The sequence below is a fragment of the Ostrinia furnacalis genome, unplaced genomic scaffold, assembly GCF_004193835.3.
Source record: "Ostrinia furnacalis isolate ACB-3 unplaced genomic scaffold, ASM419383v2 OfSCF6616, whole genome shotgun sequence".
NCBI lineage: Eukaryota > Metazoa > Arthropoda > Insecta > Lepidoptera > Crambidae > Ostrinia > Ostrinia furnacalis.
In genome coordinates this window covers 28,561-98,708 of record NW_021136855.1, presented here as the reverse complement: position 1 = coordinate 98,708, position 70,148 = coordinate 28,561, and the positions used below count along the sequence as shown (strand labels likewise).

Here is a 70,148-nt window from a genome sequence, read left to right as displayed (position 1 = left end):
ACTCCAACTACCAGAAATCTTTATAAACAAAACTCATCACCTTTGACAACAAATTGAACTGGGCGAGTCATGTCGAGAACAAAATAAAAATGACCTGTATAGCATTCCATCAGTGCAAGAGATTGTATGGCCCTCTTACACATATTATTATGGATCACTTGTGTGGTGGCACAGAACACAACTATCCACAGCAAGATCAAAACTCCAAAGCCTGCAACGCCTAGTAAGCATAGTGGGCACTAGTTGTATGAGAACCACTCCATCGACATCACTTGAGTACCTTCTGAATCTTAGATCTTTAGACCTCTTTATTCAGGAGGAAGCGCAAACAGCCGCCCTAAGACTTAAAGGTAAGAACGGCATATAAAAGCAAAAGAAGGAGACAGGACATTCCACGGTCCTGCACAAAACCCTAATAAAAGAAATACCTCTCACCGAAGCACCCATCGACAGAATTCCCTGTGTTCACATCTTCGACTGGAGATATATAATATCCAGCTTACAACGGAAATGCAAGATTGCTCTGGAATCAATGAAGTTAGGATATACACTGACGGATCCAAAACCCAAAAAGGTACAGGAGCTGGTGTCTTCTCGAATTACCTAAATATACTAAGAATATCTACAACACTAGATACATACAATACAATTTTCCAAGCAGAATGCAATCAGAGCAGCACAGGCGATTGCAACCATAGACATCCGAGGTCTGAATATAAAAATAATCTCAGATAGTGCAAGCAATACAAAGCAACTTAATATACTACATTATAATACTTATATTGGAATGCCATGACGCGCTCCTAAGTCATTGCAGACGCAAATGGCGTTACCCTGCACTCCTGAAGTGGATCAAATGGCACAGTAACTCCTTGAGCAACGACGCAGCAGATGAACTGGCCAGAAGGGGATCGTATACGACGGTATTTGGTCCGGAACAATTATAATGCCGATACCATAAGCACAGATCAAGACCTGGCTGCGCTCCAAAATAGAAAAATAACACCACACAGAATGGAAAGATTGTGAAAGATGCAGGTAAACAAAAGATGCAGTTGTGGATATATCGAAAAAGTTTTCCCGCAGCCTCATAAGACTAAACATGGACAACATCCGCAAGGTCCTAAGTGTAATAACAGGTATGTTAAACAAACACCTACGCAATATAGCTGTAACAGACAGCCTACTGTGCAGAAGATGCATGGAGGCAGAAGAAAAACCGCAGCACGTGCACAAGGAGTGCACAAGCGTAGCAATCAACAGGCTCAAATTCTCCAATCACCAGGGTCGCTTCAGAAGGCCTGTAGTGACCTAGATAGGCTGCTGCTACCTGGGGGGATCTGGAGCGGTTGAAATAGGAAGATAAACTACAAATAGCGCACAATGGTACGGCGCACAATTTGATTTTTTGATTTTTGAATGGTCTAATCAAGAGGCTAAGTGCAATATTCGATTGCCCTGAAAAACTAACTACGAAAGTCCTTATGAATGGATACTATGTATAAAGTAAATAATTATGTAAATGGCATGTGTTGCTGGACTTTATCTGCTTAACTCGCAAGTATAACATGTCTTGTTAATTCATGTTTCTATTGATTTAAGAAGATCCCCGCCGTAGGCAGTTCGATATTTTCAAGTTATTTATGATTTAAGAATAGGCTGACAAGGGTGGCTAAATTTCTTGCGCTGCTTCTTCTCAGCACTGGCCATTTATGCCCCAAAATAATTGTAGGGTTCAAGTAATACTAGGACGTGTTAAAGGGCTTTTTAAAAGCCTCTTTGTTGAAAACAAATGCATTTTATGACTTTACATTATATTATCCTTCTGTAGCCAAAAGGCAATCAATATAGCTTGACATCACCATCTCTGGTCCAGGGTTTGATTCTTATTAGGGTAATTGTAGAAAACCAACTTTTCTCTGTCTCCTGTCTAATTAGTTGATGTGAAACCATTGTTGTTTCTGGTCTTTACTACACAATTGCTTCAGCTATACTTACTTCAAAATAGGAGATAATGTATGTGATTTAGGCCGATATCATTCATGGTATATGGTGTAATAATTAATAAAATAGTAGTTTCAGATCAGAATAAACATTTAAGGAGTAAATAATTAGAATTCAGTCTCAAATTCTAGCCTTATTCCTTTACAGTCGCCACTTATATCACTTTACACAAAATTATTAGGATACTTAGATCGCTATTATGTAAGTTAGATCAGTTTACACATTTTAAGAGTGTTAAAGCTATCAGAATCCCACGTACCTCGTTTCATCCGTTTTGAATCTCGCCGGGGTCCGAGTTTCTCCGGTATCCGACGCTCTGGGTCCACCTGCTCGTCGTCCTGAAGACACTCGTCCCCTTTTGCGCCAACCACCATCACGTTCATGTCGTTCGTGGTCACACACGCGCGGGCAATTGCACTTTTTAATTTTAAACTTAGTATAAGAACCTTGAGAAATAAATTATTTCAGTAAAAAACTGGGCAGAGTTTCTGCTTACGATGTTGCTAGTTTGGAAGTTAAAGACGCTATGAAGAACTCCGAGCAAGCTCGCCCCCAGGTGACTAAAATGGCGGCAAACGGAAGTAAGTCAAATCAATTCCTATTAAATAATTGCGGAAATGACGTCATTTAAGGTATAAAAAGGTAAAAAACTACACCGGAAGTAGACGCATCTCTCTCACCAGATGCTGTGCATCGTCACATGCCGAATAATAATAAGATATGCCTAGAAAAGTATGATAACTAAGCTATTTTTAATATTTAAATAATTACTAACCTCAACTAAAAAGAAAATATGTCAAACTTTGATTTGTGTAGGTAACCCGTTTACTTTAACGTTACTATTGAGTCTATAGCTGTAGATATTGATTACCTACATTAATTCAATTCACATGGAAAATTAATTATGATGTTGCTGATATAATTAAATTTTGGTGTAACGTTGTTGTCAGGAATAACGCTCATATTGAATAAGGTAGGTATTCAATTGTGATCAAAGGTAAATGTTTATTTAACAGTGTGTCAGCGGTCTTAAATTGACACATCCATTGCTCATGGCGTGTTTTTTTGTGATGGAAGTGTATGGAAATTTGATAGATTGTGACAGAATATTCATTTGGTAAGAGCCTCATACATTCATGGTTCTTTTTTTTTAAATTGAGTCACAGATGGATAAAATATTTGCATTTACACTGCATGCGATGTTTTTGATGCATTTTATTTTTGATGCCAGAAATAAATATTATTAAAAGTTGATTACTGATACTAGATGCCTTTGGTATTGGGTTATTTTTAAAACATTTCTGGGAAATTATTTGTCAAAGCTCTGAAATTTTTAGCGCGTTTTGCAATCAGAACATTTTTCTCAGTAAAACCTTTGAATTTTCATTCAATTTTGAAGTAAAATGAGCTAGGGTTAGTTTTAAAAAATCAGTTGTCATCCCATGTTCTTATTTACGTTGCGTTGGTATTTGCATTTTAGGACGGCGTAACAATAGCACGAGGTTCAATTTGCATACATACTTCATGCTGGAATTTAGCAGAACTAGGATTTCACTGTAAGATAAGTAATGTTATTATATCAAACGCTGTGATTGTTCCTTGGTAAGGCCTTCTCTTGAAACAATATTCGTTTGAATCAAAGAAGATGGGCTCTTTAATGAGTTTTCTATGAAAAAAGTGAACTCATGGGAATTAAACTTCACTATTTTTACTACTAAAATAGCTTGCAGATTAACTGAAATAAGAATTTACAATTCAATTTTTAATAAATAATCTAATTATGTTAAATAAATCACTTTTATTACTTTTTAAACCAATTCAAACTATATGTCTGAAAATTGGACCAAAATTATTCAACACTAACAAAAGAGGCGTTATGAAATATCTCACAGGCATAAGTGTATGCGAAGTGCGGGTAGTATGGACAAAGTACTTGAACTACCGCCAAGTTGAGATACAACGTGCGCGTCCATTTGTTGCATGGATGGCGGAAGTGATCGACCTAGATCCAGACTATGTCTAGGCTGAGTCAGTGCCTGCATATTTAGGGTCGCCATCTGTGAAATAGCCTGACAGGTCTTTGGGATAATCGAGATGAGATTTGTGACACTTTCGATGTGGAGCTTCGGCCAGGTTAATTTTGTCAATCATTTATCCAATAGGTTTCAGCTCGTCTTCTATGACAGTTGATACAGGTAGATAGGTCTAAGACGCATCGATTCGTAGAAAAATTTCATTAATCTCGAGACCAACTAGTTATTTTTTTTAAATTGACATCCGGTGTTAAAATTCGACCAAACCTTACGAGGAATGGTGATAAAGATCAAAACATTTTCATTTTAATTATAATTCATCTGATTTATTGCCTACAAGCGTCTCCATCCGCCATTATTATATAGTACTGTAACAAATGCATACAAAGCCTATTACACACAGTGCAAGCTGTGGGCCTACATGTACGTTCGTTCATGTACCGCCAGTCCGAGACATTACGGCGGCTATTTTGGCTCCATTCCATTTATAAGGCTTGTAATTTGAAAGAACATGGTGCGATAGTTGTATTATTAATATTGTATTGTTCTAATCAAACCAATTATCTTGACCCAAAATTTATGTTGAGCTTGTCAACTGAGATATTCACAAAACATACTTCGTTAAATAGTAGAACTACATAGACATATTTTAGGGTACCTATTTATATTGTTTGATCATTAGGGACCTGGAGGTATTATAACACTAACATATTCCCTCTCTTCTAAAACAAATGGAAGTAAAACAAATATTAGATGTGAGACCAATAAAAGTCTAACAGAATCCTAAGTGTAATGATCTTTACTAGTCTAGATTGAAGTTCTAAGTACAAAAACTTTCGTCTAATAGCAGTTAATTGCGAAGTTCTAAACTAATGAGCAGAGCTTAGCACAATTTCATTTTGCGGGTTTATACGAAGTCTGCCAAAAAAGCGAGATAATAGGCCAGCAGTGTAATAGGACAAGCAATGCCAAGAATTTTCCGAAACGAGAAAATATAAGATTGGTATTTAATCGCGAAATGTCGCTCTCTGTTCTAATTTCGAAGTAATGAACATTGTTAGCAAACTTCAATTTTAAGTTAGTACCTTTTGTCGTGTTTCTAAATGGAAAAACGAATCCTTTTGGATTAGCGTTAAATGGCTTGCCTAAAATCTTAGGCACTGCGTAGAAAATGGATTGTTCTAAGCTTCAATCAGCCCTGGCTAATGGAATGCTAAAGAAGGAATATTAAATTACAATAGACAGTACAAAAAGCTCTGTTGAACCACGAGGGCGTATACACAAGATGCGGGGTCCTAGAACACTCTTGTGCTTTTGATCACAAATGCAAGATGTATAACACCCACATGCTGGTATTGTAAGGTTGAATACACTACACGTGTCTTTTACAAAAGATATTGTATTATGGATGCATCAAAGTAATAATGAGACAAAGAACGAAGGACAAGATGCGTCTTATAGGTCGTGGCTTTTAAAAATGCTGCAGTGTGATTCTGTAATATCTTGTTAATTCTAAAAACTGGATTGTCAGTTGTTATTTTCAAAGATTGTCTTAACAGTAACAGTTTTCCTTTTATGGTGGCTTTTGTTAAAAATACATAAAATTCTAGTGTGACGCTCGGTATGCCTTAGTCCCTTCATTTTACGACAACCTATTTTAATACATACTTTGTAGTCAGAATCGAGCGCGGTAGTTACAAAGTTTTAAATTTAAGACTAAAACTTCCTAAATAGTCATGTAGATCGTATGGGATTGTTTCAGTTCTCATAGTACCTACCATATGCATTAAAATAGACTGGGACTTTCGTAAGAGTTTATAAATATAATTTTAATGAAACTAATGTAGGTACGCGAAAATACTCTAAATGACGTATTTTCATAAATTATTCATCAAGTTATGCTGCCATCAACGAAGAATACCTACACGTCATTATTAAGCTATCATTTTGTACTGGCACTCATTTCGTGAGCAGTCATTTAGGCACGTTATTGCATGATGTCTGTCTGTCTCACATGTCTTGCAAAGGTGCGTACACATTTAGCTGTAATGTTCTCTGGAATATTGCAAACGAGAATAAGCTTGGCGATGAATGCATGTGAGCATTTTGCTTTCTGTCCGGTGGTTTAATAAATCAATTGAATGTCTAATTAATTAATTATTTGATTTGATTTGATTATTTGATTTGATTATAATTAATTAACAAACTTTTTAAATATTTTTTGCCTTGTAAAGTAAAACAACATTACAGTCAATATTAGTCAACCTAAAAAATTTATTGTAACCTAAACTGTTATTGTGCTATGTAGGTGTACCCCTAATAAATAAACCACACTTACCGTTCGTTGAAACTAATTTTCGTAATTTATGTCGCCACCATTCTGTCGGTCCAATAGATGTGCACTCAACTTGCCCTCCCATTACCTTTTAGTGCAGCATGAACTGCCCACAGCCTGCATTCAATAGCTAACCGCAACCTTAATTACACTGCCTATGACTGCACCCTGCGCTTTACTGTGCACGATTCTCATTTGAAACTTTCTTCATTAGCCATCGGTTCGTTGCGCCTATAATATTTGAATAAAATAAATGTAATACAGCCTCATGTCCTGTTCCATGCTAATCTGCTAGCACCTTAATGTTTCAGAAATGCCACTTTTCGTCAAGTTAATGTAACATTTAAGATAATATCCGCATGGAATGGCTTGTACTGAAAGGGCAATGTGTATGATAGGTACCGCAGGCATGTTTCGCAAAATATACTAGTACCTAGTGTAGGTATTTCTTTTATAAATATTTGATGATATAGATAACTTTATTACACTAGTTACATAGTAAAATATTATAAGCAAAGTGTTTTCGATGAGTAAGTAATAATTTTTGTTAGTTAATTCTGCGATTTTCTGACTGAAAATTCTGGTTTGAAAGGCAGCGCCCCATGCCTTTTTCAGTGATGCTTTTATCTTCCAGTGTTACAAATTTTACTGATTTTAATTGTCGGTGTTGCTAACAGTTACCGGAAAATAACTGAATGAAAGGGCGCGTTATTCCACTTTCTTCCTATAATTTGCTCTAAGAAAGTCTATGTAATCTTTATGGGCCATAAGCCATAAAATCAAAATGCCAACAATACCCACGTGGCTTAATATCAGTATTACAGTAGGTAGAGGATTGTGACAGTTTTCCCGACACATTATTGTGATATCGTAAAATGTTAATGCTCCTTTCTCGATATTCAAGTTATTGCCCGAGCCTTTATGGTCTGTTTACATAATGTACGTATGGAAACTGCAGCTTGGTTTTATTTCATAAGGCTTTTTCTTTTTATTCCTGTTGGAGTTGCATTGCGACTATAATATTTAAATTATTTCACGCAAAACTTAAAAGCTTAGTACAAGGTTGCTTTAGATATACAAAAATAATTTCAGATTGCTTCAGACCTATGTTATTATTTGAACCTTTTTATTACAAAATATTAAAATTAATGTAAATTTTGGGCTTTGAACAGTGGTTATTGGCGTATTATGCGGTTTGGTCCCTTTATAAAGGTATTTTGCTTAAAATCCTGTAAAATAATTTGATCTTTTACTTTGAGTAAAAGCCTAAACGTTACTTAGTTGTAACTTTAATATTTCCTGCGAATTTTCCTTAATAAAATATGAAAACATTTCAGTAAGTTGCTGTCGTTTTTACATGCTTAGACGCTTTTATGATAACAATTTGCCTACATCTTGTAATCACAAAGAACAGAGCAGCGTACAAATTTTCACATTACTAAAGGCAAAGTTCTAGAATAAATTCCTACTGATGATATTACGTCCAAAATATTTCCATTTGCCATTATAGTTCGGTTGTCACCAGATTGCTTCTATGTGAAGAATTCAATATTTTATTATAATTCCAACATGTCTTGACACATCGTTGGTGACTTGTTTCATATACCTTCATTTTCTATTTTCTTGAATAATTCAACAGTGGGGTTTTTCGATTTTATTGTGAAAATGAGTTGTCTCGTTAGGGCATGATGTTCGACAGTGACAACTAGACAGTGTGAATGCACTTTAATTTGTAACATTAGAAGTTCTATTTATAAATAAATGAATGCACATTTTTCATTTGTTCTAAAAATGGGTAAATGAAAATAGGCAAGAAGGTGACAGTTGTAATATACTGGGAAGAGTCATCATTTTATGAATAGAATGTAGCTGTCTACCTATATCCAGTATCCCAGGACATCCATTTATAGCGTTCTCATTCAATTCTGGATAATGAATTTGAAATTTGTGGCAGTTACCGTAGCCGATAGCGGCTTGGGAGAGTAGTATTGAGTAGTAGCAATTCTAGGAAAATATGTATGGCCTGATTTACAGTTGTCTCAACCAACTTTAATGATTCTGAAACGAATATTAATTAAGATATTATTTACAGTATCTATCAGTTTTACACTTGTTTATAATCACTAAAGTAACGCACTTACTTCGTCTACATAAACAAGCAGTAACAGCCATAATTTCTCAGCTATTTTTATTAAATATGGCTGAGACAAATGATCTTTGATAATGAAAGTATTTAGCAAAATATTCTAATAAAAGCTGGACGCGCATTTCTAATAGTCACAAAGCGGTGCAAGTTATTAATATTTGCCCCAGGATTTTAGGTCATGCATGGCATGGTATTTGTTCTAAATACGCTGCATGACGCCCGCAGAATCTAGAGTGAGACTTTAAAACCATAGGAAACATATTTCTGAATATTATTTCCATAATAATGATCCACGAATTTATACAGACCTAAAAATATGTAAAATCCAGACTGTCAGTACGTTTTTTAAAGTTTTCGCGCCTGGACAGCTGAACCAATTTTGATTAATTGTAGATACTTAAAGGAGGGGACCACATTAGATTTAGAATTAGGGGCTACATTTTCTTGGTTGGTACTTAAAAGTTTTGCATAGGTAATTAGAATCCATTATCCCTGAAAAGAGATAGTAATATGAACGGATATTTATGCTTTCAGCAATATTGAATTGAATCTGAAAAAAGAACGTTTGTAATTTGTCCTATGAAAGATTTGTGGGGGTTGTAAAGTGTAAAGAGACGATAATAGTATATTTCCATCGAAAGAAACCATTTAAAGTATACAAAGATCCGTTAGGAAGAGATTGAGGTACCCACACAATGTCTATTTTTAGAAAATTACTGTTAACTGAAAGTTGTGCGTCTACTGGTAGCTAGAATTCAAAGTATTTTTTCTCATTCTTAAGTATTTAAACTAGAGTTAAATAAATCTTTGTACACCTAATTTATTTTAAAATTCTCGTGATCTATCCTATCTCTGATGTAGCGTTTTAACAAAACCTATACTCGAATGTCCATATCTACCGATTTTTTAAGAGAAACCTAAAACAGACAACTGATACGTTTGTACAAATCCCTGGTAATTGATCTGTCAATAACAAGAGCTTTGGTAAAAATTGGGTAGGTATCGTCTGACCTTTTCAGGTTTTCAGCAAACTCTTTGATAGCATAAAATCAAATACGTTATAGATATCTATAGATATATTTCGGCATTGACGGTGGAGGTCATGTCATGTGAATCAATAAAATAGTATATTCAAAAACGTATTTAGAGCTAGGACCATAAAAACTGATATAACGAAATCCGCAATCGATAACCACTTTTTGGAAAACATAAATTTTAATCGTTTGAACATTTTTTATGCAGTTCTAAATTTCCTGTATTTTGAATCAGGAGGTACATGCATGCTTGTAAAAGGTGTTGTATAAATAAAATTTATTGTTTTTTCTGTAACTTAGATCATTGCATTCGGTATAAACTATAAATTGAAAACGTACGTGGTTTAGAATTTGACAAAGTTAGTACCACCGCCAGGCTTGCCACTCAAACGTCAGTTAAGACTAATCGATAGCCGACTGCTGTCCACTTTTTTCCATGATTGAAATGTTCGTGGCTCACTAGATAATAGGATATCTGTTATCAATTGCCCGAAGCTTTACGTGGATTTTAATCTGTCACTAAAAATAGTCGTAGCACGTCCTTCTTTATAAATACTACTAAATAAGGAGTTACCTATTTTTCACCAATTTTCATGTGTCTATGTGTTTTTACACGAAAGAGAAATTAAAGAAAATAAATTATTATACTTGTTTTTGGTGATGGTAAGAAGAAAAGAATAAGAACAATTTGATACCAAAATTAATCTTATCGCTATAGATTTCGCGGGGGATTCTAATTAGATTCGATATTTTAATCCTAGAAGTTTTAATTGGACTCGAGTCTATAAACTTACTTGACTTGAGTCCAAATAAACTAGAAGTTTTAATTGGACTCAAGTCTATAAAGTTAAATATCGGGGACAGATGGTCTGGCGTGGGTATTTTCTAAAAATAATCGTTGAAATCAATCGGTTACTTTATGCTTTCAGCGAGAATCCTGCCAAGGCACTTAATCGCTTTTAGATTTACGATCGTCTTGGAAATACAATTTTAAGTGTATTTTCCACTATAGTAGTGCCTTAGCCCGTGACTTGACACGTGCAGTTTTTGCTTTGTCACAAAAAGGTGATATAGAGCATCTCTGGAACTTTACGTACCTATGTACATACACAACATACATAGGTAAATAAAATACAGTACACTGAAATATTTTTTATTAAATACCAACAGGATCTTTTAGGATCTATGTTTATGGCGTTAAGTATATTGAATTGTAGAAAATGTTAACATATGAGTCTGTAATTATGTTACAATAAAAATTAACCCTATAATCTATATAACCTAATAAGTACTGTGTAAGTACTTAAAGCCATAACTGCCAAAATACTAGTTTATAAAAATAAAATATTTTCGATTTCGATTTTTGACTAATATTTCTCTCTGCAATTTAAACAATTAGGAACCGAATTAAAGTAGATCTATTCAAATAAACGTCGATCTGGAGATGCAACTTGAAACTGTATGTCGTAGCGAACTCTTGTGTTTGTCTCCCGCTGGCATTCTATCAATTTAACGTGTTTACCGAGAAAAAGCCAAATCAAACAAACTACAGTTTTAGTCCTCGGCTAACATTTGTTCTTTATTGACGACACTGCTCCTTAAGGCACCAACACACATGTTAAACTAGCACGAATGAAAAGCATGCTTAGCAAAATATCTCATGTGATGAATTAGGCTTTTGTCTTCATTACCCTATCTAATTCATCAGAGGCAAATCGACGATTCTTTTCTAGTACTTTTAAACATTTTATTTCCTGTAAGTGCACACTGATGCAAGGTATTTTAGTGATGAGCAATCTCTCAGGACTACGTCTCTTTGATACTCATATAAGTAGCATGCTAGTACGACGTATGCATGCTTAGAACTCGTGTGTGGGTGTCTTTACTCTGCTGTCTGTGAGGAGGATCAAAATGTAGTACTTATTCGCAAAACGGATTAGGTTTGGCAATGGCATTGCTTTAAACTTATTTCTGTAGCGACAAATAGTAAACCGTAACGTCTAGACGCGAGTATTTGGCACCTCTATGACACCTACGCGCTACTTTCAAATGGTATTACGCTATTCAAGGGAGCTTTATTTTTTATTATTGCGGTTAAACCTTATTACGTAAATGTATCTTTGTGGCAATAGTCATTTACAATCATTTAGGTAAGGCTTTCTTTTCAGAAAATAGTAAGTCAATTTTTCTCATCGATAAGATATTGTGTGAACCTAAAAGTACTTATTATAAGAGTCACTTTACGAGCAAGTTTGTGAATAATAATCCACGTTGGTTCAAACGCTGCCTATAAATACCTCCTCAACGTATTTTTATGGTACCATATTTTTACTATATGTATAGGTAAGTGCATGATTTTATTTTGCTTTACCTCGTTTTCCCTGCTGCACTTTATTCCATTAATATGCTTATGGCTCTCAGTTGCATCGCTGCGCAGCAATTAATTGATTAATCGATGACCTCGAATGGATACGAAAGTCACTTTAACTAAAGCAAGGTTATTCGAGTTACATCTTCCAAGCTTCCACGCCATTTTGTGTTTGTAAAGTCTGATAAATTACACTTTATTAGAATGAAATGACGCTTTATTAGAATTATCACAAACATTTTGTGTTACAAAATGAAAGGTCCTCGTTTGCAGCCTACAGTGTTAGTCGAGAAATTTATTGTAGACCAGCACAGATTGTCAGCTACTGTTTAGCATTACATACTCTTATTTTCAGAGATTGTATCTATCTGTGCGAGGTACTAGGAACAGCTCATCGGACCAAACGTTTTTGTTGCACAATCGTACCTACTTACTACAAATACGCAAGAACAGTATTAGTAGTAAGTAAAACGTATACTGTAGACTGGCCCAAAGCGGGCACCTTAAGGTAAAGTAGGAAAAAAACACACAGAATAAGCAAAACGGAATAAGTTTTTATCGTGATCAGTTACTACATTTATTGTAGTTTGACATGGCGTTTTCAAATCATTCATTTGTCTAATATATAAAAAGTAGGCACTCAAATACGAAACACTATCACTTGCTCACTTTGCCCGAGGGGGTGGCCTAAAGCGAGCACCGGCACACGGGCAAAACGGGCATGCAGAGGGCAATAGTTGTTTTATTATTTTTACTATATAATTTTGACCTTTGAATAATAAGGAATGTCTCTATTCAAACACAGAATGAGAATCATACTTTCTTTATTGCGAAAAAATAGATTCTAGACATAAAAATTAAAACATAAAACTAATCAGAAGGAACTCTCTTTGAATAATGCAGTCTTGAATCATTATCTTATAGTATTTTGAAGCTTTTGAGCTGAAGTATTACAGCTTCACTCCAAGAACCTTGTTGTGATTTTCTTTTATATTTATTTACCATCTAAAAAGTCAAATAATAAGAGATTAATGTCTACACTAAAGTCTGTTTTTCTTTGCTTGTCCAATATTGTAAACAATCTTAATATTTCTTTTTAACGAAATAATTCGTTTTAAAATAAGATAAACACAAAGCTCACAACCTAAATAGGTAAGTCATCGTTGAACGCCGATATCTTTTCAAATCATATAATTAATTATATTTTTTTTCACTGATATTACTTTAAAAGAAGAACGGTCACACCCCATACAAAAAAAACCCAGACCCGACAGAAACGAGACATACCTCAGTTTTTTTGTCATGTCTTAATTAGTTAAATTATATATATTTTATATTCGAAATCTATGTATAACACCAAAATATTACCCTTTGTTTTTGTTCAGGCGTCATACAAAAACTAATACAAAATGCCTATTTATCACCAAAATTGGTAAATGTATGTACCTAAATGTCTATTACAGCTGCTATGGAATGTATCTAGGTGATCTGGAAATACAGCCGGATTATACAGGGTGGTTATACATATGGAACAATAAGTGGATGCTCCAATTCTATAAATCACTAAGTCCATTTTTCCACTTTTGAGAAATGGCGTATTGAATTATTAATTTTAATACTGAAACTAAACTAATGGAAATTAAAATGAAATAAAAATGTATGTTTTACTTTTATAAAAGTTCTTTAATTTCTAGGAACAAAATCAACAATATCTTAAATAGTTCCGATAAACCTTAAACTTTAAATCGTTGGACTTATTTTAAATGAACGGACTAAGGGATATTTAATCAATAGTTTATGGACTTAGTTATTTTAATTTTGTACTCTTATATATCACATAATATGTATTCATAAAATTTTCATAACTTAGGTTCACATTTTTACTTACTTATCAATATTATTTACTTACATATACAGGGTGACTGGAACTGAACCCGCCATAGCTAATAGGCGTATAGAGGAGGTCATTAATTTGCAAATTATTGAACCTTACTTTCTATGGCTAAAGTTTTATAGTTTAGGAGATATTATGTCAATTTTTATACTTTTTTCAGATTTTTCCGAAATTTGACCTAAAAACTGCTTCAATTTTTTTTCTCGCGTGATTTCAACAGATTTTTTTATTTGATATTAATATCGAATATGTCTTTATTCAAATAAAATAAATTTCTGATCCAGATAATGATTGAATAGCTAGTTACGAGCTGCCAAAGTTCAACAAAAGTACAAACCACGATAAAAAAATCTACTTCAAATTCAATTGAAACAAAAATTAATGGTGATAATGGATTGCCAATAATCTTAAAAATATCTCCAGCTTCTCTTCTTTCCAATGATATATCAAACGTTGTAATTGGATATTGAAATTTATCAAAAATTCAAAGTTTATGGAAGAAAATGGAGTAATAATACAAAAATTATCCATACAAAGTTGATTTTGAATTTTTTTAATTTTTTTTTCTTTATAATGTGTACTTTTAATTTACATTTTTTTCTAAACCGAATAGTTTGCGTGACAGACGCTTCCAAAGTGGAAAAAAGTCGCCCACTAACTTCTAAAATAAGAAAATGAAAAATCTAAAAAAAGCATATTTTATGATGTACATTACTATAAAAACTACCAACGAAAATTGTTTTGAACGAGATCTAGTAAGTAGTTTTTTTTAATACCTCGTAAATCGTAAACCGCTTATTACCGCGTAATCTTTCATACAAATAACTTAAATTAAAAAAATGTATATTTCATAAATCAATGGTACGGAACCCTTATTTCTAAACTATACAACATATCGAAAAACTAGTTACTGATTCTGAAAGTGCTTCATGAGCTCTTTCAAACGGCATCAATAATGAGTTACAGATTATGGAAGCTGGTAACATTGAATTTTTGGATTTTGTAACTTCTCGTTTCCACCCTGTATAATCCAGCTGTATCTCCAAGTCACCTAGATACATTCCATAGCAGCTATTCAGGTACATACATTTACCAATTTTGGTGATAAATAGGCATTTTGTATTAGTTTTTGTATGACGCCTGAACAAAAACAAAGGGCAATAATTTGGTGTTATACATAGATTTCGAATATAAAAAATATATAATTTAACTAATTAGGACATGACAAAAAAACTGAGGTATGTCTCGTTTCTGTCGGGTCTGGGTCACAGATGACCGTTCTTCTTTATAAAAAGATTGTTTACATTGTTCAACTAGCAAAGAAAAACGGACTATACCTACACGATAAATATAGAGGACTAACAATAAAAGCAAGTTAGTTTATATGGCTATGAAGAGGGTAAAATGGGCATGCTCATTTTGCCCTGCTCACTTTGCCTTTTGCGCCACACCACGTTTCATAAAACATAAACTGTAATTCTTTTTAAATAATTTTCAAGGAAATATCCTTAAAACACGGTAAAGTAGGTGCAACACATTACGCATACATTGATAATAACGTACGTCACTCAGATTAATCCAAAACACAACGAACATACCTTTGTTTTTTCAAATAAAATTGACGAATTTCGTTTATCGCTGTCCACGCGTGGTGTTGTCACTCGGAGGTGGCGCATACGACTTCCGCGGGAGCGGCGGGGCGGGGGGATAACATTAACAAGACAAGACAACAAGTCGAGCAAATGAGTGTAAGTTTAGAGGGGGGTGCCTGCTTTAGGCGGAGTGCCCGCTTTGGGCCAGTCTCCCCTAGTCTGATGTATGTCTACTAACATTATTTTGTAAAGTAAGATTGATGACTTGAATGCAGCATCGTGAAAAAGACAAAATGGTATAGATATTGATGCCTACTTATCGGAAAACGGATTCAATCTGGCGCCTACTTTGTATTGCGCTTTTAAACTAGATACAGTAGTATCAATTGGTTCGTGACATCCAAAGTACTATTTGACGCTGACTGTACACATGATACTCCATTTACTTTGCAGGAACCAACTGCGTTTAAAGAAATTTAAGAGCTTATTATTTACGTGGTTTACATCACTAATTAACTAATTAAGATTTTGAGTAAGACCTATTAATATTCAAATTAACCTCAGATCCTGGTTTTGCCAACTCAATTTTATGATATCCCTGAATAGGAAAATTATTGGTACAGATAATTGAACTAATTGGGTTTTCAGGGATAAATTGAAGTGTTTTGGGGAAAGTTACTCTTGGAATAATTTTTTAGGGTGTCAAATACCTAAATAATTGCTATCGTGGCCACTTTATAACAATTTGATTTAAAATTGTCAGGTCACTGACTTTATTTGTAGCAATTTATTTTTATCAGTCGTTTATTCGATTTTGGACGATCCCGTTTAAAGTGGATAATCCTACATGATGCACTATTGATATTTGTGAGCTCCTCGTAAATTTTATGCCTTCATTGAAAATCACAGTAGCTCAATGCTCTGATATATGAAACAACATAATACGGATTTCATTTACTTTTGCTATCGTAAAATTTATTGATCTGTAATATTCTGGTTGTAGTCTGCTGATGTAGATAGACTTCATCAGCAAAATACCGAATTTATTCGTCAAAGTTAGTAGTTTTGTGACAAAGTAAACCTTTATGAATATTCTTAGTTAAAATAACGAAGCCCCGACAATCTCTCGCATTTCAGGCTGAAGCCTGATAATATTATTGAAAATTGCCAATAAAATTGATTGAAATCAATTTTATTGTTTCACAGGGTGGGTTAAGTCATCGGTCTGATTGACTCATGTCATGTGCTTTATGAACTTTTAAAAGTGTTACACCTATGTATGAGTACTCGTATTGTGATTTCAGTCGTTTAATTATGTTGCAAAAATATATCGGTTTTGATTTTAAAGATTCTTGATCTCATGTACCACTAACTAGCAAGTATTAAACAAAGGTAGTTATTGCATAATGTAGCAAGCGCTAATAAGGCGGTTGAAGCAAAATGAGAGCATCGTAGCAGAAACACCATTCCCGTGCTAAGCAGTCATTAGGGCTAACAATGCCGGAGAAAAATCTAATAGCGAAGCGCTTTTGTTTGTAATGTCTTTCCACACAACCGTTGTATTGGGTATTATGTGTAGTCTCATACTTGAAATCGATGGCTCCTACGTATAAAGGCGAAACTGCCGCTTACGCCTTTTCCCAATTATTTAAGCAATGATTTCATTTTGCTCTAATCTATAACGTCAGTAAGAAAAAAAATTGTTTTCCTTTAGATACAAAATAAATTTCAGGCAAATAGGCGTATGTGCAAAACTACGCCACGTATAAAGCCCAATCATACGATTCGTCAATCTATACGAGTAGTTGCTTACATAAATATATAATTTTTATAATCCAAATCTTAAGTAAAGCCATGAAAATATTTAGCAAATTATTTTATTTATAAATTATGACACATTATATAATTACTTAATTTTTTGCGTTAAGAGTCGCATCTCAAACTAATTTGAAAATTATAAATAACTTGAAAAAATCGAATCGTGGGTTCAATTCCCGCCATAGGCAGTTCGATTTTTTCAAGTTACTTATTTATAATTTTTAAAAATATGACACATTATGTTAAAAGACCTAACCAAATCACGAGCACAGTATAAGGGCGTATTTGCGTTAAAACGTAATAACGATACATTACACAACTTTTTCTAACTGATTTATTATTGACTAGCTTTCCGCCCGCGGCTTCGCCCGCGTGGATTTTTGTCTATCACAGAAAAACTTTATCGCGCGCGTCCCTGTTTCAAAAACCGGGATAAAAACTATCCTATGTTCTTTCCCGGGACTCAAACTATCTCTATGCCAAATTTCATCAAAATCGGTTGCGAGGTTTAAGCGGGAAGGCGTAACAGACAGACAGACAGACAGACAGACAGAGTTACTTTCGCATTTATAATATTATAATTGGGATATAGCACATGATAATAAATAAAATAATTACATGCATAAATAAAGAGAGTAATCGCTTAAAATATTATATTTACGTTGTCATTTAAGTCTTTTTACGTTGAACAATATACATGAAATTATAGAAATGTGACTACGTAAAACGGCAATGCGTAAAATCTCAAAATATATAAGAAAAATATAAAAATTGAAAACAGCAGTAGCAAAAGCCATTATGTGTTAAGCATAGCTGGGCACCGTTAATCAAATAGTTAACTTCGTTAATCGTTAAACCGTTAATAAAAAAATTAACTTCGTTAAACGTTAAAACGTTACATTTCGCAAGATTTAACGCAAGTTAACGTTAATCGTTAATCCGTTAACACATGATAATAAAACGAAAAAAATAATTGTATGCAAGGTTCAAATAATTTCGAAAGCTTGTATCGCGCATAGAATTTATTCCTCTTTTATGTTTGCGCTACAAGCTTTCGAAATTATTTGAACCTTGCATAAGTACAATTATTTTTTTCGTTTTAGTACAACTGCATTTCAGAAAAAAGCTTTTTTTTTAAAGTTTTTTAATTAGGTATTATAATTTTATTGAACACTTTTTAGTTGTATCTCAATCTCAGAGCCTTGGTTCAATTACAATACAATTTAGCACCAAAATGCTCGAAAAGACAAATCCAGCAAACCCAAACTCGACTTTTGTCGATAAGTTTCCACCGTTTCGTTTAGGAATTCCTATGGCCACCTCCTTACTCCATCATCAGGACCCTGGACATCATCTATTACTAAAGTGCTCGAAAAGACAAATCCAACGAACCCAAATTCGATGCGATGCCGCCGTTTCATTTAGGAGTTCTTATGGCCACCTCATGACTCCATCATCAAACCAGCTCAATGGTACCATAACATTGCATTGTCATCGTACCTACATAAGTATACCAAATTTCAGCTCAATCGGTTGAGGAAAACTGGTCTTAAATTCAGTTGCAAGTGTTATCCCACACATACTAACAAGTGTCGTTAGTGACCTGGTTACAAAAACTGTTGTTTTGGGTTTTGGAAGTTCTGGAAGCCCGAACGTACTTGTCAGAACGCGTTTTTCTAGCGTTTTTCAACGTGCCTGCTGTATCTTTTTTGTAAATAGTAGGTACTGGATTAACGATTAACGGACTTAGGATAATTTAACGGAAGTTAACGAGTCCGTTAACATTTTTTAAAGTTAACTTAAAAGTTAATCCGTTAATAGAAATGTTAACTTCGTTAATTAACGATTAACGGATTAACGAGTTAATGCCCAGCTATGGTGTTAAGGCTAAATGTGAAATTTCATTAAATTCGTTTTAGTAGGTCAGAAGATATGACCCAAAAATATGGTCCTGTGAAATCTATTTTTTTTTACTTACGCCAGTTGGTATACGTAGGAGCCATCGAAATGAAACGAATGAAGATTGATTGTTTGAAACATAAACTTCTTCAAACTTGAGTTTACTTTAGATCTGGAAGCACGAAATTATTTCGTGTTTTACCAAGTTTGGTTGAATGAAAATAATGACACACAAAGAAAGGAACAATTATTGATACAATTACAATGGCGGTTCACAAAGATTTCAAACAGATCGTCACTTAAATTATCACAAATCCACACGAATTCATACGATAGAAGAATACGCTTAAACTCTTTAATTTTCTTATATGTAGATCCGACCCAACCTATTCCATTTTCTTTGTCTTGTACCGATACGCTTATAGAAAGCGCTACAACTCATCTCGTAGATATACCAGTATATTAATAATTACCTGAATTAATTACAATGTCTGTGTGTGACATGCAACCTGGCGGGCATATTAAAAGCACTTGCCGACAGCGTTGCAGATTGCGACGTCGCACACACCGCTGCCGCGAGTGGCATACTAAATTCTTGGTGAATCAGTGAAGTGAATTTTTAGTATGTATTACATACCTATGTATAGGCTGGTATTTGGACGTTAACTCACCCGATGTTACAAGAATGTAAAAAATAGCATTCATAAAAAACTACTTACCTATGTTTAATAGATATTTAATGTGTGGCTCTATGTGCTGTAGATTGGGATGTGTACTTCTGCTCAATAACAACCTTATTATTAATCTCGTGAAACAATTAATAAATATTTGCCAAAAAGCTCTTAGAACTTAATTTACCCATTAGGTATTTGTGTATAGGATAAATAGACTACCTACTGAAAGTCGTCTGGATTTTCCTTATAAGTATTTTCAAAAACTAAGAGGTATCTACTTTATAAAATAATATGAAAAACGAAAATGTTTCGTTATTTAGGAAAAATAACAAGTTGGATGTTTGGAATGTGTCCGTGTGACACAAACACAATTGTCTTCAGCAGAAACGGTTTAATTGCGTATGTAGTGATAGCCGATAACTGACCTATAGGTTACTCAAGTTATCTTGACCACTCTGCGCTCAGGCATTCGTTTATGAAATCTAGATAGGTTTTCCAGAGCTTGAAATGAGAGCTCACACGTTGTTTACCATTAGAACTGAAATTTATGCGATCCTTCTGTTTGCTTCGCCATACGAGTAAGTACCATGGTAACTAATATTAAAACTGTCTACTACACTTGTTGGTTTGTTCAGTGGATTTCATTTTACAATTTGGCGGCAACCTGTATTGCGGAGTTTGTACAACTTTACTCTAGAGCACAGAGATGTCTAAAAGTACAATAATTTTAGGAAAAGTACCTATATTTATATTTCTTATTTTTATCTGTGATTTAACCTGGTATAAAATAAATAACCGCTCAATAAGGATAAATACAGGAAAAGAGAGTTTCTGAAACTGTTTACTCAACTACTAAAGGTAACGATAATATTTCCGTGTCTGTATTATTGTATAAATATGAGTTATTGAGTTAGTTCTCCACAATGTTTATTTCCATTTTCTGCCTTTTTATTGAAAAAACAAAGTGAGCCTGCCATTTTGTATTAAAAAGTAATAAATCTAATGGACTACACAGGAAATTTTTAGTGTTCCGTAGCCAAGCACAAAACAGAACCCTTATGTTTTTCATTTTTATTTGCGACTTTGATTCAGTCCGTGTGCTAATGTTAATAATTCTAAGCATTGAATCTTATTTTATCCACTGGTTTCAATAGGAATGTAAAATTAAATATAGAAATAATTTATAGTGATGCAGTAGTTACTTAAAATAATACTTACGCCTCGTTCCCGAAATTTGAATAACGAGATTTCTCAACAAAGGCCGTAAAATTTTTATTATACTTCAGCGCTTGAACTATTTTCATTTTGCATTTGACGACTGCTCAATGGATATAAATGTTGCTAAACTTTCGAACTGCGTGCGTTTGCTTCTACCAAAGCGTTTTTTAAATGAAATTATGTTTTAAATAAAAAATACGAGTAAATTAGAATTGATTAGTTAACGCCATTCCAAATAAGGACATTTTGCGTCGTCTTATCTATGTTTGCGAATGGCTCAGTTGCTGTCAAAATTATTTTCTTTCCTATGCTATGGCGACTATCGGACAAATAGGCAGCATTTACTCAGCATTGTTACTTAGTGTCAACAATAAAAATTCTCTATTTTCCTCCGGCAAATTGTAGAGGGTTATGTTTTTGTAATGATAATGAAAAATGCTAGACTTTTAAAACAAAATCGGGGCTACCTCCGATGTTGCAACTTTTGAGTAGCGATTACTTGCATACTAATAAAATTGCGCGAAAAGTGGGACGCGGCTGATTCTCTATTCCACTACACTTCACTCGATAAAAATAGAAGTAATTGTTAGACACTTCGATTTGAAACGATTCGTTTGGTTCAGTGAGATCAAAAGGAACAACGAATTCCAATTATTTATAACTAGCGGCCGCCCGCGACTTCGTACGCGTGGATCCCATTTTACCCCCTTCATCTATCTTACGCGGTTTAGATTTTTTCATACAAATGTTTTTACCCGCTAACTCCCGTTCCCGTTGGAATTTCGCAATATCCTGTTGTAACTAAGCTTTAAGTTTACTAAGAGACCTTCATGCCAAATTTCAAGCGTCTAACTTAAGCGGTTTAGATTTTTCATACAAAAGGATTTTCCCGGTAATTCCTGTTCCTGTGGGAATTTCGGGAATTCTTTACTTAGTGCACCTCTACGGTACCTAAGCTACGTCCCTTATAAATTTCAAGTGCCTACGTTTAGCCGTTTAGGCTGTGCGTGGGTATGTCAGTGAGTCAGTCATACAAAAGGAATTTCCCGCTAATTCCAGTTCCCGTGGGAATTTTGCAATATCCTGTTGTAACTAAGCTTTAAGTTTACTAAGGCACCTGCATGCCAAATTTTAAGCGTCTAACTTACGCGGTTTAGATATTTTTATACAAATGTTTTTTCCCGCTAACTCCCGTTCCCGTGAGAATTTTGCAATATCCTGTTGTAACTAAGCTTTAAATTTACTAAGGTACCTGCATGCCAAATTTCAAGCGTCTATGTTACGTGGCTTAGATTTTTTCATACAAATGTTTTTTCTCGCTAATTCCCGTTCCCGTAGGAATTTTGCAATATCCTGTTATAACTAAGCTTTAAGTTTACTAAGGTACCTGCTTGCCAAATTTCAAGCGTCTAACTTAAGCGGTTTAGATTTTTCATACAAAAGGATTTTCCCGCTAATGCCCGTTCCCGTGGGAATTCCTAAGTATCCTATAACCTGCCCAGGAGTATGAAGAATAATTGTACCAAGTTTCGTTAAAATCCGTCAAGTAGTTTTTGTTTCTATAAGGAACATACAGACAGACAGACAGACAGACAGACAAAAATTTTACTGATTGCATTTTTGGCATCAGTATCGATCACTAATCACCCCCTGATAGTTATTTTGAAAATATATTTCATGTACAGAATTGACCTCTCTACAGATTTATTATAAGTATAGAAGATGGTGACGGTACCTACCTATCTAATTTTGATTTACAAGGTAAGTAGGTCCTTACATTATTTTTTTCGTGTCTAATGTCTAATGGATAATAATAATCTTAGATTGTAATTAAAGTAAGTACCTACTTACCTATCTGGAGATAGGCACGTTTTAAATTAGTAAAATCCATTTAGTATCGCTGTCTACGAGATCAAATTTCCCAAATACTTGAAGAGTCATCGCAACATTATTTACCAAATGAAAGTAATCCATTTAAACGTTCATTTCAATCTAAGTACCTCTTTGTTTAGTCGACCCTTCATTTCGGTATTGACTTGAAATTGTGAAAATCGTTTAATTTACGTTTACACGAAATTGACGCTTAAAAATATTATGAGTGAAAAATATGTAGAGTTTTTATAATATCTAGTAGAGTGCCATGACTTATTAAGGTTGTACGTTTATTGAAGATCGTGAGAACTACGAAGATCGTGATGGAGACTTCAAATTTGGATCTGATAACGGCTGAAGTAATCCATTGATTATTGAATTTCAAATGGCCTGAGTAGATTGAAACCTCTACTATAGCTATAAAGTAGAACTGGAAATGTGTAAGCTATGATAAAAAAAATACGTTAATATTATAAACCAATGCTACTATTGACAGAAAAAAAACATCACAAAGCTTACAAGGAAATTGCAATCGAGTTGTTCCATTTAAACTCGATTGCAATAATAAATAAAGCTTTTTGCTATCGCGCCACTGTCACCGCGACACAGATAGACGACGCTCGGGCGAAACTATGTCGTTTTGTGGAAAACTCGTCCTAAATATAGGCGGATTATTTCTGACGCGTCGTGTCGCGTGCGCCGTCGTCCAAACACATTACTGACGGTCGCGCGGTCGGTCACTCACAACATTACGCCGGTTTTATACATCACTAACTCTAAACTGAACTTCGGATAATTACAATGACGCCGCCGAAACATAAACTAATTAAGGTTTATTGGCACTAACCGAACGCGAATTTGACGGTGATTAACTGTGGTTAAAAGTTGATCGGTTATGGATATGAAATGATCGGATACGATGGGTGCGAAGATTTTGTGTTTTGTAGTAGTGGCAGCAGCTTATGTTTTTGCAGAGGATTTACGGATTGGTTTGTATTATCTCTATCTTTTCAATTAATAAAGCAAAAGGCTTTGATGCTTAATAAATTAATAACAGTTATTAAATAAATTAATAACTAATTCTAAATGTGGAGTTAATGCTTTCCAGTTATAATTTAAAAATATCTCCTTGGCATGATTCAGCCACAGTATTTTTTAACTATGACCATGCATTCCAGTCGACGTATTGTGTAGTCTACAATATGTACATCGATTAGTAAACAAAACGTCAAAACCCATTGCTTACTGTAAAGCGAACGTGAATAAACCTCTGATGTACAAGTAAATTAAATAATAACCGTAGCAATGTAATATGAAGAAAATGTACTTACTGTAGCGCACAAATGTACAATTTCAAAGCCAAAGAAATTACTTTTTATTCGAAGCATGAAAAAAAATATTTTCGGATTTTAAATCAAGATAATTTTTTCATGTTGCTTTCCCATGATTTCTATATTATGGATTTGTAGGAAAGGGCAGGAAACGTGAACATTAACAACAAATAATTTTAAAGTCGTACACAAATTCATACAACCCTAGACAAATAGAGCTAATATATACATATTTTTAACAACACAAGTATTAGTCAATGCTATAAGTACGTGTTTTAGTCTTCCAAAATTGTTTAAAAATCTATCCATCCCTGATTCCAGGGGGTATCTTCTACGAAGATGCAGAGGACCTGAAAGAGGCGTTCACTCTCAGCGCTAAGCTAGCCAACTTCACGCCTACAATCAAGGAGGTCTCCAAGAGAGGGGAGATCCTCGAAGTGAGGACGCACGTCTGCGAGCTTGCTGACGTGAGTATCGTTTGTTCGATTCAGCCAAATGACGTCCACCGCTGGACAAAGGCCTCCCCCAATGATTTCCATAACGACCGGTCCTACGCTTGCCGCATCCAGGCTCTTGCAGTGACCTTCGCCAGATTGTCAATCCACCTAGTGGGGGGGCTTCACTAAGTCGGGCCGGAACCGTGGTCGTCACTCCAGAAGTTTTCTGCCACAAAGGCCACTATGCCACACACTTTTTGGTAGCATTGTCTCATCATACCTGAATTTAATCGCTAGTATGTCATGTCATGTTTAAAATAGTGGCCTTATTTCATTACTGATGTTCAAGCTGTAGCTACACAGAACTTGCAGTAGTAGAAACGAGAGCTGGAAATAGTCCCGTTGTCATACCTGGAGGACTAATGTAATTTGATTTATCACCAAACTTTTTAATAATGTTGATAAATTGTATTTACTTACTTTGCATAGTTTTTTTTTTTTTTTTTAGTTTGTGGCAACCAAACCTCTCTGGGAGGTTTATTTCTGCCAATGTCGAGTGAAAAATATTGACATAGTTATCAATAGAACGTGGGTGTTTCAGTTCTATTGATTTTTCATGGATTCGGTGGAGTTAAGTATGCCCGTAAGCAGGTTTCGAGACGCCACCGGGTCCAAAGCGGGTTGTTCATACGACAACCCACTCGACACTCGATGCGCGCTCAAATTCGAAGTATTTCAATGTTTTTTATAATTTATCACTTCACTGCACTTTAGAACACAAAATAACACCAAATTTGTACACTAAAGTCCATTAAATAATAAATTGAAACCATTAAAACAGATCGACCATGCTTCCCGTTCAACTACCCTCCACGGAATCCCTTTGCATAGTTTGCCTCAACCACAAATATGGATAGATGAAGCATGTGTCAAAAATTGTATGAAGCCGAGCGTGTCACTTTTTAAACGTCATTAGTGTCATTTTAGCGAATTTTAGTGATTGCCGCAACGTAAAAGTAATCGTATCATCGTACTGCATTCACAAAGTCATCGAATGGTATAGTATGACTCGATTCGAAAATTAATTAATTCCGATAAAACTGATATTTTATTAAATTTATAGCTAGTCTGACTGTGGATTAAAATAATTTTGTAGCGGTAGACGTTATTCTACATTATTTATTTTTGTTGTGCCTAATGTTTATGAAAGTAATGATCGTTATTCCATTATGTTAAATAGTACTACTAGTAATTCATTCATAAAATAAAGACTATTCACTCAAACTTTTTATTTTTAATAAATGTAAAAATGCGTAGTTTTGCCAATACGTTTTGTTTCATAAAGCTAAGTCAGGTACCTAGTTTTGAAGATTTTTCTAAATGACAAAATTCAATGTGGTAAAAAACGTTGGAAGTAAAATGAAACACAAAAGATTTTTCTTCATAATTATATTATAAGTGCAATGAATAGTATTGTGCTTTAAGACAAGCCCTATAAAATAATCAAAACAAATCAAAAGGTTTGAATAAAATTGTTCTTCCGCCGTCATTTATAAAAAAGGTAATGGCAAAATTATAGAACTTCCTTAGGCAGATGCCTCTACTCTGTCTATTTCAAAAAGTCTGGCACTAGGGGTTTCCCGGGGGCCCGATACAAAACCAAAAACATCTTTATTTTTCTTTTTAAATANTTTTTTTTTAGTTTGTGGCAACCAAACCTCTCTGGGAGGTTTATTTCTGCCAATGTCGAGTGAAAAATATTGACATAGTTATCAATAGAACGTGGGTGTTTCAGTTCTATTGATTTTTCATGGATTCGGTGGAGTTAAGTATGCCCGTAAGCAGGTTTCGAGACGCCACCGGGTCCAAAGCGGGTTGTTCATACGACAACCCACTCGACACTCGATGCGCGCTCAAATTCGAAGTATTTCAATGTTTTTTATAATTTATCACTTCACTGCACTTTAGAACACAAAATAACACCAAATTTGTACACTAAAGTCCATTAAATAATAAATTGAAACCATTAAAACAGATCGACCATGCTTCCCGTTCAACTACCCTCCACGGAATCCCTTTGCATAGTTTGCCTCAACCACAAATATGGATAGATGAAGCATGTGTCAAAAATTGTATGAAGCCGAGCGTGTCACTTTTTAAACGTCATTAGTGTCATTTTAGCGAATTTTAGTGATTGCCGCAACGTAAAAGTAATCGTATCATCGTACTGCATTCACAAAGTCATCGAATGGTATAGTATGACTCGATTCGAAAATTAATTAATTCCGATAAAACTGATATTTTATTAAATTTATAGCTAGTCTGACTGTGGATTAAAATAATTTTGTAGCGGTAGACGTTATTCTACATTATTTATTTTTGTTGTGCCTAATGTTTATGAAAGTAATGATCGTTATTCCATTATGTTAAATAGTACTACTAGTAATTCATTCATAAAATAAAGACTATTCACTCAAACTTTTTATTTTTAATAAATGTAAAAATGCGTAGTTTTGCCAATACGTTTTGTTTCATAAAGCTAAGTCAGGTACCTAGTTTTGAAGATTTTTCTAAATGACAAAATTCAATGTGGTAAAAAACGTTGGAAGTAAAATGAAACACAAAAGATTTTTCTTCATAATTATATTATAAGTGCAATGAATAGTATTGTGCTTTAAGACAAGCCCTATAAAATAATCAAAACAAATCAAAAGGTTTGAATAAAATTGTTCTTCCGCCGTCATTTATAAAAAAAGTAATGGCAAAATTATAGAACTTCCTTAGGCAGATGCCTCTACTCTGTCTATTTGAAAAAGTCTGGCACTAGGGGTTTCCCGGGGGCCCGATACAAAACCAAAAACATCTTTATTTTTCTTTTTAAATAAATTAATTCTTACAAATCGTCAAATCTCATTATTTTTTTCACCCTACCAGCGATTCAATACAAAAACTTGTCTGGTGTATGAATACACGAATCTGTGTGTGTCATAATGTTATGAGTAAGTACGGTTCCTTGGGATCAGTATGAGTGCACCACATACATTACTCTTAATAGTACATCGCAGGATATGTATTAAAAACAATCCTACTTTATACTTCTTCTACTGCTACTTTATTCTAATTAATTATTTGTTACTTGTGCTGTTAATTACAATTCTCAATCCGTAAATAATTTCTTCCTTCTACCGTGTTCCTACTACTGTCCTCGTAAAATCATCGTAACCGATTGTTGTAATCGGATCACATGAACATCACTCGACCATGTATGTCCATTTGGACATATCGGAATGGCACGCTTTGACGAGCAACTTGCTGCATCTACTCTAATCCATATCTGTGGCCTCAACTGTTATCGTTGGCTCCGTTTACCGCTGTCACGGGAGAAAATTCCGTACGGTATGCACACTAAGCTACTTGAGCCACACACATGTAATATTAATTTGCTTCTTTCGTTTGTTACTACACCAAGTAATCCTTAGATTAAGGTGAAATTAAACTTTTGGCTTCGAAATTTTATGGTACACTTCATGAGTCTGTTATACTGTTTTGTGCTCTACAGAGGCGCCAACTGATGAGCGTGTAAAATATGGGTTATACAGCTTGAGAATAATTGAAAAATTGTTACAGGAATTTTCACGTGTTCTTAACCAAGTTGCAAATTATATGTAGATAGATTTAAATCTCAAGAAAAAACTTTTTCAGGAAGGCGTGATAGGAATAATAGATGGCGTTGGAGGCCGAGGGAGCGAGATCATCCAGTCTCTCTGCGATATCATGGAGCTGCCGCACGTGTTGCTTCGGTACGACTTCACGTATCCCAACGACTGGTCGCTTTTGAACTTGTACCCCAGCCCAGAAGTTTATAATAACGTAAGTGACAATGTAAAAGTTATTTATTGCAATTAGGCCTTATGTCCTAGGTACCACTGCCTTGGGTCAACAGGTAAAGGTAGTGGGAAATGGCTGAAAGCACTTCAGAGATCTCACTATTTTCAATCAAATTATTATTGGGTAGGCCTATGTTCAGCAGTGGACGTCCTATGGCTGAAATGGTGATGATGATGATGAACTCAAATCATAAGTAATTTTTTCAATAGTTTTATAAATAGACTTTTTGAATAGACAGGTAGAGTCTCCAATAGTTCGTGTCAATTTATGGAACATGCATTTTTCCAAATACGAATTAATTACCAACATTGAAAAGGCACAAAATGTACATTTTATACGAGATCAATCTGTAAATGGAAAACCATAGCAAACGAGTTATCAGCCTTCAGAAATAGTCAAACACAATAAATAGTCATAAACAAATAGGTACACAGAGTTCTTGGGCTCATTCAGCCTTACTAAAACAACTTTAGAAAAAGTACATCATTACGCTTGAATTCGCGAAGAAATACATACGTATAATGTGTGGGTAATTTATGTGAGGTGGATGATTGATGCGAGTTTCAACAAAGTATCTAAGACACCTCAACACAAAAACATCCAACAATGGAAAGTTTACAAAGGCAAGAGATATTCATTGAGCTTTCTGGGCTTTCTGTTAACGACTTAAAAATGAACTTGAATCAAGCCCGACAGAATATAATTTACTTTGTTAAGAACTTTTTATTTAGAGTCAAGTCCTTTTGATAATAGGCTCAAATACCTGCTTTTAAATACAGTTCTCATGTGAACGGTTCCGTACCCAAAGACTAAAAGCGAGACCGCAATACTGAGACTCCACTGTCCGACTATCTGTCACCAGGCATGACTATCTGCCACCATGAACGTGATAGCTAGACAGTTATAATCACATAAATGATGTATTTCTGTTGCTGCTTTAACAGTCATCATCATTTCAGTCAATAGGATGTCCCATAATGAACATAGGCCTCCCTCCAATGATTGCCATGTTGATCGGTTGGTAGCGGCCTGCGTCCAGCGCCTTCCTGCTACCTTTATGATGTTGTCGGTCGTATAACAATACTAAAAACAAAATAAAATAAATATTTAGGTGGAGCTCATACCTTAATTTCAAGAACAAACTATTTACATACTCAAGTTTGTATGAAACACCTCGGTGCGCGAGTTATTTAAAATAACTTTGACTGTATGTACGCAGGTGGTAGAACAGTTAGTACTGCAGAAGCAGTGGAAAAACTTCACGCTGCTGTACATACGAGGACGCAGTTTGTTCCGACTGCACAGCTTGCTGCAAATGGGCAACGACACAGACAGGTTGACCATTGGGGTGAGGGAGCTCAGCGGGAGCGATTATAGGTAAGCAAATATAGGCCACTAGCTTTCCGCCCGCGGCTTCGCCCGCGTGGAATTTTGTCTGTCACAGAAAAACTTTATCGCGCGCGTCCCTGTTTCAAAAACCGGGATAAAAACTATCCTATGTTCTTTCCCGGGACTCAAACTATCTCTATGCCAAATTTTATCAAAATCGGTTGCGAGGTTTAAGCGGGAAAGCGTAACAGACAGACAGACAGACAGACAGACAGACAGACAGACAGACAGACAGACAGACAGACAGAGTTACTTTCGCATTTATAATATTAGTTGGGATGGGATAAAGATAGTAAAAATACAACCTGATTCTGCCTAAAATCATATCAACATTATTCCACATACTCGTACCTACATTGTAAGTCCGCGATCAACTCTGAATCTCTAACCAAAACCATAAATAAAGCATGCTATTCCTAAACAAATGATAACCGTTTATCTGCGCCTTCAGTTATTTTGTGATAAGTCCTTTTCCCAGGTTCAATCTATGTGTAAAGTAAATTGGATCAGCGGCTTAAATAACCAAACCGTAAATTAGTTTTCCACGTAGGTAAAGAAAGCAAGTACCTAAAGAAAATGTTGGTTCAAAAAATATTAAAAGAAAAAAGAAGGAAAATCGTTTCCAATATCTATAAGCTATATCTAGGTTTTCATTCCAATCAAAATATATCTTCATAGACTGAAAATGATGATGATAAAATTACTGAAACTTCTTGTTTTCTGAAAACTTACACGCGAAAGCTATCGAAACTAATAACTCGATAACCTCGAGTTTAGTAACCCTAAAAACAAACACTCTTTAGAAACAGTGACATGCAAGTTCACGAGGTTGATCTATTTATATTTTCATTGATAAAAGAAGCTCGTCACTGGCTGGTTTAACTGTGTTAGGAATTGACACAAATATTGACACAAAGCAAAATTATCGATTAAAAAGTACCGGTGAGCACCGGTGAGTACCGGTGAGTACCGGTGAATACCAGTGAGTACCTTTAAGTACCAGAGAGTACCTGAGAGTACCTTTAAGTACCAGAGAGTACCTGAGAGTACCAGAGAGTACCAGTGAGTACCAGTGAGTACCAGTGAGTACTAGTGAGTACTAGTGAGTACTAGTGAGTACTAGTGAGTACTAGTGAGTACTAGTGAGTACTAGTGAGTACTAGTGAGTACTAGTGAGTACCAGTGAGTACCAAAGAGTACCAGTGAGTACCAGCAGTCTGCTTGTGACCACGCCCCGGCTGTGTGGGACATAGCCGTGGCCACAAGCAGACTGCTGGTGACTCGGCCCGGTTCCTCTATTTTAATAATATAACGAGTTTTGAACGCTCGATAAGTCGATATGTTAGATAGTTATAGATAAGCAAGCACAAAACATTACCTAACAATCAATGAGGGCTATCGTTTTTATACTTAACTGTTGGCACCCCTGGCGATTGACAGGACCTTACTCTACAGTGGCGCCATCTTGTTGAGTGCAAATGCGATAGTCCTCCTACCACTTTAGCGTTCACAAGTTGGCGCCACTGTCTTCGCTACTAGCAAGTGACAGGACCTTACTCTACAGTGGCGCTAACTGGTGAGCGCTAAAACGATAGCCCTCATTACCTTCTAGGGACGTCCTAATAAACGCTAAAGACAATGGCTACGTGAACTTCATAGTAGACTGCCCTTCGAGACACCTGGAGCAGTTACTCCGGCAAGCTCAGCAAGTCGGGCTTATGGCTGATGAGCACTCCTACATCATATTATCACCGGATTTGTTCACCTTGGACATGGAACGGTATAGGTACGGTGGAGTTAACATGACTGGTAAGTCTGATCTTCAATAATAATGATCTAGATAGGACCTTCATTAAAATATTATTGTTGAATAATTTCAGTAATTCTACCTACATCTTGTATGTTTTGACGAAATATGTATTAAACGAAAATTACTGTTATCAAAAGTTTATAGTATCTTTAATTCATAAGTAATTTAAAAATATATCTGCAAAAATTAAATTATTATTCGGCAATCGTACATATTAAATTAAATCGTAAATTTTATGCATAATTTATATTTCCGTCAATGACGCGGTTATTTCCTGAAACATTTATAAACTGTAGCTACTTCGACATCAAAATTGAATTACAGCTTCATACTCTAGTCGTGGTGTAATAAGATTACTTACTACATTGCGCATTGATTAAAGCAATTTGTAGACATAGAAACAACTGAACGTAACATTCTCGGGCGTATGCGAATCTACTAATGAATTCCATTGAAATTCAATTAAACTGTGATAGGTTTTAGGCTAATGGATTTGAAGACAAGCGAGAACCTTTGGGAATTCACCAATCATTATAACGCTGAGACTGGGAAAACGCTCCAACCTGAACAGTTGAAAACAGAACTGCTGTTAGTGTATGACGCTATGAAGGTAAAAAAGACTTTTATGATACCTACTCATACTCGTATTATGATTTCAAATTTACTTCAATTTATACAGGGTGGAAACGATAAACTATATGAAACAACTGTTTACTGATCCTGAAAGTCCAAAACTTCAATTCATTCCATACATTTATTTATTCCACTTATCTTTTCCACCCTGTATTTTTAAAACAAGCTGTTCAGAATTACGTTAAAAAGTTGCACGTATAAATGGCATCGTTTCTTTGCGTTGAAAACATAGAAAATGACGACGTTGTATGTTATTCGCTGGTTCAGAATAATATCCGAATGAACACATTTTGAACCAGATATGAACATATTATAACGTTGCCATTTTAGTCCTGCTGGTCACATTACATTATGAGAGTTATGCCCGTTTTCACCATCAATCCCTAATTTTTAAGTGAACCCTATGAAAACTTTCATATTATTTGTTACCATAGGGGTCACTTTAAAATTAGGGATTGATGGTGAAAACCCAAGGTGAAAACGGGCATTAGTTTATCAACATTGTACGTACGGGCCTCGGGCATTGCTGTTCATCGCTCGCTTTTAATTGACTAAAATGTATTGTGGAGTATCGAATGTAACTTTATTAAAGGCAAACTTTAAAGTGGCACTACCATAAATACAAAAATTAAATTAATTTAATTTACCGCCCTGTTTATGGAAGTTTTTGGCTTTGCAGGTATTCGAGGCTGCATTGAAAAAGCTTCAAACTCTCACAGTGCAGTCGTTGAAATGTGAAGACTTCGAAGCCTGGACATACGGGTCATCTTTACAGAATTTTATGAAGACGGTAAGAAACTACTAATTAGATAGCACGGCACAACTAGTTGATCAGATAAAATTATAATGCAGTGTTTATTCCTGGTTGCAGAATAAGGTGGAAGGTTTAACAAGAACTTTATTATTTAACGGACTGGGAGATCGAACTGACGTTACCTTTGATGTGCTGGAGTTGACGTCATCGGGTAACCAAACGGTACTAATGAACGCATAAACTTTTTTGAAATACCTCAATTACTTACCTAATTATATTTTTGACATGTGTGCAGATTGGAACATGGAAAGCGAATATTCTAGAAATTACACGTCCTAAAATACCTGATGGTGAGCTGACAGAGAACACTGCCCTTACAAACAAGACGCTGAAAGTATTAATTACGACGGTAAGTAAGTAATAAAATATATAACGTATTATATGAACAATTTACAAGGTGTGGCCGTCACTCCGCATGCTAACCAGACGGGTTTGAGGAAGCATATTATACTCTACAAACTACTTAATACGTATTATGCTAATTATTTTTAATTAACCCTTTCCAGACAGGTCCATACGGCTATTTAAAAGACTCTGAACACAATTTGGTCGGGAACGACAGGTACGAAGGGTTCTCAATTGATCTAATTGCGAAGATCGCCGAAATCTTGGGATTCAGTTATGAATTCGAAGTCGAAGAGGACAATGGAAAGATTGTCAATGGGAAATGGACCGGCATGCCTCGGAAACTAATGAACGACGTAAATATTCAACTGATATTTTTAACGCGATTTTAAAATGATCTCTTACATATTTTTACAATAAGTATCTGATTTGATTTCGTTCGTTACGTTTGTTTAACGTATTAGAAATATCAACCAATTCTTCAGATCGCAGGTAGTTGTGGATTGGGTTTTTTATGCATGCTATTACTAAGCGTTACAAAACAGTAGATTTTTGTCTTGGAATGATGGTAATTTTTATACTAAGATAATGAAGATAAACGTACATACATACCTACTGGATTTCTATAAGATGGCCAGTTAGTCGTAAATATCTACAATTACTCCTTTTTCTAAGCTCCTTTAGCTGGCAATATCAGGCTGCAAAAATTTTTCATTACAGCAACTTATATTTAATTTGCATGTTGCAGGATGCCGACCTAGCTATTTGCGACTTCACGATCACCGCTCTGCGTCAAAGTGTGATAGACTTTTCTACTCCGTTTATGAGTTTAGGTATTGGAATATTGTATAAACAGCCCAGCAAGCAACCGCCCGAGATGTTTTCCTTCATGGCAGTCTTCTCTAAAGAGGTTTGTTGAAATAGTTTACGTTGGTAATGTAAGCATGCTCTTATAATACTCGTATTTACCACGTTAGATACCTATGTTTTTTCAAAAACTTAGCTTTCTTTTAAAAAAATACTGAGGAATAAAAAGTATCTAGTGGTAAGGTTATAAGAGTATCTATTTCAGTTTTTGGAAATAGTTTCGTTAATAATTTTTACACAAATTGAAGAAACACATAATTTAATTTAGATTTTCCTGAATTTGATTTAGGGTATGGCGCACAAGTCAGCCAACACTTTATATTATTATTTTGTTCTCTCATTTTTTTCACTTTAAGTCACTATTTCATATTCGTCTTTAACCCTATTGACTCTACTTTAAGGTATGGTATTACATGGTCCTAATCCAACTCCTACTGGGCTGTGTAATGATATTCGTGGGTAGGATATCCCACAAGGAGTGGCAGAACCTCGTCCCCTGCATTGAATCGCCTGAGGAGTTGAGCAACCAATTCAGCTTCGCCAACTCCGTGTGGCTTATTATTGGATCCGTCATGCAGCAAGGTTCCGAGATCGCGCCCATGTAAGTTGTTTACTTCTCTATTTGTTCCACAATATGGCCAAAGTGCAGCTCTGGATAGTTCATCTTTTTGAGAATTGAGAATTTTAATAAAACTACAAATATTTTGTTCCGGACACCTGGGATCGATGTTTCACAATCACAACCACTATGTCAGTAGGCATTGAACTAAACTTTACCTGAGCCGTACAAATAAAAGTAAACAATACTTTATTTCATCATCATCGTCATTTCAGCCACAGGACGTCCACTGCTGAACATAGGCCTCCCCCAATGATTTCCATATTGATCGATTGGCCTGCGTCCAGCGCCTTCCCGCCACCCTTATGATGTCGTCGGTCTACATTGTGGGTGGACGTCCCACGCTGCGTTTTCCGGTGCTTTCTTTACAAATAAATAATATAGTTTCACGGAAAAACTTTGAAATAAACGAGTCTTCAGTCATATCAAATCCGGGACATGTTGGCAAATAGGTAAAATAAATTTACCTTTTGTAGATTGATGGATTCAATTAGTAGAATGTCAGAGTTCTGCACCGGGTGATTCGGCTTAACCCCGATAGAGCTCCAAGCTCGGATTCCGAAAATCTGTTTGATTGAATCAATGTGGAATTCACGTACATATTGTTCAATTCATATACGAGGCGAATTTTCGAGAATGCGTGTCTGGCCTTTAAAATTATACAAAATTTAAAAATACCCTGAAGCTTTTTGTAACAATCCTATAGGTAGTTAGTGGAAAAGCTAATAAAAACATGAATTGACGGGTAGTAACAAAATGTTGTTTGCTTATGTCTAGCTATCTAGTCCTGCAAGTTTGCTGATGTTTTACAAATACCCTGTATGTCATGGGAACGAGCTAATCTCTCGAACCATAACTTGCTACTATTATGTATTCTGTGCCATAACTTAGTGACGTAATAATTTTAGATATCAACTGTTTTTTTCAGTGCTGTAGCTCCTCGAATGATCACTAGTATCTGGTGGTTTTTCACCATGGTCATGGTGGCTTCGTACGTTGGTACTTTGGTCGCTTTCCTCACGGTAGAGAAGAATGTCCTACCCTTCCAGAATGTGGAAGAACTTTTTAAACACAAGTCTATATCATATGGCGCGAAAGAAGGGGGTTCTACTCACGAATTTTTTGTGGTAAATACTGTTTCTTAATTATTTAAATCACTTTTCAATCTATTTTAATACGATACAAGTATTTTTCTGTTTGGCAGCAATCGAAACATGAAATATACAAGAAAATGAATCAGAAAATGACTGCTAAGGGTTGGCTTGTTCAAAGCAATCAAGACGGTGTGAACTTGTGAGTAGAATTTACAAAAAAAATATGACCTCTAATTTTATACATGACTAGCGGCCTCCCGCGACTTCGTACGCGAGTTGAATTTTGCAAAATCCCGTCTTAGTGAGCACCTACGTCCTAAAAGGAACCCCCATGCAAACTTTGAGACTCCTAGCGCTTGTAATTTCTGAAATTTCGTGATGAGTGAGTCAGTCAGTAACCTTTCGCTTTTACATTAGTAGATAAACACATTTTTTTATTTCAGAGTAGAAAACAGTACTTATGCATTTTTCATGGAATCGACTTCCATAGAATACACCAAACAAAGACACTGTGATTTGCTTCAAATCGGCGGATTACTCGACTCCAAAAGTTATGGGATTGGCATGAAGAAAAGTATGAATAGAAATATTTTATTTGCTTGAATTATGCGTTTCTTACTGGCAATTTATGTTAAATTTGTGTTTTAGATTCAACGCTTAAAGTTCATATTGACCGCGCGCTGTTGATGTTGAAGGAGAGGGGGGAGATAAAAAAGTTGAAGGATCTTTGGTGGAATGACAGGAGAGGGGGAGGAAATTGTGACGTAAGTAGAGTACTGACGACTATTATAAGTTGTTGCAATTCACGAAGGCGAGAGAGCTTTACATGTGTAATGAATGGCTCACTACTCGCTACTACGTCATGTACACGTACACACACAAGTAAATACTATGTAAAGTAAATGCTGTACGTCGTGGACGTAACTCATGTATGAAATACTCCTCTTAGATACTGATAACTTCGATCTCTTGTTAATTTGTTTAAAAATAGACTATTTTAGCATATTAAAAATTATATGACAAACTAAATAAATAAGTAGCTTTTGAGCTGCAGTAACTACCTATGTACTAATTATGTAAAAGTTAATTTACGAGCGAGAAACTCCGTAGAAAATTTACATGATTGAAAATGCCTGCCTTTCTGATCTTTAAAAAGTTCCAAGGTTTTAATATAATTATGTATTGTTGCAATACACGAAGGCGAGTGAACTTTACATGTGGTTAATCACATATTATTATGTGTGCGAACATTTAGTAATAAGTTGAAAGAACATTTTTGCCTCCTAGAATGAAGTCGCTGCAGAAGAAAAGCAGTTGGGCATGAAGAATATGCTGGGAGCATTCGTGGTGCTGGGTGTGGGCTGCTTGATTGGGCTCTTCATATCCACCTTGGACATGCTTTGGGGTGTCTTCAAACGCTCCGTCAAATATGGCGTAAGTATTACACTCCAAATACTACCTAAATCCGTATATTTTGGGCCAATGGCTTAAGTTACCCAGATTGACATAACAAATGATTTTTGAGTTGTCATCTTGTTTTCTTTCCTCATACCTACTTAGTAGCTCAAAAGCTCAAATTCCTCTAATTGAAAAAAAAAATAGGGCAAATAAGAAACATTAACGAATTTACAGAACTCTTGATTACTTACTTATAGTAAGGACCATTCGGAACTTTGAAACAGATAATGACTCCAAGCAAGTAGGTATATTATTGCTAAAGGATAATAATAAAAGAACTCTTGCTTACAGACAACCTTCAAATACGAGTTGGTAGAAGAACTCAAGTTCGCACTCAAGTTTAGTGGAGACGTGAAACCAGTTAAGCGGCCTGAGAAGACGGACGGTAGTCAAGAAGCTTTAGCCGAAGCTGAAAAGAAGGATGAAATCAAGTCTTTGAAATCCCTTTCACGAAGGTCCACTTCGACGCACAAGTCCCATCACTCCCACAGTTCTAGGCATTCGCCAAGAGATCTGAGTGTCGCTTTTGCTAAAAGAAGAGAATATTAGTAAGTTTAATTATGTTGATGTTTATTTTCCTATTTAATTTCATAAATAGTAAGTATCTAAGTGATTTTAGAATAAAAAAAATTATTGAGTTACTTGATTTTGTCGTAGTGTAAATAAGTATAATAAATTATAAAACATTCTAAAATTACTAATGATTTTGATTGCTCATAAACAGTTCCAAGTCCGGATTGGTCTAAATTCAACCAATTACAGAATATAAAACAAACGTATTGTGCTCTATCATCAAAATAACTAGCGTGTACTCCACCAAAATTAAACAATGATTTACTACTTTTATGAAGCTGCCAAAGAACTGATCTTAAATGACGGCCAAATCCACAGTTTTCTTCCACCTCGGCGTTCCAAATCGGCCACTTTCTTAGGCTTATGTTATGACTAATGACTAGTTTTTCTCTGTCTTTGTACTCCAGATTATTTACGATTATAGTCTAGTGTGATGCCAGAAAGATCTCATGTGGCCCATCAATTATGTCCCCGATGACCTCGGGTATGAAATAATGAGGACTCTGATGCTGCAATTCATCTGTATCAGGTTAAGCAACTTCCGATCCGACGTTGATTGAATGGATAATGAAATTAATATGCGGGCATTGATAAAAGACAGGGTATATAAGGTGTGATGTCCTCTAAAATTGATGAGATCAAAATAATATGAACTTGATAGAGATCCACAATCTTTTTTGTATAGCTTTACCTTTACAGGTGTGGTGTTTCAATATGCATTTCAACGCTCTCCTTTGTCGTCCTTGCGTTTTTTTTAATGCGTCATGCACATTATCGACCCGTGTAGGCGATGAAGTAGCAGTGGGGCTACCGTAGACTCAATTTTTCAGGGGTTCCTGACTTATACTTTGGGAAATACTGAGCTCCATGATAATGTTAAATGAAAGATTCAAACTGGTGACAGAAAAGTACTCAGCTTTATCAACCCATTCAATCTTCCACATTCCACATATTCAAATGTATCTGTAGCCTTATCAATTGTGATAAAGGAGTCTCCGAGAAACTCGAACGCTGAATTGAATGGCCCGTCCCTAGTGTGTATCGCAATACAACGCCTAAGCTGTAACTTGCAATATCGATTACTCGAATAGCGATGAAAAGTATCGATACGTACCTAATATACAAGGATTAATATAAGTGAGATTGCTGCTCGATGCCCGATTAGATGTTTGGCTTTTGGATGTTTTTACGAGTAACTCAATTTAAAAAAAATCTAAAGCTAACTCATAACATAGAAATATTATTTTCTTTTTCATATTTAGAGTTTAATACTGATACTGATATTTCATTGTCCAACGAGAAACGGACACCAGAGCTGCGACCACATCTTTTACCGCAGAGACCATTAGCCTAACAAATGATCTAGGAAAATCTCTGCGATATGTATGTAGCTCGGCTATGAGATGAAAAAGTTGAAAAAAAGTCTGTGCATTTTTATCTCTGGAACCGATTTTGCGACTAACGTAACCATACTAACCGTCTCACCGATGCGATGGTAAGAGATGATGAGATTAATGAAACAGATGTTGGGAAAGAATTTCATTCCTTTGCAGCATGAAGAAAGTAAAAAGGAGGCTTTTGTGACTAAGCACGCCATGTTATCCGATGGAGAAATAGATAATAATATAGTATTGTGAATTTGGTGTACAATATTTTTTGAAGTCTAAAAAATTAACCCGATCATGTCCTTTGAGTTTACGATTATGTACGATTTTATGAATCGATAAATGAAATAAATAACTCGTAGGTATCAACATACTAGCTTATCGTAAAAATATCGCATGACACAATTATCATCGTTACAAATTGAAGGTTTTGTTTACCGCAATACAAACTCGATTTGTATAAATGAGTATTCAAAATTCGTCAGAGCATTGGAATAAATTGAGGCCCGACTCTAATTTCGCCGACAAATATATTTTCTATTCAGATGAATGATTATTCAGTGAATGATAAATGGTGTTTGAATTCATAGGCCTTTATTTATTTATTAATTCGCCACAATCAAGATTATTTAAATGGTCCTTCTGTACTTAAGTACCAATCGTTGTCCTACATTACAATACAAAAATGTAAAGTACGTATTCGTTTTAAGGAAGTAATTATTGTGGAGAAATATTTCTGTTTCCTGGAAAATGTTAAGCGAAATTAAATATCCGATGATACTTTTATGAAAATTTTCGGAATTCGGCATTTAATTTGAAATGAAATTATTTAAATGGACTGATCAAATATTAATGATTATTTAATTAAATACTATTAAACCCCAAATTATACTACCTAAGTGTGTATAGTACCTAATCTTTATGAAATTATGCTTCACATAAGACAGCCTTATATGTCGGTCTAGCTAGATCACTATGGCTGACTAGGGTGATTTGCTCGATCCCAATCAGCACGTTCATTTGTAGTAGGTACCCTCCTCACCAGGCCACGTTATTGCTGACAACCAACCATTTCTCAAACTCGACCTAATTAAGTGTTCGGATAAGTGATTTGAAGTGTTTTCATCCAAGTCAATATTAATACTAAGTGATTTATTTCCTTCGCTAAATGTTCAATTTGATTCACGTCTCAAGGTAATCCTAGTACATAATATTTATATTATGTAGGTAGGTATGCCTGTAAAAGATCTAATTTCAGGAGCCTTCTTTCCTTTCGAACTACGACCCGAAAATTCCTTCCAGCTGTTCAATCAAGGACGTCATTTGGGACCCTTCTCACCACTGCCGGTTGACAACTGGCAATTTCTCAAACTGCCGTTTAATTAACCCCCCTACAACCGATATGCGCTGTTAATCATTGCTAAACCATGCTGAGCTTGAGTCTCGAGAGAGAAAGAGTAGTGATAAGACAAATTACTGCCAATATAATAGTATTTTCGCTCTTATTAAGAACTGCAGTAAGATTTATTTAGTTTGTTTAAATATTTCGAAATAAAAATAACTTCATGAAAAGCTAGGGTTAACTTTTATTTACCAGTCGGGGCATTGAATATTTATTTTGAATCAGTTAAATTTGATTTATTCGCAGGTCTCTGTTTACACGTGAAATACGATCTGACACGGTGGTAAATAAATTAATTTTGCCGTCCGATCGTTTATAAATATTTTGGTACCTTTAGGATACAGTAGTAAAACGGAAAGTAGGTTGTAGTTAAATAATCATTTCGCTAAATTTCGCACGTAACTTTGAGGACTGAGCTATAAAATTAAATATGTTTTACAACACACAAGGTACCAATGATAATTTGGGATATTTTCACAAATTGCTTCTACTATATTTCCTACTTTTAGCAATCTGTAACACATTGCTCATCCTCCTGCTATGGCAAGTGTGGTGCGAGTGCTCAGATCTTGGCGTCGGTGATGGGTCGACGACATCATCTTCTTCTTTCAACGATTCCGGATCTTCTGCTTTTTCTTCCTCTTCATCCTTCTTTGAGCCTCCTGATCCACTGCCGGTTGATTCCCGATGACGTACCGGCTTCACGTCACCACTGAAGCTGAAGATGAACTTCAATTCTGCTACTAGCTCTTCCCTGAATGATACCTGAAAGATCCAAAATTGATTTGATGATGGATAAAGAGAATATCGCCATTCTTACTTAACATGGGGTCTACTGTAAGATTGCCCATTAAAACCAATCAGTGAAAGCTGAGTTAGTCCCAGACTGAGAGCAAGATTGATCTGTCTTTGAACTCATAGAGGGATTTATCATTCATTTACCGTTTGGTGTATTGGTTCGAAACGCACTACTATTCCGGAGGTAGCGGGTTCGATTCCCGCACAGTACAAACATTTGTGTGCATGAACATATTTGTTTGTATTGGACTGGGTGTTTTCTATGTATAATAAGTATGACGTACCTATTTACCAAAAAAAAGTATTTAAGTATATTTATATCCGTTGTCTAGTACCCATAGTACAAGCTTTGCTTAGTTTGGGACTAGAAGCGCAGTGTAAAATAATGTCCAAGGATATTTATTTATTTATCAGACATAATTTCTTTAAAACAGTGGTAGCTATAAAACATTTGTGAACATTACCTTGCTTAGTAGGTAGAGAATCTCGTAGTAAGTATTGAATGAAATACAAGCTCGCCAGGATATGATTGAAGGGTTGTAAACTTGCAGGTGTGGGGGTCACACTGGATCATGCATAACTGGCGAATGAAAACATTAACTAGTCAAATTTAATTCTAGGATAAAAATTATTCTGGCATATTTCTCAAAAAATAGTTCTCAGAAAGAATGAATATGATACAGATAATTTTAGGTATTCGCTCACAATATTAATTTTCTATAATACCTATCCAATTACATCTGTTACCCACGAGTATCACGTAGGGTGTATTGCGTATTATAGAATCTGGTATTCAATATTAAAGAAAGGGTTACTAACAAAGTAAACTAAGGACTTCAAAGGGATAACATCCAAATGAGACGAATATTAAAAGCGTATTTGCCTTGTGTGTATGTGATATAGTCCAGACGTCGACAAGCATCTCCATGAATGCACATATGACGGCCATGGCGGATCCAGCGAGGAGGACGATGAAGACACCACCAACGTTGGCCAACACCAACGGTTGGGCATCGCCGCTGCCTGCGTCATCGTCCTGAGAAGGTAGTTAGAATTTTATATTCATGTTACTGTGGTTAACATAATTTTCTCACAGGTGATAATTTCCAAAGTTTTCAATAGATTGCTATAGAGAATAAAAAGAGTGGCAAAATAAAGGCCTCAACATAAAAAGAAGGATCCACGTTTCATACGAGATCCCCAATTCTGGAATTTAACAGTCAACGAATGACCAACGAACCTAAACTTAAATCTAATTGCAATTCAGTTCTATAATTAGGTTTAGATTAAGAGAAACCAATAATTAACACATTAAATATGCTTTTCTATGAGGATCGGTGGAAACACTGAAAAAATAACTTAAATCCATGAATAATTCTCCATGGTAAATAAATAAATACATCGATTACTGAAATATCAATAAACATTGTCTAGAAAAGTCAATAAAACTCAAAACTAAACTTAAAGTAAATGTTTATAGAAATTCTATCGTTTAAGAAAGTACTTTTACCAACTTGCTGAAATCAACTAAAAGTATTTTGAGAATTCTTGGAAGCCGTCTAAAAGGAAAAACACGTACCGCACATGCGCCACCGCCCCGCTTTTCCTTCCACCATTTGTCTTTCATTCTAGTTAGTTTGCCCTGCTCCTGAAGTTGTAGTATGGACTCGCTCATCGGTTGGCGGTAAGGAGAATCTGAAAAATGAATTGGCAACCTTCTAAAAAGTAATAATACTCGTACCTTACTCAAATACTTCAGTGAGAAATAAGGTTACGTAAATAGAAGTTATTGAATATTTCGTCATTAAGCGACAGTTACACTATTCAAGGCAATGTACTCGTATATTAAAAACTCAAGTGTCGGATAACAATTACTGACTTTTCTTCATAGCTATTCCATAGCCTTTGCTATCAAGCAGACCACCAACTTGGGCAATATCACAGTTCCTTTCAGCCATATACTCGATCGACGTAGATTCCATCAAAAACGCATAATTTTCTGAGTCTGATTTTACTCTGTAAAAAAAAAATGTTCACAATCACCAAAACCAAGTAAACTAGGATGATGCTACATAAATTACTTACCGTTCCAATCCTTCATCATTTGATTTTGTTTGTAGTTCAGGATGGCTGTCCATGTACTCATACATTTTCTGGTAAAGTAAGTTATCTGCATCCTAGAAATAATAATTTTACAGTAGGTAATGTGCATCTAAAGAAACATAGCAAAAAAATTAAGTGTTATGTTCTACTTGCCTTAAAAAAACTGAATGTAGCTCCACCAGCTTTAGCACCGTATGTGACGCCATATGGATTGCTTGCTAAGTCTTGAACACTTTTGATGGCATAAAACTTTGATTCCACTGTAAGGAACGCTGCTAAATTGGCTGTGTAGGACGATACCATGATGAGGGTGAAGAACCACCACATACTACCAGCTGTTCGAGTTGATACCGCTCTAAAATGTAACACATTAAATTTAAGCCTCATCATAAAGAGACTGCTGAAAATCCTTTGGGGAAATTATCCATTTGTGGTTGAACTGCAAGTAATTCTTAATAGTTAACCAAACTTACATCGGGGCAATTTCAGAACCTTGTGTGAGTACACTTCCTAACGTAAACCAGAATGAATTGGCTAAGGTGAATTGATTGTCCAATGTTTCTGGCTCTTCAATACATGGGTAAGGGTTTTGCCATTCCTCTGGGGCGATTCTACCTAGGATGAAGAGCAGTACTGACACACCAACGAATGCGCCTGCTAACCAGCCCCAAACCTGAAAAAATAGCTTTCTAAATACGGTAGATAATTATTCGTGATCAGATATCAAAAAAATCTTTAGAGTACAGGTAAGCGTTGTAGCGTTGATTTATATATTCTTACTTCAAAGGAAAAAGGCGATATGAAAGAGAACAAGTCTGGCGGCTGCTTCGTTGGTTTCTTGTAAAGTATGGTTATTCCCAAATTCATGAAGGGACTGGTGAAATCTACTGCTCTTTGTCGAGCGGCAGTAATCGTCAAATCTGTTATCGCAAAGTCTGCTCTCTGTAACATAAACATAGAATTTAAATAAATGTATGAACTCAAACTCACTGTTTAAGTTTTTCCCAATTATGGGTTCTTTACTACTATGATTCTGTATTACAGTTAATAAAAGCTATGTCATTGCTATCATTTAGTAAAATTATGCGCCTGACAGCACACCAATTTATAAGGAAACTGTATTAAATTATTATAGTTACACCGTCCATAATCTTCTCCATCATGCCGTTCCACTTTCCAGTCTTGGCGTTGTAAGAGCCATACACTCCATCTTCTTGTATATCAAATGTGATGTTGAACTCGTTCATTTTTGCTAACTCTTCAATCAGTTCTATTCCGAAACCTTCATACCGATCGTTCCCTTCAAGCATATTCGAGGATTCCTTTAGCATGCCATATGGAGCACTCTGAAAAAATAAAATGGTAATATTTGTTGCATTGGGACATGTTTGGGAAATAGGTTAATAATGTTAACTAGGAATCATATTATCATATAATATGTTACTCACAAGAGCGGTAAGTACAATAAAGTGCTTTCCTTTCATTGATTCTGAGCCTTCTGGTTCGACGGGTGGTATAATAGTTCGTGTTTCAGTGTAACCGTCTTCACCTGTCCAAGATCCCACCTATGGGATTTTGAATAAAGATTATTTTTATTTTTGTGTTACCACAGTGTTTGTTTTGATATTTTATGGAAGATACTTTCGTCATACCTTTTCTAAGCCATGAGCCATCAATTCCAAAACATCAATTTCGAAATCAGAGCGAAACCCTTCTTCGTCAAATTTGACTAACCCAGTTAACCCATCTATTTCAACCTGAAAATGTCATTTAGAAATTACATTAATTCATTAGTAACGCCTGAGGTTCAGTGGTAAGAAAGTGATATGCTCTCGGCTCGAAAATTCTGGGTTCGATTCTCAAGTGGGATAAAGATAGTAACTAGGTATATACAGATTTGATAGTTCCTTAGAAGGTTAGTTTGACTAAACCATGTTAGGTTAATAGCGTTACGTTTAAATAGTGCACTTAGTGCCTGTAACAAACTGAATTTAATGTCACTACCTGTTATAAAATGTAGGTGTACCTACTTACCGTTCTGACATAATTAATTATACTAGAACCCACTTCCCAGCTTTCACCTTCTTCACAAGTTACATTAGCTCCTTCTTCGACAGCTATTAGATTTAGAGCGGTAGTATACAGAGTAACAGAATCATAAATCAAAGCTAAATTTAAAGTCAGACCGTTTTCAGCTACTGCATTTTCTATTTGCCCTTCAGAGAGTTCTGTTACTTTGTCATTTAAGGACCCAATAAATGTCGTAATAGATTCTAAAGTCGGATCGAAAAATCGTACACCTGTAATTTGAAATGAAATTAACGTCATGTTATTGTTTGTTATTTTTTTTTTTTTTTTTTTTATGCATAACAAGGCAGGTATTTGTTATGTGTTTGTTATAGTTATATATTTCTTTCTTTCTTAAACTATTTGTTTTAGTAAATTTACCTGTAATATTAGATCCTCCATGTTTATATGGGTCAATATCAATAGTTTGAAAATCTGGATTCATTATGACGTAACTGTGGTCATCAGACATGATTCCCACTTGCTGGGCTTGTTCCAAAAATACAGGTAAGTTTTGTGTACTACAATCTACAAGATAATTTAACGAACCAGATGCTTTAATCGTTTTTAATTGATTTCTGAAATAAACACAGAAATGTGATGAAGTATAATGAACCTGAGGATAATGAATTAACAGTTTAAAATGAAATAACAATTTTTATTAATAGCTTATCAAAGGGATTATATTATTCTTGAGAATCGTTTTAATTTCTCTCGAGACCTCAAAGCAGACTGCGATCTCCTAAGCTGTCTTGTATCTGTTCGGGGTGAACGATTTACGTGGGCGGTTCTTTAAGTGGAAGTGGCTATTCATAGCCTGATTTACCAATAAACAAATTCGGAATAATATCCGTATCAATTGATATAAAAATTTCCTACCTAAAGTCGTCACCATCAGGTAGTTGAACTACATTAATTAAAATATGATCTCCAGCAACTAAATCTTCAATGTCAAGGACATTCCCTAAATATGGCAAAAGTTCGGCGCCTTCGTAAATTATCGTGAACTCTTCCCAACCTTTCATTTTGATTATATCGGCAAACACCTGCAAAACAACACGCATAATAAAAAAATTTTTTTTATAAAAAATAGATTTATTGTGTAAACAAATTACCTGCGAATAGGCAATATGGTGTGGATATAAATTCACCGCTGACCAATTACGATTTTGTGTTTCAACTGGTTCTGTTAATATTTGAGGCAGTTCCAGCAAATCGGATATAGATTGGATATGTTCTATCAGACCTTTTGATTTCGGGCCAAATAGTCCGAAAATGTTATCCTGAAATTCGAAGAAGTAATTCTATTATATGTTCCATTTTGAGAAATCTAGATTTAGGAAAGGTGCGTAGTCGTTACTTCTAAAAGAGTGCACATAGCTTGCTCTGCCTCCAATAAATCGCCGGGGGACGTCCGAACCACCTTTGCCTCGAATGGGTTTTCTTGGCCCTCAGAAGCTGCAGCTACAGCCACATTAAAAGCTGCTTCCATTAGAAAGTCCCCATCATCAAATACTGCTCCTGTATTTGAAATATCTTTGTTTATTTTGAACATCAGAAGCTTTAAAACATGCGGCCACTTGGGGTTCCACGAGATAAGTCATGGAACCCCAAGTGGCCGCAAGAGATCGAGGCATTACTTATTCTGTGATCGCGGTAACAATTTATTTCTTTCATGTCTCAATTTGCTGGTACTTGAAACGACAGAACTAACACCATAATCACATTTGCGAATTCTGACATCACTAAAAATATTACATTTCAATGTTACTAAAGACTACCTGATTAAAGTACTTAGTTGTAGTTTAAGGAACTATCTAGTTTTCATATACACCCATAATATGATACTCATTTACATCATCATCATAACATAGTATAAATTATTAAAGGCTTACCAATAGCTCTATCCCCGTGAATAAACGTAAAGCCGCTTATTAACAAACATATTGTTATCCTATACGTCATGGTTTTGAAATCTTACAACACGTGCACTCACTACAAACAGACCCGGGACCATAATTTGTGTAGATTTTAGATAACAAACTCTAATCTTGCGATCAACATGGTGGGACTTAATACAATTATATCGTGAATACAGTCGCCGTTGGCTAGAAATAGACGGACCGTTCTCGATTTCATTTGTTGTGCATGCATTATATTATTTGCATTACCAGTGCATCCATTCTATATGATGCAATTTTATTTAACTAGGACTCTACACGGGTTTTCTGGATCAATTAATAATTTCCTCATTCTAATATTTATTGACAAGTATTTTGTAACTTCAGATGATTTATAATAACATGAAACGTTTAAAATTGTGTAATTTTGAATAAAAAAATGTGTTTTTTTTGTGTGATGTCTTACGTATTTTATGGGAGGAAAACTTAAATCGATAATATTCAGGCTAGTTATTTTTACAGAGAAATTAATCTTTTTTTTTTTTTTTTTGTTACATTAATGTTTGTATGAAAAAGTCCTGGGAATCAATTTGTCACTACGACAAGTATTTTTATGCATTTGCATACTTATTACGTATGTTGTAATGTCAGGTAATATTGAGGAGAAATAACAGAGGAAATATTTTTCATTTATAAATGAATAACTGTAAACGGTTTTAAGAATTTGACATCATATTTGTTTCACGCTCTATTTAAATAAATATTTATTGCAATTGTTTATTGTGTTATGAACATTAAAATGTTTCACGTGTAAAATGCTACCTCAGTGACACCTATCATTTCGTAAAAACAAGTCTTGCCTGAACCATTCGAATGCTATAAAAATACTTGTGCAAGTAAGCGCGGCAGTCTGAAAGTCCCCTGAGGGACAGCTTTCCCTCGCGCACGTGTTTGCTTTCAATGTCACTAGATGGCGTTTAATGGACATTAAAGAAAATGAAACAGAAAAAAGTGACAATATCAATAAACTTTAAATAAAAACTCAGAATAAATTACAAATAGCAATCGTATCGTATTTTGTTTTGAGATAACAAAAACTTCATTAGGTACCTAATTTTAAAAGTAAAAAAAATAAAATAACTATGTGCTCAGAGTAAATTTTAGTAAAATTATTATCATCAATGAATTAGTTTAACAATACCTACATACCTAACTCTGTTTCATCTGAAATAAGAGCGTGTTTATGTATGCTACAATAATTCTTTATTAAAAAAATATTATTATAATTCTTTAATATTAAATTATTTCTTTATTAAAAAAGGGTGTAATTTAGCGTTAACTCTACAACAAAGCCTTCGCTTTTGACATTAAGCTTAGTGTTATTTTGTTTAAAACGCGGTGTGCAGCTGGAGCTCGAACAAAGCAAGAAGTTGATTTACGGGCCAAGTGACACGCCGGGGAATGTTGGAAAAACATTGATTAATGAGTCCGCTGCGAATAAACAACGTTTGGCCACAGTGTGAGGGTAACAGCCCTTTCTCTGAGTTTTAGGAAGATAGGAAGATTCTATTTTCAAAAAGAGACGTTCGAACTTTTTGCTTTCGAGTTTAAAGCGGATTCTATTTTTGAAAAGTGACATTCGATCTTTTTACCTTATCGCTCATCTCATACTACCTTTATAGATTCAAATTATTCAGTCTTCGAAAACAAAAGACAGTTCAAATTAAACTTAGACCAATAGAAGTTTTTAATGAAAGTCACTAATAAACTTATTTTTAAAATGGCAGTAAGTATGTTTATCTAAGAACAATAACGTAGTAAGTATCTTCTACTGTAATTTTGTCCGTTAATTAACGTTATGGAGAACAACTAAATGTTTTCAAGACAAAATGTTCTCCGACCTACTAATTTTACCACAATTATTACTTGCGCTGTTTAATACTACACTAATAATGCTATTACTTTGTTTAATTAATTTATGGCCTGTAGCAATAAAACTTAATTAGTTTAGGGACTTATTTATTACTTACTTTATTAAACTAAGAATATTTAAAAGTAGTATTACATTATGAATATAAATTGAAAAGATAAAATTATTAAGTAATTACGAAACTGAAAAATCCCGTGAACTCTTGTCAAAACCATAATATTAAAATAGTAGGACATCACAGTGATGTGGCTGATATTTTACTTAACCTATGATTTGACTTTTCCGCCGTAGCTTAGCCAAAAACTAACATGTTTCCTCTTTCCACGTCTGTTTTTGCGCAGTTCACGTTACGCGTAATTTGCGTAAGAATACGTAATGTGATGTTTAAAATAATTGTACGCTCAACTTTTACACTAATTAAGGTAACCCTTGGTATGGTAATTATAAGCCAAATACAGAGATATTTTCGCTTTGTAAGAGTTTGTTCATCGACATCATCAAAAAGGTAACAGGGAAGCCCTGGACGCAGGCCGCTACCAATCGATCAACATGGAAAGCATTGGGGGAGGCCGCCTATGTTCAGCAAGGAACGTCCTATGGCTGAAATGATGATGATGATGATGATGATGAAGAGTTTGTCAAAGGTTGCCTACTTACTTCAAAAGAAGGTGGTTTACTTTTAAATGTTACTAGTTGACATGTCATTGTAGGATTTTATGGAATAAGGATAGATGTTTGGACTTCAAATCAAATTAAAAGTATAATAATTCGTGATCGTGATCATTTGGCTACGCCTCTTAATTCCTTGAATCGTTATATTGATTGATGAAATTTATAACAAATGCATATGAAAACCTTAGAGTTGGATAGATTATTCTTTTTATAATAAACTATCTGTCTCTGTTCTAAAAGTAATCAATTGTATTGCAAATAAACAATACCTACCAGCACAAAAGGTTCTAATGTTACCTGTACATAAGGTTTTAAGTTTTATTACATTGGCGGTTTTGGCAAACGCTGCAGGCCACACACGGTACCTCAACGCGACAATGTATTGCCTTTGTTGGTTGCAAATTGCCGTGGATATCAGGAATTCGCGGCTATAAAACTAAAGAAGATTTTTACCCAGCCTCAGAGAGAAGGATTATGTATTTGTTTTTGCTTTGACATTAAGACTTCTGTTGTATTTTATCTGAGGTTCTTGTGTCGTTCATAAATGTGAGACAATTCTTGTCACCAGTAGATGATATTACTTCAAACTAAATAAGAATTGGAACACGTAACTTTTTGTTTCCTATGTAGCTATGTAACCTAGGCATAAATAACAACAGAATATCACTGAGAAGACCGACTACGCGACTGTACAAATTAGGACTTGTACGTACAGTCAGATCTTTTTCTTGTCGTGTCGACAACAAACCTACATAGTGTCAGCCCAAAACTCTGCTACAGGCTACAGTCATCAATAAAATAAAAATTCTGACACCTCAGTCAATAATTTTATAACTATTTTAAAGCGTTTATTCGTAGTTACTCTTTAAACTTTCCTGTAAATTCTTCTGTTTTAACACCTTTTAATACCTTTAATTACGTGCACTTGTATTTCGTGGTATGTTCAGTGCCTCTACCATGAGTTTACCTACCGAGCATCTCGCTATCGAGGGCGTAAAAAAATGTATGGCAAATTGTACAGCGCCTCTAGCGGTTAGTAGCTGAACCACAGCAAAACTAAAAACACTACCATGAGTTCATCTCAAATCGTTAGGTAAAAAACCTATCTAAATGAATACGATAGCGACTAAAGTTTTTATCAAGTTTCATACAAATAACTTACCATGAGTTGCAATTTTCAAAGATGTCATCGAAAAATACCTTAGCTGTCACAGTAACGTAACTCACTGGCTTATTGACGTGTGAAAAGCAAAATAAAATTGTGGTTTTAGGTCATTTTAGGTGTTTTCTTTATTAAATTATGTCGGAAAGAAGTTTATTACGATGGAACATGTTATCAGCATGTGGGCAGACCTCCCACTAGGTGGACCGACGATCTGGTGAAGGTCGCGGGAAGAACCTGGATGCGGGCACATTGTGGAGATCCTTGGGGGAGGGAGAGGATGCTGCGTTTCCCAGAGATATGCGAGGGAATTGTGTCGTGCGAAGATGTCTAGCTGTGCTGTGAAAATGTGTGCGGGTTTCCACCAAAGCTGTGCGAGGAAAATGTATCGTACGAGGATGTGTAGCAGAGATTTGAAAATGCTCATTAGTGTTGTACAGCCTGAGCCTTTTCTACCAGAGATGTGCTGACCGAGGCGAGGTAAATGAAGCGATTCTATTGGTTCTTTACAAACACATCCTTCGCTACGCATCCTCGCACATCTCTGGTGGAAACGCAGCCTTACGAGATCATGATAGAAAGCTAATCCGACAATGAATATGTATTTTCATAAGTTGAAATTTACTTTTGTTTTTAATCAGTCTGTGTATTATGTACCTATTAGGTTTTGTGAAATAAATAGTCAATAAAAATTAATCATTTTATTTTCAACTAGCTTTTGCCCGCGGCTTCGTCCGCGTGAAATTTAGTTTGTCACAGATCGTCATAATTATAGCCTATATGTTAATCTGGGTTATAAACAATAATACTGTAAAGTTTCATCAAAATCCGTTCAGTAGTTTTTGCGTGAAAGAGTAACAAACATCCAGACATCCAAACTTTCGCATTTTTAATATTAAGTAGGATATTAGTAGGATATGTATTTACTTAATTATTATTACTGACGAGATTGCTACCATGTATGTTTAGTGACCATGAAAGATTAAAACAATATAATGTATTTAATTAATTATAATATCTTAAGTTTTACAATAATAAGGTAGGTATATCCATCCAGTTACCCTAGGTCTTTATTATGGATTTAATTTACAAGTAGTTATTTACAAGCACTCTGCTCTAAATCCTTTGGCTTCAGGGAAGAACCTGGACCGCCACCAGTCCAGTGTTCCCTTGGCAGCTCTGTGTATGCGAGTTGCCTTCTTCTTGCTGTTTAAAGTCACTCCACACCTTAACAAATAAACATTACAAATAATAATGACGAAATAAGATAAAAGCAATCAAAATGAATAAAGTAGTAGGTATTTATACACACTTTTCTCAATTTCTCAGTAGTTTTCGTGTCGCCGGTGGCATCAGCATTTCACGTTCGCGTGTCCGTTAGTTCCACCCACCGTTGACTATTGTTGGCTCTTTCTTGGGGCCCTTCAGTGGGCATACTCAGATCGCCATATCTATAGAAAAACAACTTTATTGTATCTAGAAAATATAAATCTAGCACTCATATTACTGAATTTTAGCTAGGCACGTGGAAGTTATGCTGGAAAGGTTGTATTTCTCCAAAAAAACCAGCTCAAAATTATTCGTTTAATTTCGAAATTCCTCCACTACATAGTATGTTTATTTTTACTTAACTTACCTTTCCATAAATTCTACAATCGGTTTAAACGGATAGTCGCAGGTTCTCATTTTCCTATCGTGGTTAAAATCCAATTTTTTGTGGAAAATTATTCATCAATAATCCTTCAACAAAACATGTTTTGTTATCTGTTGTCATGACAACAGCTGCGTCAAAGTCGCAATGACAAGAAATAAACAATACAAATTTAAAATCATCATGTTAATTCAGCTTTAAGCACTGTTCTAGGACACTTAAATTTTGCAGTGTTATTTTTGACATTTTTGTTATTTCCTACTCTATCTTTTCTATATAGTTAGAAAGGAGCGGCATTCGTTCTTTCATTCATCCATTCATAGAGTGTGAAGTTGGATACGTTAACATGTTCACCAACATAACATCACAAAACCATCGAATTATCGCTGGCGAGTAAAGTATACGGTAATTGAACTCATGGTATGATTTTAATGCAAACTTCATCGATCCACGTTTAAACTCTATCGACTGTAGTATACGAATACAAGTTTTCGATGGCAACTCATGGTAGAGGCACAGTTAGCTAGTTTATAAATTGAACGAGCGGCGTCTGTGGTGGCAGCGAGCACATAGAGCTCAGCCGCACAATATACTACGTCCTTTATTGCTGAGGATATATCACAGTTATTAACGCTGGAAATTATGTATTGCATTTATGACTCGAAATAAAGTGGAACTCGTAAAATTATGTCCGAATTTTACGAGTGGTTTAACTGTTAATTTCAAATAGCGATAGTATTTGATTTGATTGGATATTTGGTAGGCATGGTAACGTTAATTTAAGTTTTCATAGTTTAGCCCTTAAAAACTGTCAAATCAAATAATTTATTTACATAGAAAGTTGCACAGCGTGCTATGGAGAGGGCTATGCTTGGTGTTTTTTTGCGTAATCGAATCAGAAATGAGGAAATCCGTAAACGAACTAAAGTCGTTGACATAGCCCGACGGATTAAAAGCTGAAGTGGCAATGGGCAGGGCACATAGTACGCACAACTGACGGCCGATGGGGCAGCAAGGTTCTGGAATGGAGGCCGCGTACCGGAAAACGCAGCGTGTGACGTCCACCTACAAGGTGGACCGACGACATCGTAAAGGTAGCAGGGAGGCGCTGGACGCAGGCCGCTACCAATCGACCAACGTGGAAAGCATTAGGGGAGGCCTATGTTCAGCAGTGGGACGTCCTATGGCTGAAATGATGATGATGATGATTTACATAGAGACACTTGTCTACTCGAGTACTGTGATGATGAGTGTGATTGTAAGCCACCAGCGTATCCACGAAGTACATGTTTACAACTGATAGGGCGTCAAACCATAGTTTTTAAAGAAAATTAAACCTAGGAGGAGAACCTCCACCGCGGAGGTTTCACGCGTCGGCAACACGTATCATCTAAGTTTTGCTCTTTTTACTTTACAAGATAAGTCATTTACCTACTGTCTAACTAAAGAGCGAGTACTTACTCGTAGTGTAGCAGGTATTCAACATTCTATTCAACTACAAACTCGTATAAGATATTATGTAGGCAAGCAATACATATATTATCTAAGGCTGAGTTGCACCACCTAACTTTGACCGTAACTTTGACGATAACCGGTGCTTTTTGTATGGAGTCTGACAGATTTATGACGTTTGTCGAAATTAAAGTAAGATGGTGCTACCCAGCCTAAGTGGAGCTCATAATCTGCTTATCTATGTTACAGGAAATGTATGAATTCTAGGAATTGTATACTATTCCTAGGAAATGTATACAATTCCGAAGCTATTTAGGAAATGTATAAAATATTGCTTCAGAGATTTTTTAATACGCACATATCCTAGGACATGTATACTTTTCCTAGGAATTTTATAGAATTCCAATATTGTATTAGGAAATGTATAAAACTAAGCGACACAAGCGCGGTCGTGTGATCGGGTGCCCCTCAGTACGCCTAAAATTTCATTTAGCCAAACCACATTGGCCGATAGGTACTTTTAACTCAAAACTATTATTGTTTAGCCTGAAAGTTGTTTTCACACTATTATACTTTGGCTGAAAAAATATTTGCCTATTGGCATACCTTTCTTTCGGCATCACGCATATTACGCTGAAGTATTGGAAAACCCTAATTTTAACATCTCTTTTATTAAACTATTATTGGCATGAAGGTTTTAGTACTCCTGTAGCTGGATAACAAAGTCTCGGTTAGGTTAGGTTAGACTTGCGACCTTACACATACACAGCGGCCCGCCCGCGGCGCGGTAGCGCCATTTAAGTTTCGGAGAAAAAAAAATCTTAATTACATTTCCGATTGCTGTTTAGGAAATGTGTAAATTTCCTAGGAAATGTGTCTAATGTAATTTACATTACACATTTCCGGGTGATTTTAGGACTTATACACAAATCCTAGGAATTGTATACAATGACGGATTTCATACATTTCCTGTAACATCTCTATATCTGTATGTTTCTCGCCATGGAAATTTCATCAAGGCAACACTAGGTATTAAATTCTGAGAAACGTTGAATCTTGCTAGTTTGTATCCTACTAACCTGGATTCCTGCCGAAATCCAACAAATTAAGTGCAGAAACATGAAGCCTTCCAGACGAAGCATTCAGAAAGCTACATTAATAATTAATTAGGTGTTCGTTAACATGATTTCATGTTTATTGTAGGTGTGCGGAGGTTGGTGATTAATTAAAGCTGGTTTCAAAGCAGATGTGGTTCTCAATCCAAGTCTATTAACTAAGTTAAGTTCGTACTGTGAAAGAACCATAAAAATTTAAGTTACGTTCAAGATGTTTAAGAGATTAAGAAGGCACCAGTGCATGTAGACAATGTTACATTTGATTACAAATCGACTCCCTACGATCACACATGTAGAGTCTACGGTATTTCCATTTTTATTGCAAAATCATACCTTTTTACTACTAAATTACTCGTTTATACCACTAATAGGTTGCCGAACTCTACAAACATCACACTATCCAAAGCTTGCTACCGTATCACAACACATAGGTAATAATAATTATGTAAGATACTTATTTTAATAGCTTTTATCTTGAAACATAATCAAAATAAACTACTCCATGCCTCACTTTTGTCTACTCCGAGGACACAACTACCCAAATTTACATACGAATATACAAAACGTCTTCACATACAGGTTGTTCCCATCTGTGGCCCCCTTGTTTTATTTCCACAACAATTTATGCTAAACGCCTGATATATTCGGGCTCGAACGATTGGCCCAAAGACATTTGTATGTAAACCAGTACAGCATCTGTCGAGTTGACCTTTCCCTTTGATTCATGTATAGGTCTATCCATACTTTATGTTTTCTCTCTTAGAGTAAACTAGCTACTTTACATAACATCACATTGGAGTATGATATTTCACTCAAACAATATCCCATCTGAATACATTTTTTTTTCTTATTTAACCTTTCGAACACGTCTAGCTGAGGCCAAAGAACCATTAAAAATATCAAAATCAAACCGTATTGTGTGAAGTGAAGAAGAACATTTTTGAAGTTTTCTAATCGTCGCCGCTTCAAAATGTAAAGTATTAACTACTAAGAGTGAATAAAGAATCGGGTTTATTTATTTATTTATTTATAGAAACCAACAGCGATACATTGAAAATGTTAGTTATAAGATTTAGACTTTAGTGGTTAGTGATGAACTTTTAGGGTTTAGTGATAAAGTATCCTATTTATATTTAAAAAAGAAAACTAGGATTAATTTACATTTAACTGAGCCAAAATCCTTTTGAATATTTAAGGATAAGCATAAGCAATCAATATTAAATTTCGTTTATTTATTTACATATTTTGTCTTTAAATACCCATCAAGGTCTTACGCAATGGCTTTAGCTACTTGGTAGTGTGTTATTTGAAGTAAGATTTTCATTGGCAAGGCTTTGATAGAGCCTCAAAGTATTTTTTGTTTCCTCTGAACAAAGGAAAACACGATCCATCAAATTCTCTAAAGAAAAAATATGGGGCAAGCAAACGTCATTATCACAAAAATTTCTAGACCTTAAGATAAACGAATAAAACTGCTTTTGTTAGTGACTTCACTAGCGAAGATCTTTTCACTCGTGCCCATGTTCTGTGTCGTGGAAATAAGAACTTGTATTTCCTTCTGGCTCCCAACATTTTCAACACAAAAACAATAATTATACTCGTCTCGACTCCGAACCTTGTTATTACGTTCTTAGGAGCGAAAAATGTTTTCTTTTAGAAACACAAATTATCTTGTTACAATGAATTTCCTACTTACATCAGTGTTGATGCTCCCAATTTAGATACTGACATGATTAATGACATTTTTATTAATGGATCCGTACGAGGAAGCTCTTCAAGTAAAATCACCTGTGTAGGTACAGTCACGAATGCAAATTTTTATGTTAGGTACTTAGTAACCCTGATGTAAAAAAAGTTTAAAGTCAAATAGACAGTATGTGTACTCGTAGTAGGTACGTGTATTTGCTTCGAAATACGTGTCTGGATGCAAACTGGCAGATACCAAAAAGGTTCTTCTTCTTTTTTGATGATGTTGGCAATACACGTCGAGGTCGACTTGATTTGTGCCATTTTCAAGTATATAAGTGATACGAGTTACAAAATGAGATCAAGTAATGATATAATCAAGGATGATAGATGATACCCCTTCCCACCCTTTGAGTCTCAGTAAAGTTGTGGTGCTTTACTGAGACCTCCTATGGACAACTTGTGAGAACCAGAAGAATCACGATGCACTGTTTTGCCTCACTTGCCCACACCCATGCACGTTCACGAACACTCAATGGTTAATAATCCACCATTATTACACATTAATAGTCGCCCACACACGAATTTGAGGAAATAAAACAAAACCGCTAACATGACGCTTCAGATTCCCGCCAAGAAGTCCCAAAAAGGTTATTATAGGTTCTAATTAAAAAAAAAAAGAACTTGTGGCCAATAATATGTCGTCCAATATTCCAATCAGCGTACAGTATCCACGCGTAATCCTGCCGTCGGCGCCACCTAGCGACCACATCGTAAACTAGCAGATTACTCGGGTGGCGAGATAAGCCCCAATTATAGGAAACCGGTGATTATACAGGATACGGAGTTATTAATAGCAGCCCTCATAAAACGCGATTCTCATTTTCTTTGAGGAAATTAAGCGGCGTTAACGTTCTCTTGTGGTCATTAGATAAGTGTTTATTACCGTGAAAAGGGGGTTACTTAATGTATAAACTGTAACATGACCAAATATTGCCTAAGTGAATGACTTTACAGCCACCACTTTTCGCACAGGAAAATGTCCTGCTGATTATACATAAGGAAAAGTAAATATAATTTTCGTTTTCTTTACAATGAATAGAAAGGTTATAGTAATGATCTTATTTTAGCTTCACTACTTATAGTGCCATTGAACCATTTTGGGTATAGATTGATATACCTAATTTCCTACCTAAGCAATAATAACTGTGTATCAATAAATATATTTCTGTAGATTTCTAATAACATCTATCATGAGTATCCCGAAATAGATCGTGCGACTATTATAATTATTCTATCAATGTCCTTAGAAAACTTCACAATACAACAATCCGGGGAAAATCAAAGGAATAAAAGGAAAAGAATCCATCATCCTGGAGCATTATGTTTAACATTAATGTGGCTTAAGGTGGATAAATGGTCGGCCGGACAGCGAGGGATTACAATGAATAAAGAATCAGGTATTTACAAGGGATCTGGAGATTTGGGATTTTTATCACAGCACTGGAGCTGACTCTTACAATCCTGCAATATTTATTCCATAGTACTCAGGTAATTGTGTACCCGAGATTATAATAGGATTTTTTTTTATATCAAAAAGATTTCTTACAAGAAACGATATTATCCAGTTTTTCGTCAATTCGTTATTATGAATGCTGAATACCTAATAAGATACAACTTGCAGACCAATATCGTTTTATAAGCAAATCATTTTTAATCTTATTAATCCTATAAGTCAGATTTAATATCAATAATGCTGTTTAAACTATCATGGCCTCTCCAGCATAATAAGCAACATGGTTTTTGATTAAATGGAGGCAAAAAATCAGCTCACCACATGTCGATTTCGGAGTGCCTTTTTTACAGCTGGCGAATTTCCTTGAGTCAAGGGAACCTCTTGGAGGGAAGGGCACTCTCCCTTTTACCATAGGTATTCCTATTGCATCAAGTTTTTCAAGCAAACAGAGATTTATAGAGTCAATGTAAGACGCCAATTTATAACAACATTTTAATAAAAAGACGATCAAAAAAGTTGTGCCATCCTGTTGGCGATACTTAACTGTATCGTAGATGCTTCTATTAAGTTTCGGTCAAACCAATGCGATCAGGCTGCGTGCACAATGGCCATGGCGATGGCGATCAATGCGTTTACCTCTGATCGCCATCGCCGTCGTGCACGCGGGCTGCACGCGTTGGTTTGGTGGTCGAACATCTAGAGAAAATATTATATGTAACTCCAGTTTTCCATCTTGTAACTTAACTTTTAACATTATGGTGATATATCACATTATCATAGGAACATACACGTATTTGAATTCTCTCGGTTCATGTCCTCCTCACAAAGGAACATCCTCCTGGGAAAAAGTTTTCGCATGCATATATGATTTGAACTTGAACAGGTAGGCATTAAATTATTCATCGGAATGGCTACCTGGAAGAACCTGATACATACTACTTGGACATTATGTTGCTGCAGGTTATGTATAAACTATTTAAAAAAAGTTTCATTCATCATTCATCATCATCATCATCTCAGCCATAGGACGTCCACTGCTGAACATAGGCCTCCCCCAATGCTTGCCATGTTGCCCGGTTGGTAGCGGCCTGCGTCCAGCGCTTTCCTGCTAACGTTATGATGTCGTCGGTCCACCTTGACGCCCTACGCTGCGTTTTCCGGTACGCGGCCTCCATTTCAGAATCTTGCTGCCCCATCGGCCGTCAGTCCTGCCTATTATGTGCCCTACCTATTGCCACTTCAGCTTGCTAATCCGTCGGGCTATGTCAGCGACTTAGCTTAATTGGCAGTACATACATACATATTTATTTACCTACTGTAATATAAGAAGTTCCGAAGTTAGGCACTCAAACAACTCCCATTAAAGTTAAGTTCCTCGTGTTTATAAATGTACAAAATTTGTTCGCACGAGCGCACAAATAACATCGGTTAGAACAACGTTCCAATTGTAATACATTGTTGGAGAATTTTTACCGGCGCGTGCATTCCGAGCCATAAAACTTGTATTTCAGATTTTATTCAAAGATCTTAAATGATGACGTAGCATGCACGGAGACTTGCAATGTCGTTTAAATTTTACAGTGGCAGCAACATTTCTTTGTGGCCGTATCCCATCTAGTTGGACATCTGCGCCCACGACCGAGTTCTTAACAAGCTTGCCAACTTTGAAACTTTGTACTGGATATTGTATTTTAGATAATTTTACGCTCTATTTTTTTATTTAAACTTTCCTCATCAAATCCTCGTCGTTATTATCAACTTGGTATTTTACATTGCGAACCTAATTGAAGCGGGATGATATTTTTCCCATATTTTATTGTTGTACTTAGTATCTATCTAATTAATTGGGATGTTTTTTCTTCATTTCGCTTCTGGTAGTTTTAGAGATGAGTGCTCTGTTATGTAGGGTAAGTGCGCTAGTTTTCGTCCAATTATCGGAGTTGCCAACTTTGTGATGCGAATTTAATATCTTAATATACCCTTACTTATATGTATCATATGTCATTTTAGTCCTTATATAGTCTACTTTACGTTAATATTATATGACAATAAGTAAATACCACGGGTTTTTTTATAAAAAATATTTTATGCAAAAGAGGCGATTTCACTAGTTTTCGTCCAAAAAAGTCAGTTTTCGTCCTAGTGTACGCTAGTTTTCGACCACTGTGTAGAAAAAAGGGTGCAGTTGAATTATTAACTTAAAACCAATTCTACAATACAGTAACTATGGATTGTGGTATATCATTTGAAAGGTAATTTTGTTAGCTTTCAAATGATATCAAAAAGATTTAAATAAGTTTCTTACCTAAATTTAGGAAAATATTTCAATAGGTCGAAGGACAAATGGACGAAAACTAATCTACAGGAATAGCTAATTTTGGTTTTCGTCCACCCCAGTGCTTGCTCATGACGTCATGGACGAAAACACAACAACGTTTAAAGCTGTTTTTTGTTTTCGTCCACATCTTTTTAACGGTTTTTATGGGTTTATCACTGTTAAAAAGTGGACGTAAACTAAAATGTTTAATGTAATAGCAATAAAGATCATATTGGAAGAAAAAAAATTGTATTTTGTAGGTCCATTGAAGTAAAATGATTGTTAAAAATATTAACTAGCTGTCAGGGTTTCCGTCCACGTGGACGAAAACCAAAATCTTGCAAAATTGTTATGCTAGTATTAGTCCACTTAATTATCTAAGATTTCTATACAAAAACTTTAATAAACCCTTAAAATAGTGTTTATTATGCTAATAATTAGACATACGTGCTAAAAACATTACGTAAAGTAGCTAAAACAGTAATTAAATATACCATGTAAGTTCCCTACCGGCACTTTTTTTTTTCTAAATTGACGACGTTTTCCATTCACCTGTGTGCAGCAGCAACTTCCGTAGATTTTTTTGGAGTTATTACTTGTCAAATTACATTTTCATGCAGGCAGAACTGTTACTTAGATATTATAGATTGTAACAAGTCCAAACTTGCACGGAAACTTAGGTTTGTATTCTAATTTTCCGTATTTGTTTGTGGCAAGTCGGTCAAATGGACGAAAACAGGAGCTGGACGGAAAACCGGCGCAATTACCCTACCTTCTTCCATCCTTCTTGATTCTACGTCAGAGGAAATACTTCTACTACAAATATTTAGGTATGCCCTTAATATCTAAGGCAATCAATACTTAGATTTTGACTATACAGGGTGTTAGGTAAATGGGTATATGAGCCGACACTAGCCCATGTTAACATGGGCATATAAATGGTATGGTGAAGTCAGAAAATTGATATCTTCATTTTAATTATTTTATTTTTCATACAAATCGGATTTCATAAAATTTATTTTGTACGAAAATTAAAAAAAATAAAATGATGATATCAAATTTTTGACTTCACCATACCATTTATATGCCCTTATTAACATGGGCAAGTGTCGGCTCATATACCCATTTACCTAACACCCTGTATAGAAACCTCTAAAATGCCTAAGAATAAAAAAATATTCGCTCATGTAATTCAAAATCTTTTAAATGAAAACTGGCTAAGAAACTCTAACGTTACCTTTGTTTAAAAATAACATTCACATGGCAACCCTATCTAGAAAATCGCATGCCCGATGGCTGTACGTGACTGAGGCAGCCCTGAGCAGAACAATATGCCTTGTAAGAGACTGCTGCTCTACAATATAAATGGCACCGCTGTATTTTAAAACTCCCTAAGCTGAACAAAGTATACCTAACAAACGTGAGATAGGTGGCATTTCTAAGTATATAATCCTACTAATATTATAAATGCGAAAGTTTAGATGTCTGGATGTTTGTTACTTTTTCACGCAAAAACTACTGAACGGATTTTCATAAAACTTTACAGTATTATTGTTTATAACCCAGAATAACATATAGGCTATAATTTATGACGATCTGTGACAAACGAAATTTCACGTGGGTGAAGCCGCGCCCCGCGGGCATAATAAATGAGTGAAGCAAGTAAAAGTTTTTAGAAGAATACGTAATAGATAGCCTAGGTTTTACTTTGCGAATGTTTGTGAGGATAGATAGATTGATGTTTGACAAATACTAGAGGGATATTTTACAATGTCATTGCTAAAACAGATTTCGTATAGAATTACCTGCTTGCATTTTTATATGTAAATATCCTTGGACATTTTACACTGCGCTTCTAGTCCCAAACTAAAGCAAAGCTTGTACTATGGGTACTATACAACGGATACTTAAATACTTTTTTTTTTTGTAAATACATACTTATTATACTCGTACATAGAAAACACCCAGTCCAATACAAACAAATATGTTCATGCACACAAATGTTTGTACTGTGCGGGAATCGAACCCGCTACCTCCGGAATAGTAGTCGGTTTCGAACCACTACACCAAACGGCCGACAATGTGATCGTTGGCTGTCCACCTTGTGGGTGGACATCACACGCTGCGCTTCCCGGCATTAGATTTGTTTCAGCAGTAGGTAGACATCCTGTGGCTGAAATGATAATGATGATTATGTGATCATGTAAATGTAAACGTCATCATTACTAAAAATTAGTTTAGTATTGTATTATAAATTAAAATAATAAAATGTACCCGACTGAACACAAGCGGAACATCTAGAATGTCAACAATTAAAAAAGCAAATAAAAGTCAGTAGGTCAGAGCCAGGTGCAACCTCGGCAAAAGGTAAAAGAGAGAATCTTCCGCAACATTTTTAATTAAGATAAAGCGCTATGAAAATGCAAGAATGTTCCGGTAACTGGCAAACATTGAAACACCATTATAAGACTTATTATTATAAAACGCTGGCGGGATCTTCCTTCACCTTGTCGGGATAATGGCTTGTTAAAAGAGATAGATGTCTTGGACTCTACAATTATACATCGTTTAAATACGCCAGAGTCTATTGTGTCGAATTTTAAAAATTTAAAAAGGGTAAATGTAGGTATATTTTGCCTTGTTGTCTTTATGATAAATTGACTTCAGAATTTGTGGGATAAGATAAAATAAAAATTATAATGTGAAACCTAAATATTCTTGTTTTACTTTGTTTCTTTAAAAACTTTATTGCACACAAAAATTGCGGTACAAAAGGCGAATTTAATGTCGTTATCGCTTTCTACCCATAGACAGTCTCGGACAGTAATTGTAGTTCTGTAAACTGGCAGTACCATAAATGTCACACCGAAAGTAAATTAAAAAGGTCGTATACGTGAGGCGAATGATACCACACAATCATGGCGGGTCTACACGGGGGCGGTAATTGAAACGTGCCCTTATTGGGACCATGCTCGAACTCGCTACGACCTCTCCTCGAATAATATTTTTCATTGTGTTGCGGTTGTCGCCTACCGAATTGAGAAAATTAAATTTTCACTTCAGGGAGAATTTTAAGCGAATTAATTAAATTATTTTCCACCCTTAATATTAAAGTGAAGCCATCTGCCAAGTAGGTACCTACCTAAGTATAACATTGGAAAATATTTCTATTTTAAATTCCACTCGCAGACTGCGGTAATTTAGAGCGGTAGCTCCAGAAATCTTTATTCGGTGTTTATTCTGTGGACATCTACAATCGGTATACTAAATATTGCATTAATTTATCATTACAACGAGAAAAAATCTTCTTGAATAGATTGATAGCCGACGCCGGCGAGTTATTTATTCATTAACGCCGACTTGTTCAGTCTGATATGAAATCGCATATTAACTTGTCTACTTCCTACGTCTCGAGGAATTTATGTAGCGCGGAAAATTGTCTTGAGCTCGGTTGATTTACGCCACGCTCACATTGTATGCATAAACTTCGAGCGAGTGCTGAGTGTATTGTACAGACAGCATATCAAGCGAAACACTGTGGCTTCTTATGCAGTTGTATTAGGGTTGATTTTGCAATAAATATTTGCAATCTTATATGCCGTCGACTATAACTTCACGGAGCTGATACGTCCTTCCATGAGTACAATTTCTACTGATTAAGAAGTGTCTATTTTCATTGTCAAAGACTAATTTACCTACTTAGTTTTTATTCCATTTCATCAGCTCGAATTCTCTCTACACATTACACCTGGATCTTAATGTGTCCTGGGTTTGATTCCCTGATGATGACGATTCAAGCCACATGATAGAAAAAGATTGTAATATAAAAAAGGTTTTAATATTCTGCACCTCTAGAAAATTAGATAAGTACACTTTATACTGCACCTTCATAGAAATATTACATGCTAAAGAGGATTGAGAGCGTTCGCGAGAAGTTATTTATTTTCTGACTCCTGTGCAGTGCAATGTAAAATACCATTTTATCTTGTCTGCTTTCTGGAACTCCATTCCATTCCATGTTGCACTGCATTTGTACTTGGACTCGGTTGATTTACGCCTATTTTTTATTTGCCTTAGACCCTAGGCTCTTATTTAAACAGAAACCTTTATTAAAATAAATAGATATTTTAAGACAACAAACACAACGTAACTAATGCTTAAAATAAAAAGAAAAAAAACATTGTTTACTCAAAAATAAAAGCGTGTCCGCGAGGCAAAGAGGAAGCCAACTGCATTAATTCCTAGCTGGAAGAGCAAGTCTTTGTGCAAGGAAAGAGAGAAGAGAATACAAAAAAAACTTAAAATAACTATTTTATCCATTTCCTTTTTACATAAGTATTGAACCGACCTTCTGAAACACCGGCATACAACACCCTACGCACATACGTATTATATTACTTAGTCGTGTGTGATAAGTAGGTATAAGTACACTTTGAACACTTAAGTATCTTTTCACTTAAAGGAACAGGCCATGTTCTGTTTATCTAGGACAGTATTTATTTTGATTGCTAACACGCGTACCTACACGTGGCGCTCATTTATTTTAATGATTTGCCAACCAAGGATATGGAACACCTACAAATGTAATGGTAAACCTAAATGAAAATGGGTTAGTTTGTGCCGTATCAAATCATGTGTAATTATGATTAAGCAATTATGTGCCTTATTTTCATAGAATCCTAAGGTAAAGGGTAAAATATTTTCCCTGAATAGGCTCCGATATTGGACCGATTTGAAAAATTCTTTCACAAATAGAATCCTTCATTAATACTGATGAACATACGCGATAGTTCTTGATAGAAATCGTGATAACGATGACAATCAAAACAAATTACAGCTAATTCCTGTGTGCTTACCATGAGCTTACGTTAGGTGTGCTCGCTGCTAGCGAGTACGTCAAAAAAATCTACGAAGATTTTATTTCTTGAAAGTAGCCGCTAGGGGCGCTGCACATAATGTCATTTTTTTACGTAATCGCTAGCGAGCACACCTAACGTAAACTCATGGTAAGCACACCGACTATAGTACCTTCTACAAAAGCACTTACAATTTCCTAGAACTTACCTCCCATTTAGCTCTTAGTGCTTACTATCGGATTAACATACCGAATCCAGCATTACCCATCAAATATACATTCGGAGGACAAAGCCACAAAGGTTAGGCTAAAGAAAGTTAGACGTGGGTCAAGCCTTCATTAATTAGAGAGGGAGGCCTAATACCCTCATCTTGGAAACCGCGGCCCACCGGAACTTCGTGGCGGAGTAACGCCGCCATCGCATTATAGTTGCGTAGTAATTAATGTGTAGCGGCTTTTTATCAGGATTTACACTAATTTGTGGAAATTGCTAACGGAATTTTCACGCATAGGAAGGTTTAGGGCAGGATGATGTGAATAAATACACATCAGTTTAAATATAGTACGCAGTAAAGGCTGATTTACACGTAATAAGTAGTTAAGTATTTAACAAAATTTTAACTTGATTTTAGGTGATTGATCGCCAAAAATCGTCAAACTCTTGTTTAAAAATTGATGCTTGTTTAAGTGAAGTAGCAAATCGAATGCACAGCGTTGAATAGAGCTCTTCGTGTGTCACCCTGGACGAATCCACGCGCACTGTGAGACCTCATAGTAATGTTTGTGTGACGGGCGTTAAACTAATCGTCCACCAACAAAAAAGAAAAAGAAAGCGTATTAAAAAGAAACTCCGACCACAATTTTAATTATAAACTTGTGGGATCCTTTACGAGCACTAGACAGAGGGCCATAAGAGGCAATTATGAGGGTGAAGTGTTCTAATCAAATATTGCGCGGTCGGCTAAAAGCTTAGGGCATCGAATCATTAATGGCTTCTAAAAGCCGACCTTATGTTGAATTATTTTACGTGACTTTCATTTGATCTTATAACCTCTTTCTATTTTTAAGCCGGCAGACGGGTGACTAACGCCCGTATTCACAAACATTACTATGAGGTCTCACAGTGCGCGTGGACGCACAGGGTGACACACGAACCAATCACAGAACTCTATTCAACGCTGTGGGTTCATTCGATTTGCAGCATCGTTTGTGAATACGGACGTAAGTTTGTTGCGGCGCGTCGTCTCAGCACTTGCCGTGCCAAATAATTGTCTCGAAGCTCTGGTTGGGCAAAAAAATAATGAGACATTTATAGGAATTATTTTGTCCATTTGTAAGAACTAGTTTATTTAGCCTAAACAATGTAAGATGATTATGATTTTATTGATTTTGATTTAACCTCCAACCACAATAAAACTATGATTTATTTATTATTGTTATATCGATTTATTTCTCGTATACAAGTTTGGTTAATATCTATAGTTTGGGAATAATAATAACAGTAATTTATGTGTAATAAAATTAATAACTAAACTATTTTCAAAGTGACTCAACTTTGGTAGGAAATAGGAAAACTATTTTGCAAAACAAACGAAAGGTGGACCTCGAATGAAGATGTCTCGTGAAATGTAGTGAAAGACCCACATTGCCCGATGAACTGACGATCTTGAGAAGATAATGATTGGAACTATATGAACATTTGGAAGACCATTTAGTAACTTAACAAGTTATTTTTTGTGTAAATTGGAAAAACTCAGAATTAAGAACACTTCTCTACATGAGAATACTTAGTACGCGCTAATTTAATTAATCTAAGCTCCTCAAACCGGTGCTAATTATTAATCTTCTCAAATTATGTTAGATAGATTTAATGTCATTAATGGTATTAAGCTATGTACTTATTTATAGATTTTGATGAAGGTAAGGCGACCGTAATCCCCAAGTTACTACATATTATATTTTTCCGTTGATATAAAATATTTTTTCTATTTCTTCTGTCTCTGTTTCTTCTTGGTTGATCCTGAAAGAGATATACAGTGTATAATATGCGTAGTTATATAACTTTATTAACATAGTGCCGTCTCGAAATTAAATCCAATTGTGTCTTGTTTTTGAAGATTGCAGCCCACTTTCATTAAGTTAAGCCGGATCTTAGTTTCCCGCAAATATACTAACACTGTAAGTGGTATTTAGAAACGTACTTTACTATCTCTATTTTCACAAGAACCGCGTCGGGTAACTGTCTGTCGTATTATGAAGTCAGTCTGAATTAACTGGGTTGGGAACTGTTGTTGAGTTACTTCTTAAGAGCTTTAAGATTTAAGTAAGTTTTGTAACAATTTTTGCTATAGTTGTTGCAATTTACGAAGGTGACTGAGCTTGACATGTGTGGTGGCTCGCTACTGTTCATTTTTCAAAAGTTTTGATAGACATTTACACTATCGTTATGTGCATGTCCGAGTACACGTAAACACACAAGTAAAGCTCACTTGCCTTCGTGAGTTGCACGAACCATATGACGTGTACTTATTTGTTCGATGTCAGATATTTCTGTTTTAGCGTAGCACCATTTACTTACCTACCTACATAAAATTCCAGTATTTATCTTGATATGCTGTCTGTCCAGCCCTAGGCCACAGTCTAGGGTTCTAGACAACACATCCACACAACACATAATTATCTCAATAAAAGCGCGAGTTTAAGAATCCAATCGCACACGGAACCAATATCGCGGCGTGGAGGCGCCTGCACGGGTTCCTAATTGGATTCCTGACCGACTGAGCAGCCCTACTGCCCTACAAATGGGTCATTTCAATTTTGGAATCTGATAACAATTATTGCGAATGCCTCTCCGGGGATCGCGAAACCGAAGATCTCGATCGAATGTTTGAAATACCTCTTTATGTAGGGTGATCCGTTTCGAGTATACATTGCCGACACAATAAATTAAGGAGTTGACAATGACGGTATGTTTAAATAAGTACCTAAGTATAATAAACCAGACATTGTACGATATTTTTCTGATTTATTTAATTACGTATCTACTAATCTAGTCTGCAATCATAAAAATAAATTAGGATACACTAAAGAACCAAAAGCTTCCTATACTAGAACGGGGATCGTATCTTCAATTTAAATTTCAGTGCCTTTTCTCGGCATATTCTCTGAAATACGAGTACCTACATAGGAAGTAATAACTGTAAAAACGAAGATGTCAGTAACATTTTTAAATCCCAACTTTATTACGCTGCTCTTTCCATTACTCTTATGTAGGTAATCACTCAATGTTCGAGCGAAAACATCGTTAAAGCGCTTTATGCAATCGATTTATTGCTGAAAGTCGATACTGATCAAATACTACGCGAAGTGGAAAGAAGCGCATTGCGTTGATCGTAACTAACAATAAGGGTATATAGGCCACTGCAGGCGCTGCAGGGACAACAAAAAATTCTTATGTCCTGAAGCAAGAACAACGAACGATTTTTGTACGGTTCTAGCAAGCGGTATCGTTTGTTTTCTTTTTCACAAGAAAACGGAAAGAACAAAATTAAAGTAAATAAGACAGATCTATAACTAAATGAAGCAGAAATTGCAGAATAGGTAACAATTTTGATTGATTCATCTATTTCCATATTTGGCTAACGTTTTGTGTTGTGTTGTAACTTGACAAAGGTTAGAAAATATGTGATTGTTAGAAAGAAATATCCCTAGGACTCGAAGAAGTTATTTTAGTCTTGCTCGGTAACAAATGTTATTAAAACTGAATTAAGCTCTGATAGTGGCCGAATTCACCACCTGATTGATGCTGTTGATGACGATGAAAACAACTTAATTTCTTTACCAGTTAAAGGTTCATCAAAAACAACAAACTAATAGACGTAAATATAGCCATTTACAAAATCAGTACAGATTTGTGCGTATTGAACTCAGCTCGTTAAATGGATAGTTTCAACGACTTAGCGCGCAATCACAAAGTTCCAAAACTGCCAAA

At 35.4% G+C, this 70,148-nt stretch overlaps 2 protein-coding genes across 2 annotated transcripts; one reads left to right on the top strand and one right to left on the bottom strand.

Annotated features, from left to right (window-relative positions):
• Positions 1-23,583: 23,583 nt before the first annotated feature.
• LOC114362560 (glutamate receptor ionotropic, kainate 3) lies at positions 23,584-38,191 on the top strand. The gene is made up of 18 exons (XM_028318009.1): positions 23,584-23,876; positions 24,540-24,685; positions 28,358-28,525; positions 29,763-29,920; positions 31,545-31,741; positions 32,219-32,352; positions 33,055-33,165; positions 33,247-33,351; positions 33,425-33,538; positions 33,696-33,890; positions 34,283-34,444; positions 34,803-35,002; positions 35,949-36,147; positions 36,225-36,313; positions 36,558-36,688; positions 36,763-36,878; positions 37,402-37,548; positions 37,864-38,191. Exons 1-18 carry the CDS (start codon positions 23,807-23,809, stop codon positions 38,119-38,121), a joined length of 2,700 nt encoding a protein of 899 aa, XP_028173810.1. The 5' UTR covers positions 23,584-23,806; the 3' UTR covers positions 38,122-38,191.
• Positions 38,192-40,709: 2,518 nt separating this feature from the next.
• On the bottom strand, positions 40,710-47,976 carry LOC114362559 (glutamate receptor ionotropic, kainate 2). Its single transcript, XM_028318007.1, has 17 exons — positions 47,796-47,976; positions 47,261-47,421; positions 47,016-47,183; positions 46,780-46,946; positions 46,282-46,478; positions 45,868-46,133; positions 45,486-45,590; positions 45,282-45,398; positions 44,973-45,179; positions 44,614-44,775; positions 44,307-44,506; positions 43,987-44,188; positions 43,816-43,907; positions 43,610-43,746; positions 43,310-43,425; positions 42,614-42,766; positions 40,710-41,697 (listed from the first exon to the last, which is right to left on the bottom strand). The coding sequence occupies exons 1-17, from the start codon at positions 47,863-47,865 to the stop codon at positions 41,407-41,409; spliced, it is 2,811 nt and encodes a 936-aa protein (XP_028173808.1). The 5' UTR covers positions 47,866-47,976; the 3' UTR covers positions 40,710-41,406.
• Between the last annotated feature and the right edge of the window lie 22,172 nt (positions 47,977-70,148).

Excerpts from the sequence above, each read along its gene's own strand:
- LOC114362559 (XM_028318007.1), bottom strand. The coding sequence starts at position 47,865 with ATGACGTATAGGATAACAATATGTTTGTTAATAAGCGGCTTTACGTTT. Across the intron at positions 45,591-45,867 it reads TAATTAATTATGTCAGAACG|GTTGAAATAGATGGGTTAAC; the intron begins GTAAGTAGGTAC and ends TGACATTTTCAG. Across the intron at positions 44,776-44,972 it reads TGGAGAAGATTATGGACGGT|AGAGCAGACTTTGCGATAAC; the intron begins GTAACTATAATA and ends TTTATGTTACAG.
- LOC114362560 (XM_028318009.1), top strand. The coding sequence starts at position 23,807 with ATGGGTGCGAAGATTTTGTGTTTTGTAGTAGTGGCAGCAGCTTATGTT. Across the intron at positions 23,877-24,539 it reads TGCAGAGGATTTACGGATTG|GGGGTATCTTCTACGAAGAT; the intron begins GTTTGTATTATC and ends CCCTGATTCCAG. Across the intron at positions 36,314-36,557 it reads AATCAAGACGGTGTGAACTT|AGTAGAAAACAGTACTTATG; the intron begins GTGAGTAGAATT and ends TTTTTATTTCAG.